This window comes from Ricinus communis, chromosome 4, assembly GCF_019578655.1.
Source record: "Ricinus communis isolate WT05 ecotype wild-type chromosome 4, ASM1957865v1, whole genome shotgun sequence".
In the NCBI taxonomy this organism is placed as follows: domain Eukaryota; kingdom Viridiplantae; phylum Streptophyta; class Magnoliopsida; order Malpighiales; family Euphorbiaceae; genus Ricinus; species Ricinus communis.
Window position 1 is genome coordinate 23,471,155 of NC_063259.1, and position 54,738 is coordinate 23,525,892.

At 29.8% G+C, this 54,738-nt stretch overlaps 3 protein-coding genes and 2 non-coding genes across 5 annotated transcripts; 3 read left to right on the plus strand and 2 right to left on the minus strand.

The window, feature by feature from the left end:
* Nucleotides 1-2,044: 2,044 nt before the first annotated feature.
* On the plus strand, nucleotides 2,045-2,118 carry TRNAI-AAU. The gene has a single exon. It is a non-coding gene; the product is annotated as a tRNA-Ile (tRNA).
* Nucleotides 2,119-7,324: 5,206 nt separating this feature from the next.
* On the minus strand, nucleotides 7,325-10,262 carry LOC8269511 (transcription factor bHLH30). The gene is made up of 2 exons (XM_002524356.4): nucleotides 8,983-10,262; nucleotides 7,325-8,077 (listed from the first exon to the last, which is right to left on the minus strand). The coding sequence occupies exons 1-2, from the start codon at nucleotides 9,586-9,588 to the stop codon at nucleotides 7,580-7,582; spliced, it is 1,104 nt and encodes a 367-aa protein (XP_002524402.2). The 5' UTR covers nucleotides 9,589-10,262; the 3' UTR covers nucleotides 7,325-7,579.
* A 20,858-nt stretch (nucleotides 10,263-31,120) lies between these two features.
* LOC8269510 (aspartyl protease family protein 2) lies at nucleotides 31,121-32,830 on the minus strand. The gene has a single exon (XM_002524355.4). It carries the CDS (start codon nucleotides 32,679-32,681, stop codon nucleotides 31,314-31,316), a length of 1,368 nt encoding a protein of 455 aa, XP_002524401.1. The 5' UTR covers nucleotides 32,682-32,830; the 3' UTR covers nucleotides 31,121-31,313.
* A 5,241-nt stretch (nucleotides 32,831-38,071) lies between these two features.
* LOC112535638 lies at nucleotides 38,072-38,179 on the plus strand. The gene has a single exon (XR_003079722.2). It is a non-coding gene; the product is annotated as a small nucleolar RNA R71 (small nucleolar RNA).
* Nucleotides 38,180-46,133: 7,954 nt separating this feature from the next.
* Nucleotides 46,134-48,117, plus strand: LOC8269509 (transcription factor TCP12). Its single transcript, XM_002524354.3, has one exon. It carries the CDS (start codon nucleotides 46,361-46,363, stop codon nucleotides 47,708-47,710), a length of 1,350 nt encoding a protein of 449 aa, XP_002524400.3. The 5' UTR covers nucleotides 46,134-46,360; the 3' UTR covers nucleotides 47,711-48,117.
* The last annotated feature ends 6,621 nt before the right edge of the window (nucleotides 48,118-54,738 follow it).

The following is a 54,738-nucleotide window of genomic DNA, read 5'->3' on the forward strand; positions in this document are numbered from 1 at the left end:
TTTTAATAGTATAATTTATATAGCTAGAGTTTGCTAGTTTTGTTGTTTAAGCATTACGCAAGTAGTTTATTATTACAAAATGTATAATATATAATATAATATTTATTGAATATATTTTTGGTATTTTATACATATTTTACCATGTAGTAGATTTTGAATAAATTTATAAAATATTATAATTAAACTTATAAATGTTTATTTTATTCAATTGTATTTTTATTTAAATTGTTACTTATAGAAAATACTTTATTTTAATTTAATAACTATTTTTATTTACTTCTTAGAATAATATAATTATATTTTTAATTATTATTTTATAAATATAATAAAATAAAATCTCCATATTATTAAAAAAGAAATTGAAATAAGTTAATATTCTAGTTCTAATATAATTTACATATAGGGTGTTTAATTTATCCCTAATGATATCGTTTACATATATTAAAAAATAGATTATTTATGTGTATGCTTCATACTTTTTAACTTAATTCATAACTTTATAATATTATGAGCTAATTAGATACATGTATCTAATTACGCGTGGCTATTTTTAAGTTTTAAATATTTTTTTTAATATTTAAACAATAAAAAATTCCTTTTGATAGTAATATATTATATATATATATAAATTCGAGATGTGAAAATTAACAGAATTTATCTATAAAAAAAAATATAGTACGGATGGTATTATCTATAAGGAAAAAAAAAAACTATTCTCAAAAGAATTAGAGAAAGTAGTAAGTAGATTGCATATAGTGCGCAGGTTAATCATTAGTTTGCGTATAATTTTTATTGTCACATTGCCATGATTTCAGATTTTATTGGTCCATCTTGTCTATGAATAATGAAGATGACCCAATAATAAAATTGTACAATCCCTTTCAATTAATTATTATTAGACTCTACTTGCTCTCATATACAAATTACACAAAAGATGCCAGTGCCAAAGTATAGCAAAATTTTAATCAAATTCACTCAGCGACCACTGCCTACTTTACTATAATAATCATTCATTTTACAACACTTATAAAAGGGATGAAATGTGTAAGGAATAATTCGAAAATGCATCATCAAGACCTCTGGAGAATATAAATTAAATATTTAACTTATATGTTGGTCCATTTGATAGATCAATTATTCAGTGTTAGAAGAAACATTTAATTAAAGTAAGATAATTCATTAAACAACTAACTACCGCAAAATAAGAATAACATAAACATTAAAATAAAACCCTTTTTAATTAAACATCGCATTAAAAATAGTTGCCTGCACGTAACTGTCAGAATAATAAGAATCATATATTTTAAGCTAAGTTGGTGGACTTAGGTCATATTGGATAAAAAAAAGAAAAAATAAATTAATAAAACCAAGCAAATAACCATTCCAGTTTCTCTTTCTCATCCACGGTGGTCGACTTTGCCATTTTTTGTTTCTGCAAATTAAACTTGTTAAAAAGTTTTGATAGTAATTAGATAACGTAATGAAAAACCCTAAACTTAGATATATATAATCTTTTTGGGGAGAGAAAATAGCAATATTATTAAAATAAGAAGGAAGCATCAAACAGCAATGGCTGTTCCAGAAAGCGAGTAACCTCAAAAGAAATAGAAGGGAAAGGGAAGCTCTGGCATATATGAAAACGTTAGTGTGATGTTTCCTGGTTTTTTGTAATATTTCGGCCATCACCCAAATACGTAGCCCATCAGGAACCTTCATAAACCGTATGCAAGAGTTTTTATGTTTGTGGAATCAACCAGCGCTAAAGACACCTAAGTACTAATCAAATGTCTTAGATCTGTTAATTAATTATACCCGTTGGATGAAATACTTAGTAATAGAATCTTTTACTGATTAAAAATAATATAATACTTATATTTTATTCTATTAATTATATAAGATTTTAAAAAAGTTACATCAAATTTACTTTTTATTAATAATTAAAAATTTACGATACCAGTGTCACATGTAACACCGAATACTATCATATATTGTGTTGTACGTTATAACATTTTTGCTAAAATCTTTTAAACGACAGATAACATCTGGCCTATTAGCTCAGTTGGTTAGAGCGTCGTGCTAATAACGCGAAGGTCGCAGGTTCGAGACCTGCATGGGCCAGCCCTTTTAGATTTTTACTAAACCTTTTTTCAATGGACTTGAGCTGCCATCGTAGAAAAGCCCTATGAGAGACCCAAAATAATATAAAATGTAAAAGTTGGGCCAAAATATCAATTCAGACCTAATAATATTAGAAGAATTAAATTAATATTTGGACTTCCATGTCAGTCCAAAATACATATCCATGTCTTCTTCCCACTTGTTTTCCTTTTTTCTTCTTTAAACATTTGGTGTTTTGTTTAGCTACTCCGATTTAGTGGCAGCCTATTATTAAAATAAGTAATGTGCATCAAATAATTATAAAATCAAGTTTACAAAATATATTAATATTTGGACTTCCACATCGTTTACACGCACGGACCGTTTTATTATTTTAATTATAAAATCAGTTTATAAATATAATTTAATAAATTATTTAATATTTAATATTATTTTATATGATTTTAGTAAACTAATTAGTTTTAAATGTATTTATTTTTTAATTTTTTATTAATGTAATAATATAAAAATTATTTTTAAGATATTTATTTATTAATACTAGTATTATATAAAATTTGATATTACTGTTTTTTAAAAATTAGATATTACTATATAATTAAAAATTAGTTTAATAGTGAATATAATATTAAAAATATTTTTTCTATAATTAGAAACATTATCTAATTAGAAAACTAATTTATTAGTTAATATAATATTAAAATATAATTAATATGTTATTTTTTTAGAATGATCATTATCTAATTAGAAAATTAATTATTATCTAATTATAAAACTAATTTATTATTACATATTATTTCTTAAGATTAGAATGAGTGTTTAATTAGAAATATAACTTATTAATCAATAAATTAATAAAAAAATCACAAAATTACACATAAGCTTAAATCATATATGTCAAAAATAAATACCCGTGTCAAAATAAAAAATTTATATATCGGAACTTAAATATACATATAAAAAAAATTAGATCTCAAAAATTAATATATATTTATAGATATATATATATATATATCATGTTTTTATTATTAAAAAAAATACTTAAAATATACATATTAATTACTCAATAATTTGGTGCAATATTACTAAGAGTAGCTAAGAATTTTCTATTTAATATAATTAGAAGAAAAAAATCAAGTTTGGGATTGAAAGAACTACACAAAATTAAAGAATTAAGATATTTTTAATGTAATCTTTTCCCATCCGTAAGAATCTTATTCAGTATGCTATATATTACTCTATATTATTAAATAAAGAGAATTAAAAAATTCCTTGAAGAAAAATAACTAGTAATAAAATTAAAGAAACAAACACAATTAATTAAAGATCAACAAGATGAAGCTATACCTAACTAAGGGCACTGAAAAAGGCCATCTTAGTGGTGTAATTTTCAAATTAAGTGCTATACAATTATTTAAATCTAAGGCCAATCAGCTTTAAAGAAGCTTGCACTTCATTAATGCAGTTGAAAACACAGTTAATCTAAAGATTTAGAAAAGAGTTTAATTTATGTGGGATAAAAGTAATCAGATATTTTGCGTTTTGCCAGGTAAATGAGCAAAAAAGAATCACACATAATTAAAGAAGAAGAAGAAGACATGATTAAAGATGAAAGAGCTCAATATTACATTACCTAACTAAGGGCACTGAAGAAATCCATTTTAGTGGTGCAATATTTCAGAGTTAAGTGGTAGACATTAATTGAAATCTAGGGCCAATCAGCTTAAAGAAGCTTGCACTTCACTAAGTTCTCCTTTTGATTTCTCTTCTTCTTAGTCACTTCCTCTTCCCCTTCTCTAACCCTTTTGCATGCCATTTCTAGCTTGATGTCTTAGAACAAGAAAAACAAATTCTTTAAATTAATGTTTGGAAATCTAAGAACTTATAAATGTAGGTCGAATTATGGTCAAGCACACCCAAGTTAATATCTCAATGTATTTGATGTCACAAACAATTGATAGTTCACCGCTATTATATTATTTTGGTTGAAATTTATAAAATTTATGACATTTATTTGCAGATCCAAAGTTTATACGCATTGAATGAAGTGGAAATTAATTTATAATTTTATATGATTAAATTTAAGTAGAATTGGTTATAGCTAAACTAAATTCTAACAAAATAGATAAAATTTCTAAATAAATTTTATATTAGGTTATAATATATTCTATAACATCAGAATATGTCTTTCAACTTTATCATATCTATTCTATTTTTCTCTTATATTTTTTTATTAAATAAAATGAATTTTTTAATAGATTTCAACTAAATATAACATTAATTTGAAGCTAAATAAGAAAAAAATTAAATTTTAACTTTTTTGAAACAATAAAATGGTTACAACTGTACCTAATATGAATAGTATCATATGGAATTAAAAGAATTTTTTTTCAGCTCGATACAAATCGATTTTTCATTATCGATTTAGTTCCAACATACTGTGCTTGTACATTTATAATTTATTATTACTATTTAAATATTTATCTGACAATTGTTTGCAACTTACAAATTAAAAATATAGTAACAAAATATAATCATTATACTTTATACATAGTTAATCATTCAATTAAGAAATTAAATATTCATAACTCTTTTAATATTTAATGCTAGTAAATCAAATATCTGAAATAAAATAATGATATTAAGTGTTTTAAACTAGTAAAAACATTAAATCATATTTGGTTTAATATTGGCTCGATTTTCCTTAAAAATATCTTAACATACTATAAGATTAAATTTAATTTTAATTTTTTAAATTAAAATCATCAAAATTTATGCTCAATTTTTATAATTATATACAAAATAAAACAAAAATTTTAAAGTTCACACAACCTGAATAGCGAGACTAGTTGCAATAATACTTCGTTATCCGTTCCAAATATATAACTTTCATCGTAAAGAAAATATATTTATTTTCTTAAAAGTAAATATGATATTTAATTGATTAGGAACTAATAAATATCAAACTTCAAAAGGTATTATATATAAAAAAAATATTTCTAATAATTATCAATTATATTGACGGAGCATTAAATTATAATTTTCAAAGAAAGAATATTTTACTCGATGGCACTAAGCTATTTATCGATTTTATAGTTGTCTTTTAACAAATCAGATTGTTTAGATGTCGGATTGAATTTTATTTTTTTCACCACTCCTATAGAGGGACAACTCAATAATGAAAAGTCAACACTGCCATAACAGAAGATCATAAAACCCTAAAAAATACATTAATAGTTATTGACTAAAACTAATTAATATAAAATAAAAAGAAAAAAAAACCATCATCGATCTAAAAGAAATCAACGGTTGATCAAAGAATAAATTTTTAATATAAAACAAAAAAAATAGAAATAAAGAAAAGAGACGCCTACATATTTACAAATTTGTAAGTTTAATAAATGCTTATAGTGGAACTTCATAAATATGTGATTTTTGTTAAAAATACTTTATACATATATATATATGATAAAGAAATAATTTAATTTTTCATCAATTTATTACTATATATAAATCATGCATGTTAAGGTTTGAGTGGATGAGATACTAATTAAAAAAAATAATTCAACTAAATTGTAAATTTGTTAAATCTCTATTCATAATATTTAGTCATACAAGTCACATAAAGACATGACATACGCATAAGATAATCACATTTACTGCACCTGTGCTTCAAGTGATACTGGGATCTGAAAAACAATAATCTTACAATGGAGTCCCCAACAATGTGATAAATAACCTGGCTACTTTTATGCTGGAAAAACAATAATGAATTTAACATAATCTTTGGAAAGCCACTCATCTTTATAATATAATTGATTCCAGATTGATGCACGTTATGAAATTGAGGAAAACATAATATAATAGATGTCCTGAAATTCCTCTATGCAAATGGAATTAAGGGTCTTTCTTTTTGTTTTTTTAAATGAGCAAGAAATAGATTATGTTATCAACATTTCTGTAATGTCTTTGGAATGTGAGATTTGGCATGCGTACATTATTCTTCTCTTTTCGACCATCATTATATGCAATTTATAATCATCTCAGTGATTTTTAATAAATTGTAAGCAATATTATAATCTATGTCCAGCACTTGTACAAATTACTTGGAATGACAACAGACATCATTGCCTGGTGTAATAATGTAAGATTCCTGTTGTGCAATTGGTGGTGAGATCATACACAAAACAAGTAAGCAGCTTAAATGTCAATTTGACTTTTAAATTAATTGAAATTTTTTATTAAAAATTTTAGTTCTAAATAATAGAATCGTTCAATACCAAAATGTATAACACTAATACATAAGGTTATTTTTCTATTAGTTATAATGTATGTACAAAGTCTAGATAAATAAATTTTAAATTTATTTAGATATACAATCAAATTTAATTTTCATCATTTTTAACAGGAGTATATTATTATTATAAAAATAATAGTAATATAATATTTAATATATTATTATATAATATAATATTTATTAAATATATTCAACCACTTTATGAGTATTTTTAGTTTCAGTATTTTGAAAAATTATAAAGAATAAAGAAAGAATTAATGGGCACATAAAAATTGTGAATTTATCAGGAAAATAAAAATTTAAAATTGGAATCTACAATTAAGAACTTGATTAATTTTTGTATTTTCAACAACTCATGCAATTAAATTTTGAAATTATTAAAATTTTCGCTTATATATATATATATATATATATATATATATATATATATATATATATATATATATATATATTTTTAAAAGAAAGAAAAGAGACTAGCCTAACTGATTGAAGAAAGTATTTAATAAGACCACATATAATAATAATAAGTAATAACACATAGACAAGGAAGCAAGAAGATTGGAACAACAACAACAACAACATTGTAGTGATGATGATACTAAGAAGGAGGAGGTGGTGGGGGTGGGGACGTAGCAGCACATGACGAGAACATGGTCGTCACCATTCTTATGATGATCCATGAATTCCACCAAAATTACTGACGCAGATACGATAGTGAGAGACAAAGAATTTGAGATTGTGTTTTTTCATGGGAAAAATCTTTTTCGTAGCCAGAGATACCTTATTTCCAAACCTAACTTAGCAAAATTATATACCCACTTTCTTGCTATACTCTCATCTCTTTCCTTTTCTTTCTCACACAACCAAACCTGAATAATGCAGAACAAAAATGGGTAGGAGCACCACACCAAGTAATACCAACCGCACAATCCATATATATGTTCTCTCACTCTCTCTACACTTCCTATATATATTTGTATATATTTTGGAGTGATATGCAAGTACACAAAACACACCATCATTACCTGACCAAGAAACAATTACACCAAAACACACGAAAAAGAAGACACCCCACAAGCAAAGTAAAAAGAAGAAGAAGAAGAAGAAGAAGAAGAATGCCAAGAAAAATAAAGAAAAGAAAACATAATAAGGAACTCTTTAGTAAAATTATAGAGACCTGTGCTGCTGCTGCTGCTGCTGTTGTTGATCAAGGACATTGATATTGGTTCTTTGTCTTTTAACACTCCCTGAGGAAGATTCATCACCGCCACTCTTCTCCATGACTGCTTTCAATGCTTCTTGAATTGAACTTATAGAATACTGTGGTTGCTGTTGTTGATCTTCTTCATTGCTATTACTTGAGGAGTCTTCTTCTCCAGTTATGAATAAAACATTCTTTACACGACCACCAAGTGTTGTTATCTCAGCTTTTAGTGTTCTTAACCTCAGTGCTTTCAAGGTTTTTATTAGGTCAGGCAAAAGATCAGACCTATCTTCACAGCAAAGTGAAGCTTTTATTATGAATTTACCATCTTCGTCTGATGCATCCACTGTTAGCTCATCGATTTCAGTCGGTACTGGACTTGTTTCGGCTATCAAAGAAGTTTGGCGTTTAAGTTCTTTAACATGTTGGATCACCTCCGCTAGTAAAGAAGCTTTGTCCGTCTACAATATATCACAAGCAGAAACACAAAAAGAAGAAGAAGACAATATTAATATGTCATGTTAAAGTTTGATGATTCTTGTCCATTAATCATCGAACCAAAAAGAAAGGAAGAAAGAATGAAACATATAGAGATCGATATTATGTTACAAGAAATGACCCAATAAAGGTGAACTTGTCACATTCTTTTAGTAGATTAAACTTGACATTAATCAAGACAGTATCATATTTATATATGTAAAAGCAATCTTTTCTCTTTTCTGGTTTTCTTTTCGGTGAGTGAAAATGGTGTGTGGTTATAATAAAAGAGGATTAGGGCATGGCTATATCACTGACAAGAATGCTAGTCTTGTCTGGCTTTAATCTTTTTATTTTAATTTTCTTTTTAACTCACTTCTCTACTTAGTTTGACTGATATATCCGGCAAGAAATTTCCATGGAAGCTTTTCAACTGCTCTTTGGTTCCTCTTTATCATATCAACAGAGCGACATTAACGCTTATTCCCTTTTAGTTTTTCTCTCCTCGGAACTACCACACAAGTCCCAGAAGGAAAGGAATAATAATAATTATAATAAATAAACCAAAAGAAAAAAAGAAGAAGGTTGTATTAGAAGAAGAAAAGGTAACAAAAGACAGAAAATGTGACAACCTTTCATATGTAAAGATTAGGTTTTCATGGATTGTTAACAGACCAGACATCTAACTAGAATCTTTAAGAAGAACGACAGAGATATCTTTGAAAGGGAAAAAGAGGGGGCTTATAGTTATAAGACCAAACAAAAAGTTTTATGACAATACATTGTTATATGCACATGCATGTTATTCTATACAACGAAACTTATTTTAGAGGGTGCCTTTATATTTGCCAAAGTTCTGAAAGATTATTATTATTATACGGACACTTACTTTGGTGGTGCTAGGTAGTAAGCTGCGTAGCTTCGCAAGATGGTTATTGATTCTCTCTCTTCTTCTCCTCTCAGCCTCACTGTGACTCTTTGAAGCAGCAAGCGCCTTAGCATCCATGATTTCTTGGGCGGTCATCTTCCCTAACTCAGCTTGCAAGCCAAAAGGAGCTGAACCGGGCTGAACAACCGGTCCAAGAGTGTCGGTTATGATTCTAAGATGATCATGACTTGATGAACCATCATATGCAAATTGCAGAGCAGGAGCTCTTCTGTTGAATAGATTACCATATGATGATGGCACTGGAGGAGGGATAAGAAATGGGTCGTGGTGATCACGATGATGATGGTGATGATGTACCGGGTTGGAAGGGAATTGGGTCATGGCCGGGTTGAAAGAGTGGACTGGAGGGAGAGGCCACGGTAGGATTGGTGAAACTTCAGGGAAAATCAACCCTGACGATCCTCCTCTAGCTCCACCATACATGTCACTAGTTTGCTGTTGGTGTTGGTGTTGCATTTGTTGAAGAAGTAGCTGTTCTTGGTAGCCTTGTAAGTTATGAATAGTCTGAGAACACTCGCCTTGATCTTCTTCTTTCAATCCACACATGTTCTTTCTGGACAAAATATTAGATTGAACTTCTATTTCTTTGAGGGAGTTTTCATGGTGATGATGTGACGACTTGCTTTCTTGATGTAAAGATAAAAAGAAAACGAGAATTGGAAGCAAAACAAAAAAAAAGGATACGGAAACTGGGTTTATACTTTTGTAAAGAGAGAAGAAGAGTGAAAAAAGGAATACGAACAAGGCCAAAAAAGAAGAATGTAAGAGACAGAGCTTGTTCTTGCTTTGATATGTTGTTAAATGGGAATTGAATGGATGGACTTTTCAGTGCTCTATACTCTATCTCTTGTGTTAGTGGAAGATGGTATAAAAACAGGAAAAAAAAAAAAAAGAAGAAAGAAAAAGAAGAAAAGAAAAGCCAAAGTAACAGAGAAAGAAAGAAGTTGGACTAGTTCTCTCTAGCTATCTCCAATCTAATACAGATATTAGAGTCTCTTTCAATTGGGAGGGTGGGTAGGTTTTCTGCCACAGGCTTTGAGGGAGAGAAGAACGGTGAAGAAGAACCCTTTTTATCCTAAACAAAAATTGATTCAACTAAAGCCTTTCCTTTTCCTTGGCACTTTATTGGGTATCTTTTGGGTTTCTTTGTTCTTTAGCTCTCTACTTTTGTGCTGATCTGCTGCACTTTCTCTCTCTCTCTCTCTCTCTCTCTCTCTCACCACTCTAACAATCTAAATATATATAGAGAGAGGGAGGGAGGGGTGTAAGTGTTAAGCAGTACTAGTGCCCTTTCCTTTCTTCTTACGGCATTCTCTATCCATCCCTGTAGCTATCAAGGGTGGGGAGGTGATATCTTTTTGTTTTTTCTTTTTCCTCCTAATCTACATATTACTACTATATCACATTAATGAAAAAGAAAAACATAATTTTGTTGTTTTGTGATTGGTTAAAACTGTATAATTACACTCTGTTAGTGCAGTTTTTGGAGAGAGAGAGAAGTGGGGATGGGAAACACAAAAACAAACACAGTGAACACACAACACACAGATTGTCGACCGACCAAAGACCGAAAAAGGCTGATAGTATCATCATGATAAAAGGCTTAGCTAAACTCTTTTGCTTTTATTTTCTTTTATACATATTAAAGTTATAAACACAAACATATAGTATATTTTATTTTTATATATACACAAACAAGACTTAAAATAAATTCTTCTTTTTTCTTTTTTTTTCATTAGCTCGATAGATAGATAGCCTTGGTCAATCCCCCCACGTTCTTCCATACTCTTGGCTATTTCCACGCCACCCTTTCTGCTTCCCCAAGACCATGTAATCATTGTGTCTTGGAACACACTCCACCTCTTTCTATATACTCTCTCTCTCTCTCTAGGTAACTGAATGAATTAGCTCTCTTGCTTCACTACATTTCTTGGGTTTCAGTTACATGTATGTATATTCATGCCCGATGGATCTTATCTTATACCAGTCCTTTGGGAATTTTGACACATTCCAGTGGGTAGGTGTATTGGAATATCTATTTGTATTCTGATAGCAAGCAAATGCCTCCCCCCCAGCCCTCTTCTTTTGGGGCTCCCGAAAGTTGGTATATGCTCCAATTTTCGCTTATATACAGTACATGTGTGGGCAAATTATATTTATAGTTTCTATATTATACATTCTAACATTGATAAATTTTTCCAGCAAGTGAGGAAAAATTACATGAATGGTTACTAAATTTTACACTTTATGAAAGGTATTAAAATTTTAATTTTAAAAAATAGATAAGTAGTACCTTTTTATAATAAATAAAAGATTTTAATATTTTTTTGTTATAAAATGTAAAGTTTGATGATTATATATATACTTTACTTTTTAAGTGTGCTAGAAAAATCTTCTTGTGTTATTAAAAATTAAAATTTAGCAATCATTTAATTGCAAATCAAAATTTAATATTTTTTTATTATAAAATATAAATTTTAGTGACCGTTAATATAATTTAACCGTATATATATATATATATATATATATATATATATATATATATATATTATAAAAGCCTTTTTTCAGCTCGTGCTAGCATTTCGATATATTTATATATTCGTTGCCTTTTCATCATTAATTATAATTAAGATATGGGTTCTTCATTTATAGATATACAAACAAAAAAAACATGTAGGTACTGCCCCCACAGTTCCAAATGGTGCTTGTTTGTTTATCACGTAATTTGAGCAGTAATAATGCGAAGCTTAGTTTAAGCCCATTGCGAAAAATCTTAATCTGTCTTAAGTTCTTTATACTTACATTTCTAGTATTCTCAGCAAAGAATATTTTAACAAAGGAAGGGTATTGTAGCTATATGAAAGAGAAGATTTGCATAGTGAAAAGCTTTCATGAAAAAAGAAGAAAAACATTATAAGAAGCCAACAATAGATTAATGAATGATTATGAGATGTGAGACATGTTGGCGCCTAAATAGAAATAACTCTATTTAGTAATTGTTATCATAAAATTAATTAACATTAAATAAGAGGACTCAAACTCTAAATGCTTTCTAGTTAAAGAATGTAAATAAATAAAGTCAATCTACCTTTCACTATTAGAAGCTTTAAATTGTTTATTATAGTGACCAGTGAGGATTCTAAATTAAGTTAATGAATTCTTTAGTAAGTGATCTCTTTCACCATCTAACAATCCCTATTTTTCTTTTCGCTTTCTTTTCTTCTTCTTCTTCTTCTCTTTTTTTTTTCTTTTGTTGGGGGGGACAATTAATCCCCATTTTTCTATCTTAATAGTTTGTTTAGCTATTATATAGACAAATAAATAGGAGTAAATTAAAATACCTTATCACATTGTCAGTTGGTAACATTTATTTACTACAATAGAATAAACAACTGGGCATGGCCAAAAAGCACAAAGGAACAATAAACATGTTTGTAATGACTTTTAACATGTGGCGCGGTAATCCATAGCTTCTAATCACTGTTTTCCTTATATCCACGAGCTCTAGCATTCGCAGCCACTGGCTTGTGCTATTTTGTTGGTCCTAAATAGGTTTGCATACTCCTTTTGAACCATGATGCGTTTATGGTAAAAAAAAAACTTACAAAAAAGAAGAACAGAAAGAAATACATAATAAATACCAAAAAATAAAAGGCTTAATTCACTTGACCAGCAATGCATGAGGGGTAATTGCACAGGTATATAAGTAGCTGGGCTAACAAAAAGTAAAACAAATATCATTCCGCCAAGCTTCCCCTTTTCAACATAATAATTGTGTAGATGAACACCTAGACCCATTAAAATAGTGTTGTCACCTTTTTTGTTACATAAATTAAATGAGCTTCTGCATATGATTTATTAATTTAGATTGACACGATGAGAAAACAAAAAAGAAGAAAAGAAAAGAGATTAGATTAAACCCACTAAAATCAAAGTATTAGTAAACTTATTCCCAATGCATACGTCTTTTGCTACATTTGTTGTGCTTGCATTTGCTAGCTAGCTAGGGCAAAAGGATTTTAATTTTGTATTTTATGTTGTATTTTCTTTTAAAGCCTAATGTGGTCACACGCATGGCTGCTTTGGTCCCCATTTCTTTTATATACTTTTCATCTTTTTGGAACCCTTTTTCTTTTTTCTTTTTTTTTTATTATTATATATATTGCCATGTTTTTATTTATTTATTTTAATTTAATTTACATAGTGTATTCAAACATTTGATGATAGCTGCACTACCACTAACATTACCCACAAACAAGAAAGCCTCTCTCTCTCTCTCTCTCTCTCTCTCTCGAAAAGGGAGGTTATGATGACATCAATCCCACTCTATCATGACGTTTCTGCTAATGCCTTATACGCATTTTGCCCTAGCGTAGAGATGCAAATAACTTGTTGGGATTTTTAAGCTTCGGATATGATGAGTGGTGCCTTTGAATTCCTTCACAATTTTAATACCAAAATTGTTCATTCTTTTCTCTTACCATTATCATATCTTTTATTACCAAGCAAGGCAGAGATGAAAAAGAATTGATGAAAACATTTTACCTCTTTCTTTCCTTTAATTATTTTCTTTACAAATGAAATAATACATGCATGTAGCTTAAGTATATTTGGTTAGTGGATATCTTAATTGCATGAGATGCATGAGCCACAATCTACCTAAATAAAATAATTAAAATGCCATCATACTTAATTATGTATGCCACTTGAGCTTGGTTAATTGCTATGGGAGGGAATGATAATGGCTGTAAGGCACGTCCTGATTAATTTATTCGTTTCCTTTTATTATCAACAGTCCCTTAATTACTTCCATTGAAAATCTTTCACATTCAACTTAAAAATAAAGTACTTCTCTCTTTCTGCACTTTAAAACGTGTATAAGGAGTGATAACATGTTGAATCTAAAAATCTTTAATTAGTTTTATTTAATCTAAATAATTACTGTAAAAGTGCTAAATCATATCTATTTGTATTTTTATTCGATTCATTCGTATATATAATATTTCATTTAAATTTAGTTTTATGATAAAAATTATCCTTTAAGTCAATCTTGTAGTTGTTTGGTTTTACAATGGAAGAAATATAATTGAAGTTCACAAGAAAGTGGTCGTAATTATTGGACTTTTTTTTTTTTTTTTGTATCATTAGTAGAGGAGGAGAGAATGACCAATTTGAATGTGAGCAAGCACATGAATGCTTGTACTCCATCCTGCAGCGAGCTTTATCATCCACTTCATCCCATATGCACTCACCCAAAGTATCAAAAGGATTAAAATGTAAACCGTGAGAAAACTAAAATTATTTTTGGGGTTTCATCTAATAATTTTAATATTTTGATAGAATAAGATATCAAGATTTCTATGATTCAAATGTCAAGAGTTTATTAATTTTTTCTTATGAGTAAAACAAGAGATTATGGACTATACGATATGAGAATAAATATTCTTTTATATTCGTTATAAAGACAAAAATTCACCTAGTGCAAAAGACTCGAACTTAAGACTTTTTATTCATAAAAACAAACACTAATATCACTTGAACTAAATCTCAAGTGTTCGGAATTCGCCCTTTAGTTACTCTCATAATACGCTTCAAGCTCGGTAGATATTTTCGTATAAAATTATTTTTAAATCTTCACACAACAGTTTAAACTTTTAGAGAGAATAGTTTTTTTAACACATGAACAAAACAACAAATGTATGCCCCACATCTAGGTAAAGGAAGTGATGGTGAAAAATATTTTGCATTGCATGCGCCTGATGAGCCAATGATCTAATTTTTTTTCTTTCTCACCATAGTCATAAAGAGAACTTGAGTTGTATTGTATGTCACATCTCTATATCTCACGCGAGTTGTCACAAAGCTAATAAAATGAAAGCTGGTTTTGTGTCTCTGCAATATCTTGCTCAAAGAATAGCTTTTGAGGACTGCATTTGTATTGACAGTGTTGCTATAGATCGGAGTGATTTCATATTCTACACATTATACATGATGAATCTTCCTTCCAAAGGGTACCGCATGTGCCTGAGATGAGATATTTAACAAAGGCAATGAGGATGTAAATTAGTGGTTTTCAAAGACCCAATTGTGCAAGTCATTTTAATTATTCAACTCAAATCCACGACTAGTTTAGTCCATTTGGTATTTAGAACTCAAAATTTGATCAAATTTAAGTTTGATCGACCAGATTAGCCGTTTAGACTAATTGGATTAATTGATTAGATTTTCTTATAGTCATGAATTTCTTAAAAATAATTTATAATTGAAAGACTTAATCAAAATGAGTGGACTATTAATCCATTGATACTGATTGAACGACAACGAAAACTTAAGCCAATTCAATCATCGTTTTAGTATATAACACTGCTGCAAGAGAAAGAAAATAAGAAATTTTAAAACCTTTATATATATAGTTTTAAGAAAAGAATTCTCATTTATCCGTGTATCAAATTCAAAATATGTATAAAGTTCTTTATTTTTCTTAATTCAGTATAAAAGTTTATGTACTAATACTTTCAAGATAAAATTTGTAAAGTGAATCCACACAATTCTTTGTTGTTGGATAGAATTGCATAGCTATTGCATTGTGTGAGGATCATAAATTCAAATTTAAAATCCAATAATATCCATTATGAATTATGAATTATGAATTTTAAGTTGATAATTTGTTTTTTTTTTTTTTTGAAATCCATCATTAATACTCCATAGATCTTAACATTTGAAATGAACGAATCAAAATACAGCATAGGCAATTTAAATCAAAATACAACATAGGCAACATAGTCCTTTAATTTAGCGGTAATATAAAGTATTTTTGGAGCGGTCCATTTAAACTTTGAAAGAAATTTAACGAATAAATTTCTAGCTCATCATCTTACCTGTTAGACAAATGAACATAGTCCTATATATATATATATATATATATATATATATATATATATTTGAATTTTTAATTATGTCCTCATTCCTTCATTTAATGAAACTATTTATAAGTGACTGAGTTACTGATTTATAAATGTCGGGACATAATTACATAGCTTTCTCTGTTCCAATGGCCAAATTTAAAAGGGAACTAAACTTTAGCCTCCAATGCTAATATTTAAATTACTCAGGATTTCCATATCTATAAATTTGAAATTAATGTATCAGAATCTGCTATAGGTCTAAGTACATATCCCCACACATTAAAATAGGACGAAAATCTAACTCTTCCATTGCTAGATTCTTCCTGCAGCCTATTTCATTAGGACAAGTTCAATGGGACAAATCATTTGCTGTGGACCATTTGCTTCTAATAAATTCAAATCTTAAGCATCATTTCATTAAGAAGTTGCGTAATTGGAATGTTATTTGTACCGTTAAAAAATTGTGGTCCATCGAATGGACAGCAATAACACATTTGCAATTTGCTTGGGATATCAAAATTAAAAGTTATCCTCCTAAAATTCAATTTTTTACATGAATTTGTTCTCATTATTAGGGCTTAATTATATATTCCAGGATTAGCATTTTCTAGTTGCATGTTTGTTCAAACTTTTGCCTTTGTGCTTTCCTGGAAAATTTAGCATGGAAACCATTGAAATTATTATTTGGACTCCGTTCATAACTACAACTTATTGAAATTATACTTCGACATAGTGTTACATTTATATTTTATGATTTTCAATTATAATTGATCGGTGATTTTATATATTGACAAATATTGTCATATTATTATTTAATAAATATTTTTAAATGGACTAATATGAGTTTCACATATGTCTAGTTTTTTTTTTTTTTTCAAATCGTTGCTTTTTCTTTAATTGAGTAAAATACAACTTGGTTGGCAAGAATTTTTACCATTAATAGCATTATTAATATACACTTTTACCGAAAATCATTTATGCATGTATTATGTATATTTGGTCTCTTTTCTTGTAAAAGAGAACTCTTTATTAAGAACAAAATTCTGATACGAAATCAATATGTTATCTAATTGTATTTGAGGTCTAACTCAAGTGGCAAAAGTATTTACTCTTAGGAGAGAGATTTGAATCCTATCCTCTGTACTAAAATGAATTTTCTTCTTTATAGCGAGCGAAAAGAGATGACTATCCCCTGTTGTGTAGTCCGTAATCTGTTAACCTTCTTATGTATCAAAAAAGATAAAAGTTTGTGTTTCAAAATCAAAAAAAAAAAAAAAAGCAACACGCTTCTCTTTCTTTTCTCTCAAACAGTATAAAACTAAGTTTCATGAAAATAAATATGGGATATGCGACACGATACAATACAATATAGGGATAATTTTTAAAAAAATTAAAAAAAAAAAACGATGGAAGACATTTATATATACACTGATATTTTTAAATAAAATTCAATAAGTGATAAATGTTTAAAAATTGAAAAATAAAAGTTAAATATCTTTTATAAATAAGAAAAAAATTAAAAATTCTTTCTAAAGCAGGAAATCTAATTAAATAGAAAAGTCTTATCACTAAATAGAAAAAGAATGAAAATTCTTCTCAAAATAGGAAATTCAATTAAATAATAAAAAAATTGATTTTCAAAGTTTCTAAAAATGAATAAGAAATATTAAGAAAATAATAGGTTATACTTTTTAAAATTTTCAAGAGGTGTCCAAACCTCTCCGAAGAGTTTTTATATTCAAAATGTATCCAACATAAAAACATGAAGCATTTTGAAGTTTTCGTAGAACCTAGCTATAAAAAGAAAGAACAAAAATATAAAATACCATTAGTCAAGAACCAATATTCTCACTCTATTTTTGTTGTTGTTTTTTTCAAAATGTTTTCGTTTTATCGTAATTATTTTGATGGGTGATGCATAATCGGCAGAATGAGTAGCTCCATGCGAGCCATAGCTCATCACATTTCAAGATTGATCTCTTGTGGTCTTGGAGCCCAGAGATCGAAATGGAAGCGCTAACATCTATTTTTAATAGTATAGGCATATTCACTCGCAACTTGTATCGCTTTCTAAAAGATAGGCAATTTTCAATTTTCAATTTTCATTTCACTATTTTATTTTTTATCATAAAAGTTATACTTTATGCCTCGTGCTATAAATAGGGAGAAGAGACACACAACTCTAATAATGTCATTTTTACTTGCTTGAGTGTTTATACCTTTTGTTTTTTTTTTTAATATTAATTTAAGCGTCAGAATAGTCTTCTAAACACAATGTCCGGACACCATAATCAGTATTTTTTTTGTAGGTTTCGTCAAAAATAGTTCTCCCTTCACTAGAGAACCGCAATATGAATTTTTAATTTATTTTAATTTTATTGTATAACCAATTTGAATGAGTTAATTTTATTTAATTTTTAATCGGTATGATTTTGGTCTTAAACATATTATCCATAACTTGATTAATAGATGATGAAAATTGAAAATTTGACATATTTAATAATAATTATTAAATTATTTGATTATAATATTATAATATATTTATTATTTGATTATTTAATTATAATATTATATATTTATTTATTTAGCCCTTGTAAAAAGAAAAATACAAAACAAGATCTAAAAAAGATTTCCAAAAGTGAAACACTATCAGGTTGGAGCCCCAAAAGTTGGAGCTAATCAAACTCTATACCAAACCTTGAAAGAATCTCTTTATGGGTAATCTGATTAAAGAGAAAAGAATTTACTTCCTGGGAATATATTTTCTGGAAAAAATGAAAAATAGCCTCCAACTTTATTTCTTTCTGAAAAAGAAAGCATACATATGTATCATCAGGTCATACATATACCTACCTATAAAAGGATAAACCCACAGGCTTTTTCCCATGAAGTAGATACATTACTGTGTAATAGTCCATAACTTTTTGGAGCAGAAAATGGAAAATCTAAAATAGATTTCTTCATAAATGAAATTATCATAACATCTTTGCTGTCTTCTACTGTTCTTTTTTCTTTTCAATTTTTCCCAATAAGAAAATTTAAAAGACAAAATAAAAAGTCAGTAAGACTTTGGTGGGCATCAGGCATGCCAATGGTACATCAAATCCTGAAACTGTATATAATCCACCAACTCTTTTGGTTACTCTCCTTGTTCTAGTTAACTTTCTCTATATACACTAACTGCTATGCCTTTCCAAATTTAGCTCTTTCTTTCTAAAACTTATTTTTCCATTCAACTTATAGGAACTAGACACACACACACACACATATATATATATAGGTACTCATTTCATCCACTAAAAATCTCACTTTCACACTTCAAAGGATAATGGACTCCTGTACTATCTTTGCTAATACTCATCAATATATCTACCAAGCATTATCCCCAATTTTGCACTATCTTGCAATTAATTAGTGAACAAGATTAATTGTGTGTTAACTTGCATAATGACTTATAATATAGAACCGGTTATAAATTTCTGCTTGGGATACTGAAGTTATGTCCAGAACTCCAAGAATACAAGTTGAAATATTTAATTATTAAAAAACAATCAAATATGGATCACTGGATTAAAAGAAAAGACAAACTAGAGAAAATCTGAAATTTCCCAGTTCAGATTTTTTTTCTTCTGCATGTAAAGCAGTAATAGAGCATTAGTGAGAAAAAAAGAAAGAGAGAAAAAAGAAAAGCAGATTAGGATAAAAAAAGCATAAACAAAAGCTATATATAGGCAGAGCTGCGAGTACAGATGCATGTAAGTATATGTTTGTACAATCGGTATATAACGTAGCTTAAAAAGCCAGTTGATGGTAACTGGAACAGGAAACACAAGGAAATGACTAAAAGCCTGGTTTGCTGCTTAATTTTCATCAGCTTTCAAGTTTATCAGTATATAACTTTTCATCAACAGCAGTCTACTAGTGTCTTGGAGAACCCATATGCTACTATACCTAGCTTGCTTTATGCATGGAAGCATGGATTACAAACTTAGATATTCAGAATTTTCAAAGATTCTATTTCTGTTTCTATCCTTCACCATTTGCTCTATTTCAAATGTAAAAGTATAAAAGAAAATAATTCAGACATTAAAGAGTGGACCAAGAATACTATATACATGAAGTTAACAACATAAGGTGCAAAAGTTGCTCAAAATATTTTTAGAGTACAATGGTAAGAATATTTTATGTCAATGAAGAAGTGGAACTAGATGAGAAATCATATGCAAACAGTGTTCATAGTCAACATGTTTGGACGGTCACAATAACCCAACAGTTTTGGCTTTTAACCAAGGGCAGCAAGAAGAAAGATATCTCCATGGGACCAGCAAGAATCTAATTAAGCTTGCTTTTGCTCAAAATCCCACAAGATTTGATTTTTTTTTTTTTTGTTTGTTTGTTTGAAGATGATAATATAGTTGCAGAGCTTAAGGTGTCCTAATCATGGATGAACATGTATTTTTCTGTGTCTGGTTGGAGATAGTTTCTTTTCTTTTTTGTAGAGTCAAAAATTACACCCACAATTCCAAAGAAATGTGTCCTCAAAGTGGGACACTGCACTTCTGCATCAAATTATACCCTCCACCCTCTTATCACGTCTTTTTCCATTTATAAGTACAAAGATTTTATAATATCCTTTTTTTTTTATAAATCTTTTTGCCTTTCTTTATCAGTTATTATAGTTTTCTCAAAGCCGAAAGTGAGTCCCACTACTAGTCCTGTTCTTCAACCAAACTCCCTACAAATGATAGAAGAAGCTTAAAGCAAGGTTAATATCAAATTTATATATATATATAATCTCTTTTGTCTGTAAAATCAAAATTAATTAAGTGAAACAACAGAAGCTTAAAGCAAGGTCAAAATGATCATGCTTTAAAGTGATGATGATTTGGGTATATATATATATTCTAGTACAATTAACGTGATGTTTATTTAGTGTAGAACCGACAAATCGCAGTCGAGACATAATCTTTGGATCATTATAATTAGAATGCCTGAAAGCATGATTCGAAAAGCTAACATATGCCATTAGCAATAATCATGGATTAACAGATTAAAGTAGTTTTTATATATATATATTAGATAACAATAAACTCACATTTATTGTGAAAGAAATATATTTATATATGTATATATTTATATTAAGCTTTCTTTAGATTGATAATTGAATGACTATTGGGTCATTAATTGAGAAATCATTTCATGATCATCATCATCATCATCATCATCATCAGTACTTAACTTGTAATTTAATTAAGCAACCAAGCAGATTATCTTTTGAAGATCAAGGGTTGGACCCATTTACCGCTTGTCTCAATTTATAGTCAATAATTTTCTGTTCAAAAGTGACACTTATATATGTTATGTTCTTTTACCTTTTGAAAATTCCACGCACTTGGTAGCCTAACGCACAGCTGATGATAGTTTCCAATAGAGATTTCGGACTCACTTTTGAAAAACATTGACTTTATTAACATAGGTTAAAACTCAACTAATCCAGACCAAAAAAAAAAAAAAGATATTGCAAATAAAACTAATTAATTAAAATCATATAGCTATTTGAATGAAATTGAGGTTATAATATGTGTGGTTACACAAGAAATGAAATTTCTATTTGAATTTTTTCTTTCAAAAATTGTCCAGTAAATTTGCTCTTTCTGTTTTAATTTTAAGTTTTCTCTTTTTAAGGTATAATAGAGGGAAAGGGTGAGTACTAGTAGTAACACTAGCCGGGTGTGGCTATAATTAACTTAGATAGGATTCAAGCCCGTCAATATAGCACATACATCGAGCCAGATAAAAAATCCAATCAAAATAAAGACTTGAGCATTTTTAAAAAAATATCCTCACAAAATTGTCGCTCAATTTAAATTCACATCCTTGAATTGCTCGGTAAAAGAAGTTTTTATCAAATTACTATCTTTAACAATAAATTTTAAAATATTACTTCATACAATCCAGAAATCTAATAAATTAATCTATAAGTTTAAAATGTATGGAGATTTTGAAATTAGCTATGTTCTACTTACTAATTAAACATTTTGATCAAATTATGTTTTTGAATTGAAAAAAAAAATTATCGAGCGCCTAACTTCAATAGCTAAAACCAACACCTCTTCCTTCTTACTCTACTATGATATGTGATGGGAAAAACAGCCACAAACGGTAAACAAATAAATGCGGAATTAATCTCTGTTTGTCTAAATTTTCCCAACTTGAATGAACCCCGATGATGCAAACAAATAGGATGTTCTTAATGCAATTAGAACACACACAATATCACTGCTATGCACCAAGATATTGAGCTAAAACAGTAAGCACACAACAACACAAACACACCGAAATTTTAGCGTGGAAAACCTATAAACTAGGGAAAAACCACGGGACCATTTTGGCCGCTTAAATCTACTATCATCATCAAAGGAGCAATACAAAGTCTTCTCTAGATAATACTAGAGGCATACAAAATCATCATATCCTTGGAAGTAAGCACATCAAGGTGTATGGAATCAAAATAGAGCCAAGATAAGAAATATATCACCAGAAAATTAGCTACTGTCCAGACCAACGAAACCCGACCTCCGGACCTCAAAAACCGATCTCCACCGTCCAAAATATTGGCCCAGATGCTGTGTAGCTGCTGTCCAAAAATCACGACGATCCAACGGTTCAATCTACGGGAAACGGAACTTTTCTGCTGCTGTGTATTCTCCTCTCTTCACCTCTCTCTTTTCTTTTAATATATGAAGTCTTGGTAAAAAAAAAAAAACCCTAGCCCTAGACGTTTTTATAATAATATGCTCCAAAAATAGAAAGTCTAAATAAAACTTTAATATGCTCAATGGTTGGGCTTTCCTCGTGGGTCAAAAAAAACAAAGAAAGAAAAAAAAAAGAAAAAAAAAAACCCAACAATATGATACTGTTCAAAATTAATCATTGTAATAATCTAATGCATTAACCTTGTCCTATAAAATCCATTCATCATTTGTCCAACAAAATAATTAAATGACTCACAACAACAGCAACAAGGCGCTCTACAAATATTTCTTCTTCTTCTCTCTTTTTTTTTTTTTCAACTCTTATGAAACACAAAAGAGAACAGAAAGATAATCATAAAAAAAAATGGTCAGACTGCAAGTGGATTTTCCTTCTCCCTCTATGAATTTGCTTGTGAAAGAAACCACAGTGCAACAATCCTTTAAATCACAGCATGTGGTCCCAAATTGCGCACAGGCATACAACATGAACATTCCACCTATTTTCTTCCATCAAATATGGAGAAACAAAATAATCCCTTTTCTCCTTGCAGCCTTATAATACACTTGAAAAGCTTCCTTCATTTTTTTTTTTTTTTTTTTTTCATTCAACACCCAGAAAGGAAATGCAATTATTATTGTTCTTAACTTCTGAACCTTGTAACTTAAGCAATTGAAAATGAAGATAGCCAAAGGATTGATCATTCTTTCTCTATTAAGCACTATAACAACAGTGATTAATAAGACTTTCTAAGCCTGCTGTTTGCGTATGATTGAGCAGTATAACTGCTGTTTCTCATGAAATTCTTCCTTTTAGTAGCACGTAAATAAAGAAATGAAAGAACTTATGGCGACTCAAGGGTTCCTAACTTTTTGCATCTGTTGGTTCAATAAGCACACTGACACTGCAATCCTCAGTTGAGACTGTAATGGAATTTAGCTGTGTTTTTATAATGAAAATTCCAATGATTCTGAGACCTAGTTTTAATCTTGAGATTACTATTTTTCTTTTTCTTCTTTTTTAGTATGAAGGATTTACTTTTAACCCAATCAGAGAAATGAATTTAATGAAATATTCAATAAGATCTCAAATATCATACTCCTAAGATGTGTTTTCCAGATCAGAGAGCTGCACTTGCACCTTGGGCTAGCTCCAAATCAATTCTCTGGATTCCAGAGGGTATTGGCATAGCTGTCTTTTTCTAAATGTATATTTAAACATCTTAACTTTGATTATTTAATTATTTTAGTTTTTAATTTAATATAATAAAATTAAAACTTTATCTTTACAATCTTTTTAATATTTATAATTTTAATTTTAATCTAATAGATATTTAATTTCTATTTAATAATAATATTAAAATATATAATATATATAAACATGTTAAATAAAGTCAGATATCACAGATTAAGATATCCATTAGACTAAATTAAAATTTAAAATACTAAAATGATAGATTGACTAAAATTAAAGTGTTTAAATATACATTTAGTCAAAAAATAAAAGATAAAAGAAAAACATATTAGAGTGAGCCCCATATTATAATTAAGGTTGGTTTCATTAAAATTAGATTTGGCTAACGGTTCAATCTAGTGCATAATATTCTGAAATTTCGGGTTCCAATCCTATCTAAGTACGAATCTTAACAATCTAGTCATATGATTTTCAATTCTAAACTTAGTTTAACTAAATTAAATTTTAAATAAGATTGAACTTTAAATGTACATTCATATAAAAATATCTATTGATATAAATAAATCATTATACACTTTTATAATTTAAATACAGACCGCTAATTTCAATTCAAGGCTTGCTTAAAATTAAAAAGGGATAGATCCTAAACTAACTCGCCTTTTCTTATGGTTTTAATTGAGTTCATAAACTAAAATTATTATTTAAACCAATTCTAATTTTGACCGGTTGAGTTTCAGTCAGATTCTAGTCAGAACCCAGCCATCTAAAGCCAATGATTCAACGGGTTTAAGTCAGTGTAACTCGCAAAAGGTTATCACCCGTCAAAGGGTAGCTCCTCTTCGCTGTGAAGTGCGAAGCCTCCTTGTTCAGAAAAGCAAAGAGGTGTGGAGCCTTGTTCGGCCTATTAGAGACTCAGTCCTGTCTGAAGCCTTGTTCGTTTAAAGTTAAGGACCTAAGTAAAACCTTTGGGCCTTGAATTGGGTACCAGATTTTTATTAAATGAAAGATCTATTTAGGCCTATGGTAAAAACCTTATTAAATTGGTCCACAAAATCTAAAAGGGGCTCTTCAAGTTGGGGGAACCCATTAACAAACTATTTGGGCAAAAATGAAACCATCTATGAGAGAATTCAAAGCGATAACTAGCTCGGACTGCTATTACTGTTACAAGAGTGAACTTTCAGCCGATTTCAAAATTAGAATGAATAAATCGAATTTTGTATAAAAATAAATCAAACTGAATCGAATAAAAAATTAAATTAGATAAATAGAGTTGTATAATTTATTATGAAAATGATATTTTATGAATATTAATCCATCTCTATTAATAAATAAATAAACTCAATTAGTTTAATTAGACCAAACTTTTTAAATTTAAAGTCATAAATCTTCATTTCTAAAGAATAATCGAAAACAGAATCAAATCTCAGAAATTTTGGTCACCTTAGCTTTTGGTTTTATAAAATTGATTTAGGACTGGCTCCGTCCTTTGTTGTTCTCTTCTTCTTCTCACAAAGACGAGTCAAATCACTGAATTCAGGAATTGGGATTGGAAAAATAGAAAAGATTGAATTTCTATCTCTATCAATAACTTTTGAGATTAAACAAACTTTTTCACTTGTTATAACAACTACTGCATGGACAGTATAATCCTTTTTGCATGTCTTCAACAAGTATAGTATCTATAATTCTTTAATAATCTTACTTTAATTAAAATTAAATTTTTTAATAGTATGCCTTATTAATAATATTGCAAAATGTCAAGTTATTAATATATATACTATTATTTTTTACTGATATATATCTAACTAAACATTAATTTTTTAAGCTAATTGTGACTAGCTCACTTATTACATCACAAGATCGCCTATATCGGTTAAAGAACGTGCATTCACGAGAATTGATAATATATAATATCGTGTTCTATAACCATTTACACACTTTATTAGATCCATTATTTATATACTGACTTAAAAATCAAAGTGATTTTCTATATACTGATCCATCTGAGATCTCTAACTTCGTTTCCTGAAGATCTCCAAATTAATAGTACAGTTAGGTGATGTATTCCTGACTGCCATACGCTATGTCCACTTTTGGGGGACTTTAGTCGCTTATATACCGGACCAGTCGTGAGTTGTGAAAACCACCCCACCATCCACATTGATATTGTCATCTTCTTCGCCTCTTTCCTTTTTCTCTTCCCCACAGATGTATGCAAAAATGCAATCACCCAAACATATAATGACAAGACATTTACACTGCACAACTTGACGTGTATTGTTTCTTCTTCCTTTTATTCTTATTTTTCTTTTCTTTCTTTTTATAGTCTTTGGAGTTTTCTTTACCAATTATGCGCTTTCAATATGGTAAATTCGTATACTAAAACAAATTTATCGATCACTAACAGGATAAAGAGTAAAAACTATTGTTGGTAAGAGCTACCGGCAGTGCCTGCTTATGTAAAAAACTAGAAGATGTGTTCTCAAAGGTTAGAGCCCAAAACAAAATTGTTTTTCAGAAAGGGAGCTGTTGATCTGAATAATTCAATAAATTGAAAGCACACAAAGATTCACTTAACAAGGGAATTAAGAAAGAAAAAAGAGCTTAATTGAATTTTACTGTTGCGTTGACTTTAATTTCAATTTAATTTTTTTTGAACTGTTTCTTTTTTGAAATATATATTCAAAATTAATTTAGAGTGTATTGGATAAATTTTTTATGGGTGGCAAAGTATTTCTCAAGAGTTCTAATACAACTATATATTTAATGTCCAAATTCGAGATATTAATTAAATTAGAAGAGAAAAGGTTCAAAGAATATATTTATTTATAAAAAATTATATATCACTTTTAAAAAAAATAGAAAATAAAATTTTATATTTACTTGTGCTATTTTTTTAAATGAAAATAGAAAATAATTTTTTATATTTTTAAAATTATTAGCTAAGCTTTAAAAAATATCTCAAAACAAATTTAACATGTTTTTTATATTCTTTTATATAAAAATCACTTATTTTTAAATAAAAATAATAAATTTTTATTTTATTTATTCTAAATCTATCATTTATACTTGAAATATTACCTAAAGAGAAAATAAAAAATTATATTTACAAATTTTATTAAAAAATTAAAATGAAAAGTAAAGATTCATTTACACGCTCTCTGGGTGAACTCTCTTTTTTCATGGCTTCCAAAGAGCTTCACTAAGGTAGTTTTCTTTTTTGTTTGCCAACACTGAGGTAGTTAAGACACCATAACTATCAGGGTTGCAACAATAACTCATCCAAATTGTTTGGTTGTGCTTCAAAATTAAACAATTTCATGTTAGTTCTTGCGTCAACCAACCAAATCCACTTCAGCAACCCAATCAACAATAATAAATGGAAAATTCGGAGTAACCCATGGTTAGATCTGGGACAATCAAGAATCAACTCCAAACCTACAGCACCGAAAAGAAAAATATTCACATTTTTCAGGACTAAAACAGGGCAAAAGAGATGACCAAAAAGAAATAAAGAACCATGTAAAGAAAGAAAGAATATAAGAGCTGAACTTTGGAATTTGCAGATGCTATGGTAGGAAAAGAAAAAAGAGGGGCTGCTGGCGGGCGTTATAATCGCCGGCGGTGGCAGCAAGATGAGCTCAAACATTGGGTGGCTAGGATTTGTAGCAGAGGGAAGGGAGATCCACTCTGTTAACTATTATTTATGATGAATTGTTGGCCATTCGGAAGATTTGCATGTTTATGTGTCTCTCGTCTAATTAAATTTGGTGGAGTGCTGGAGCTAAGCAGTCAATAATTGGAAACCTAAAAACTGCAAGTCATTAGGTGAAAACATTTAACTGATTCTAAAAGAAGAAAACTAGGGAGCCTGAAGAGATCAGGATCGAGGCCCCACGCACGAAGGATTAGACCCCATTGTTTTCTATTTTGCATAGATTGCTTAGCAGTAAACGGGAGAAAAACAATAATAAAAGAAAAAGTCACACTAGGCTCGAATCAAGTTGATGGCAAACACTTTGTTACACTAACTTATGTTCATCGTACGACAGATTAACAGACAGACATTGATAATAGGGAGGATTGTTAGTTAGCCATATAGAAAGAAAAAGACAAGGTACCCTCCCTCTCTCTCTCTCTCTGTGGGTGTTTGTCTGTCCTAACGATCCCTACATGTACAATGGTCCCATATCTTCCACCTTCCATTAAAATAGAAAAGAAGGGTTTTTATATAACAAGGAAAAATAGCAGTCATGGCAGCTAAAATGAGTCCAGAACCAGCTGTCAAGATTGGATCAAAACTATTTCCCTTCACTAATTCCTCTCACATGACCATTCCCCGAACCCCAAGGCTTCTTCTTCCCTTTACTATTTCTATTATTAATATTATTAGTTCCCCATCTCTCTTCATATGCAATAACTCTTTGTCATGCGTGTTAGGTTTTCTAACTTCTAACTTTCTAAGCCTCGCTGTCTCTCCATCAAGCCAATATGGCAGCCTTTTCACTTCTAACGAGTCAATGACTTTTCCAGGTCCCCTGTTGAAAACGTGCTTGGTTACGCTGAATCTGATCTAACCTGAGGTTGACCATTGCTTGAAATTTAGGGTCCATCAGGATTGCAATTGGAACTGGAATAGCAACTCCAGTTATAAGAGAATATAATTGCCTGATAACTTGATAAGATCCATTGGCTTTATGCCTCCTCCTGCAGCAGTTTGGAAAACGATAAAAGAAAAAAAGAAAGTTATATTTATAGTAATGCATCATTCCCGCTTTATTATTGGGTAAACTTCATTCTATATCACAAAGCTCTTTATATTCTAACTATAAATATAGTACAAGTCCTTTTTTCTTGATTCCCATAATTTCTACTGATTATGGGATCGATTCATATGAATTAATGTTAAATCTCATAAAAAAAATAAATTAAATTTATGTCGAGTTGTTATATCATATCATATTTTTAGTGAAACCCTTCCCAAATCATACAAAAAGACTAAATATTAATGAACTTAAAATACAAAGAGTCTTATGATGAAATTTACCTCAGGTTTGACCATAAGGGGGCTTTACTTTACTGTCTTGCCAGTCTAGAAGATTTTATAGATTAACGAAAAGAACATAATAGGGTTTTGGATGTAAGACAACGGTTGTTGTTTAAAGTTCTGTTTTTAATACGGCTTTCAGTGTATTATATCCATAATTGAATTTGTAACACTTAATATGAAAAAATGGTAGGAAACATAGAATGTGTGAATAAGAGTTGATTTTAGAGAAATTTTTAAAATGACAACACTCTAAAATATAAGAAGGTAAGGATAAATCCAGTTGCATATTTAGATAAGAAATGATTGATAGCAAGTGAGATAATTTTTTTTAATTGTTTGGCTATGTAGCTATAAAAAATTTTAAGACGAGTGATTTTATTGAGAAAATTTTAAATTTATCGGAAAAATAAAACTGTAAATTTTAAAATGAATAACTTTTCTGAAAGATTTTCAAAATTTACCAAAGAAATAAAACTATAAAGTCGGTGGAGTAATAGAATTTCTAAATCTTATAATAATTTTATATTAATTATTACTTATTAAGTTATAGAATATAATAAAGTGAGATTAGAAAAAGAAAATCCTTAAAAGCTGGTAGTCAAATTGAACAGGTATTTCCATGTATATGTATTCTTTTATCTTCCCTTGTATCTCCCACCAGTAGCCATTAATCTATAGTTAGAACTGCACCCCAATTTACAGGTCACTGTAAATCATGTGACCTAAATAATGAACTTTAGATGATAAGTTGTGTAGAGAGAAAGAAAGGAAGAGGGACATTTCCATTTTTTGAGATTTATAGTTGGGAGAATACGGGGAATAAAGGCTAATAAATATGGGAATGGGGGGGATGACGTATTTCCATTCAAGTTGTTGTGCAGTATATGCATATTCCGTGCAATCTTAGTCCTCTATTTAACTTCCACATTAATGATACAAATTTTATTCTATTATCAATTACTTAGACTATAAAACAAATCTTGTTTAAGGTTTTTTTTAAAAACCGTTGTCCAAACATAGTATCTGGCTAAGATGTTGATGCTCCTCAACTAGTGTTTTGGAGCTATTTTCTTAGGATTATAAACAAATTCTAAAGAAAAGAGAAATAGTATCAAAGAAAAAGAATTGATTTCTTTTTATTGAATGGGTATTTAAAGAAACCAAATTGTTGAATCAACAAACTTTAGTTTTTTGTTTTAATATTTATTAACTTTTTACTGCCAATTGAACATCTTAGTCGCGAAGCATTACTCGAGAGTGATTTTGTAAGAAATCTTAAGTTTGAATACAATTTTAAAAATTTCAAAGAATTTTAAATAAAATTGTTAAAAAAAATTTAAAACTTAGGATTTCCTTGGAGTTATTAGACCTAAAATAATGATGGTAAAACTGTATGTATGAAATGAATATTATATTTAAAATAAATCACAATAAAATTTGTTATATAAACAAAGAAGACATGAAAAAAAAAAAGTATTAATTTTTTTAAAAATAACTATTAAAAGTGAAAGAAATATTTTATTTTCTAAAATATGTTAACTTTAATAATAAAATTTCGAATTAGGCCTCAATGATAAAATGGATTAATATAAATTTTATTAATACATTATATCTATTTTATTAAAATTTAATATAGTTGTAACTAATTTTATAAATGTTATTATCTAGAGTTTTAGAAAAGATTTTATAAACGAATAAATAGGTTAATAAGTAGTGAGATGGAAAATTAATGAAGGCTTCAAGTACTCAATCTTTGGCTTATTATTAACTCATAACACTTTTAAGTAAGATGATTCATTAACTGTTAGCCCCATGAAAATATAGTTTCTATTACCATGAATTGATTTGTAATTCCATAATTCATTAGGAATGTAGCAAATGCATTTGCGACACTAGAGCCATCTTTGATTGGTTTGACGAAATTAAATAGTTGTTCGTCTTAGGTAATCTTGCTCTTGTTATTACAACATTTAAGAGTAAATCAAATATGTCATTATCCAATTTAAAATTCATGTGCACTTCTCTCCAATCATAACATTCATACTCATTCGTAGGTCCCCAACACCACCATTTTAAGATGGATCGTTCCCCATTGCCCCTACTCCCACAAACAAAGAAAGAAAGAAAGAAAAAAAGAAAAAAGCATAGCAATAATAATTTAAATGAAATAATGTTCCTCTCCCAATTTCTTTTTCTTTTTTCTTCCTCCATCATATATTAATAAAATAAGAAAGGCAAATAATTATCACAATGTCCAAAAATAATACAACTTTATATTTTCCCAACAATTCATCATTAAAAATCCGATTAAGGAAAAAAAAAAAAAAAAAGAAAGAAAGAAAAATAAACGGAGTCGTTTCGACCTATCACGGCAAAGCACACCCGCGACGTGTAAAACCGAGCCGCGATTTGTCCCTATCAAACTCCAACAAAAATCCTTGTTGCATCAGATTCCCTAAAACCGAGAACCCGCCATCCTGGCTAACGGGTTGAACCGCTAAACATTTAATTTGATCACCCGTTTCAATAAAATAATTCCTCGGAGGAGGCGAGAAAACCGAACCACCAGCAAGGTTAAAACTCATTCTGGGTAAAGCGGGCCTCGTCACACCCGATACGTTCATACAAAGATCAAAACCCGGCGTTGGCTCAGCCGGACTCGGTAGCTTAACCCGCTTTTTAAACGCTTTCAAAATCTCTGTGTAAGCCGGCTCCGTAATAAACGTTAACGTCGTACCTGAATCAATTATAGTGCCGCCGTTACCCAAATCATCAATCGACCAAACGGAAGGATTAATTGGTAACTTTACCCCATTTACGTAAACACCCTTGATAGCAATGTAGTAAAATGTAGGTGACAGGGGGTTAATTAATAACGGCGTGAAGCTCATTATTCCCTTCTTTGAAACGGCGACATTTTGGGCGCCGCCGATTGTTAAAAAACTAGTAGGAGGAGGAGAGAGAGTGTAGTCCATGAGACAATAGGAGAACTTGCTACCGAAACGACGACCTAATTGTGAAGAAAAAGAAATGGGAGCTCGACCCAAGCCCATTACACCCTGAGCACCTTCAAAACTCGCACCGGTTAGACTCGGACCCGAGATCCGGAACCCACATCCGAATGACAAACCATTAAGCTTTTTTACCTTTCCAGTACTGGTATTGAGCGTCAAGGCTTCTTTAGAGAAGAACCCAGTTGTTGTAGAAGAATCAGCATAGGTGTACTGATATCGACAAGGGCTGTGTAAGCGCGTGCGATTACAGGGATTAGGGTGGGGATGTGGAACCAGCTGGCATTGCGGGCTGTAACAATGAATTGCTGAATATGTGGTTGAGTGACGAGCGAAGAATGCGGATCCTGGAGAGCGGTGTGAGCAGTTTCTGCAAGGTGAGCATTTCACCCATATAAGATCGCTACCAGTGTCAGCTACTAAGAGGAGTGTTTGTGGTGGAGTACCGATGCGCAACGATACAAAATACTGTCCGGAGCCAGATGAAGCTCCGGAAATGACGGGGGACCTGAAGGAGTTCTGTTTGTGTTGTTGTTGGTGGCGGTGATGGTGGAGTAGAGAGAGGCGGCGGTTTATGTCGAAAGCTAGTGCTTCGGATGGAGATGTGAAAGGGGTTTTATGGAGTAATGGGAGTTTCAGATACTCTGTTGTTGTGTTGGCGGCGGCGGAAGAGGAGGGGCAGAGAGTTATCAATAAGAAGAAGAAGAAGAGGAGTGACACCATTGCTAGTGTGGAGTCTTGGAGAGAGAGAAAATGACGCGGTTTTGGACACTAAAAAGGCCGTACTCTATATACGTGGGTTATTGGTGTTTCGAGTTTCAACTTGGAATTAATTACTGTGTTTTTCATTTTGTTTTAAACTCCAAAATTATAAGTATTGTATTTAATTTAAGTCAGTAGCAAACTTAAAACTGGAAACAAATTCAAAGTTTAGATTACGGCATCCAATGAAGATGTCCCTAAGCCAATATTATCAGCCAATAACGACTTGTCACGTGGAATATCCAGCTGGTATTCAATTGTAGTAATGAGTGCAAATTTGTTGTTTGAGGAAGAGGAGAGGAGGATGATGGATGACGATCAAACTTTTTTATTTTTGTTGATAAAAATCATTTTATTTCTGCTTCTGCACACAGCAGAGACACACTGCTGATAAAAAGCTACACCTGCTCCAACGTTCTTTTCCTTTTCTTTTTTTGATTAGTTAAAGAAGCTTTTGCACAACTGTGAGACCCCCGTGGGGTTATTTTTATTATCATCCAGTCACTCTCAGTTTTTCATATCTAATTTAATACCACTTAATTCATACTGAAATCCTCTAAAAAAAAAAAAATTCTTAAAAGAAATGTGATGATTTTATTCTTGAAACAGAAGCAGTTTAAAATACAATTGAATATTTGTTTTAAAATAGCCGTAATAGTTGAATGTTTGTCTTAAAATGTATAAACAAGTTTTAATTACAGTAGTTATCGTGTGTTTTACAAAGAAAAGAAAAATTATCATGAGGAGGAAAGCATCTCCACCTGGGGATGAGGAATGCTCACATCATGATTGCGCTTGTTTGAGTAGTTTGTCTTATCAGATAGCAGAATCCAAAGAGAAAGCTGAACCCAACGTGTGTAATTCACATCAATATCTTGATGTGTTTAACAGACCAGCAAAAAAAAAATAAAAACAAGATTTACACTGTTAATTAAAGATGGTGAAAATTCAGACTGGTAATTAATTAGAGTAGGGAAGGAGGGGCCTGAAGATAAACGTAGGCCTGACAAGAAAAACTAGAGCAAACGGATCCATGGATGGTTCCAATTTCAAAGGGGTTTCAGACTGTCAGCAACACTGTAGAGTGTGGGGTTGTGTCATTAAAGAGATTTTATTTATTTTTAAAAGCCTAATCTTCAATGGTGCTCGCTTGTTTGTAGTTTTGTGCAACTGAAGCACCAGAGAAGAACATGCTTCCTCGCTTGCTTATTTAGTAGCAGAAAAACAATTACCTTAAAAAAGCAAAAATTAGAAAGGAAAGGACCAAGAAATCTTGGTGTGTAGGGCTTTACTCCAATACTCTGGCCCAATGCATGTCCTAATACAGGCCCTGTATCTTACAATCTCATTAGGTTGGATTCGCACTCGCAGGCCACATAACAAATTGATCCCTTATTTTTATTTATTACTTCATTGGAAAACCAACTTCAGGTCCCTCAACTTCTCATTTTCTGACATTGGCTCTTAGAATATATTTACATTTTATTTGGTTTGCGAACTACTTATTTTATTAATATTAAGGAAATTTTTTCTTAATCTAATTTAAAGCACAAAAATAGATAAAAATAAATCGATTTCATAATATGCATCAGATTAGACAAAAAAAGAATCTTTGATGCAAATACAAATAATGCTTTATGGACTAGATAAAATATAAACATAAACATACTTTAAGGATCTAATAAACCACTCCACTGTATTTCAAAAGGATTAGAATGAAGCAGCCTCCTCATGTGCCATTCAACTACAGCATTTTGTGCATTGAAGAAATAATAATTATATATATATTAATATAATGGGTAGCTAGAAAGCATGGAACATGCACGAGAGTAGCATGTGAGTGAAGGGACAAAGTCAAATGTAGATGTCTTCAAGAGCCGAACATTTTGAAGCAAAAGATTTAGTCAGGGGAATAAATTCTAAATCTAGATTAGGGAGATCCCACTATATACTAATATTAATTGACTTTGGTTTCTGTTGTATTTCACTAGATTGAAAAAGACGGTGCACATGTAATGATTTTTCTTATTGTATTTTCCGGGAAGCAAGATGGAGAGGGTTTTAGATTTATGTCTTTCTTGATCATTGCACATGTGACTTTGGTATTCAAATTAATTTGTTTACTATGTTAATCTCTTATTAGATTGGATTTGCTGAATCTTTTTCTTTTGTTAATTTATTGATTAATATTATAATTAGAGGTCACCTGATTATGTTTGTTGCTAAAAGCAAGAAAACAAAACCACAGCTGATCGTGGGATTGTTTAGCTCACGACATTACAATAATGACAAATTTTGCTGATGTGCCTAAGGGAAATTTTAGTGGGTACTGTCAGAAGAGCTCACACACACCAATGAGATGCGGCCATCCGATTTGACTTACACTTAGATGGAACTGTAACAATTAAGTTGACACATAAATAATTGTTAGTTATGTTAATCGAATAATATAATTTCAGCTATAATCATATATACGGACATATATATATATATGTCACCTTCTTTTTCATTGCAATATACTCACTTAAGAATTTTCTTAAATCCAACGGTAGAACTCGAATAATACAAATAATATCTACAGTTAAACCGGAGCCATTTTGAATGATGCAAGAACTGAAGTAGCGACCAACCAAGTTCAAAGTAATATTTCAGAACCCTAGCCACGTCTCATTTTAATGCAGGCATGACTAAACTCTAACTCTCTTTTGCCTCATAGAAACTCATCTCACATCCAAGCATCGTCATAGTAGAGTTTTAACGTAAAATAAAAATGTACAAGTGTGGGAAGATCCTGTTGAGGTCTTGAAGGTGCAAGGGAGGCTGATAAGATGGTGGTGTTGGCGGACTTTCCTGGAACTGCTTCTTGCTTGCGCTATGTATGAAATCAGCATCCTCTATGCATTTTCCTCATTGTATTTTCGAATGCGGTTGTCTTTGGTTAGTTAATGCTTTGAAATCTAGGAGATTGAAGCTATTGTGAACCATATTTTTCCCCTTTTGGACTCTTGTGTCGGTGGCTCTGTAGTCTTTGTTAACAGGAGATGTAATCAGATTGCAGACTGGATAGCTAAAGCAACTGGGTAGCTACATCTCCTCCCCATTTGTATTCTCTTGTTTGTCTGATTTCAATCGAAGCCAAGTTTAACTGATAATAAAAATAATAATAAAAACTAGTTGGTGCCACCTAGAGGCTTGGACCAATAAGAAAGCTAGTTAGTGCTGCCACCTAGAGGCTTCTGCATGTAGAATAAAGGATGTGCTGATTTGATATCCTGCAATGCAATGGAGGTTAAAGGTCGTCGTAATTATATAACACATAGTTTTACTCATAATCTGCTAATGTCAGCTGCAGTGTGTTTCTGGTCTTAGGACTGGTCTGGGCCCACTGATACGAACCGGAGACTAAAATCATATTCTTGTTTCATTATCTTTCTTGCTTAATTTCTCACTTGGGTCAGGGGAAATTTCGTATCACATACTACGACACAAATTAACTAACGTTATCATCTCAGTTTTTTTTTTTTTTTTTTTAAAGAAAAATTACTGATTAAGAATTAGCAGTCCCATTTCTGTTCTTCCTAACCTTGTAATAACATCCCATGTTTTATTTGCACGTTCAATTAACTATTCTGTCCAAGTGGCATGTGGTATGTGGCAGGTTTCTAAGCAGTATAATGAGGTGGCATATTTATTGAGAAATTCTTAAATATAGTCTATTTACCATGTTATTTTTAAATGTGCCCAATAAAAAATGAGCTATAAATATAAGCTCGTGACATAAAAACATATAATTATATTCATAACTCTTCTTTGAAATTTTAATGCAATTATGAGACTACAGCCATAAATCTATTGTATAAGTACTAATTCATTTTCCAGTTCGACAATTATAAAGTTATTACTTTCTTTATGTGAAAGAAAATAAAATAGAAGAGCTAAAGCAAGTAAAAAATATAAATACATATCAATCTCTTGTTTGTGAATGAATAGTTTATCTCTTGAATAAGATTATTATAATTTGAATTGTGCATATTGATAATGAGTTAGGCTATTTCTTGTAAAATATGTGTAAAGTATGAATGCTTAAATTATGATTGAGTTTATATCTCTTTAAGAATTTTTTATGATTCAAATTTTTTTGGATTTGTATAATTTCTGCATTAGTGATATTCTTTTGAATAATGCCTTAAAACTGAATATGAAATGCTTCATTATTTTTATAAAGATTAATTCTTAAGTTACTATTTACTTGAAGACAAATAAAAATTTAACTATGAGGGTATTTGATAGATTCATATTATGTATATATAATGAAAGCATTTTAGTAATTTATTAGTATGTTTTATATACACAATATGCAGATATATGTGCTTATGATCTCACTTTAGTCTTTTTGTCTTTCTTCTTTTATCCAAAATTAGGCTTCACTCTTTCTTCTTTTTATACACTATCTTTAGTTATTTCTACATCAACTAGTCCATCTTTTTTTGATGTACCTGCATAAGAAGAATCTTTTTCAATTAAATTTTTAACATTATTATCAAATAAATTACCATCCTTAAGAATAATGATTGCTTTAGCTTGCTGAGGTTGAGTTGGTAAATTTTCTTTCTTATTTTCTTGTATAGCTTCGACAAATTTGTCAAATTTGAGTCTCCAATCGCTTCATTGAAGCTTCTACGGAATTAATTTTCTTTTCATTCCTCTCCATTTTATCATGGGTAGCTGTCATAAAAGATTGAAGTGTTTCTTCCAAATTTGGTTTTCTTTGAAGAGCTTGTCTTTGATTTAGGAATGGAGGGTTTTAGTTTCTTGGGTATTGGGGCTCTTGGTTTGGATATTAGGGCTAATTTTGGTTCCTCAATATTTATGGTGGGTTGTAATAATTATTTCTTCAGAAAAATTTGGATGGTTCCTCCAACTTGGGTTGTAAGTGATGGAGTATGGATTATTCCTAGGTTGTCTAGGCTGATAAAATTTCATCAAATTTTTGTTTATATTTATTTCCTGCATAAGTCTCACAAAATGAGAAAACATTAGCACCATGACCATAAACACCACATATACCACATACCTCATTGCTTGATACATTCTTAGTTGAAGCAAGTATCTTAACTTGTTTAGTTAATTCAGCTACTTACATAGCCATCTCATTATTAGACATGACTTCATTCGCTGCTATATTTTTTGTTCTCACTCTTTTGTTATAATTGGCTCCTAACATTTTTGAAGATATCATAAACTTCGTCAGCAGTTTTTTCTAACATAGCATTTTCAGCTGCATTATCAACCATACATTGATATTATTGTGTTAAACCGTCATAGAATGATTGGTAGGTCACAAGATGTAGATATCAATGATGTGGGAATTGCAGCAAAAGTGATTTGAAGCAATCCCATACTTCATGAAAGGATTCAATATTCTTTTGATAAAAGTTAGAAATTTCAGCCCTTAATTTTTTGGTTTTTTGACGCGAGTAAAACTTACTAATAAATTTTTGGCATATTTCATCCTAAGTTCTCAAAGAATTAGGAGGCAAGGTCATTAACTAAGCATTTGCTTTCTTTTTTAATGAGTAAGAAAAATATCTTATCCTTAATTGGTTTTCATTTAGTCCAAATAATGGGAATGTATGAACTATAATATAAAATTTCCTAATAAATGCTAATGCATCTTCAGCAGGCATATCATAGAATGAATGAAGCATATTAAAGTGAATGTTCTTAAGTTCATAATTCCTATATGCATCATCACTTAGAACTATGCATGAAATAGTTTTATCAATTATGGGACAAGCATAATCCTTCATGACCATTAGCCTTTGAGCTGCAACTTCTTTTTGGTCATTAGCCATTATTTCAACCTCTTCTTCAAATCCTTGTTCTAGTTTTTCTTCAAATTCTTTTTCTCTTAGAGGTACAAACTCACTCTCTACTTTTTGCTCTCCTTTTGCCTTTTTAACAATTGATCTCAAGTTGTAGGATTTTGAGTTGATGAATCACCTAATCTTGTTGTTTTGCTAGGCATATAAAATCAAAGGAAAAATTTCAGATTTAAAAACTTAAAAATAAAATTTGAAGACAAAACAAAAATACATAAACATGCAACACACGAAATAATCTCTTTATTTTTCTTTAAGTCCAAATCTAATGAATGAGAAGGTGATGTGTCTTTTTCCTAAATTATTCAAGCTAATGATGCAACCAAGATTTCTTATACTCACATAGATTAAAGTAAAGATGATATTTCTAATATTTTCAACCTAAAGATTTTCATAACAAATATTACTATTAAATTGATATGATGGTCAATCAAGAATAATAAATGAAATTAATACATGTATGAAGGTAAAGAAATCATTCATTAAACTCATAATAAATAAGGTATATACATAAGTAAAAAGCTAAACTAAATACTTATGGAGTTTAGCCTGACATATTTAATACAACGGTCATTGTAATTAAGTAGAAAGATATAGGAAATATAAAACAGAAAATTAAAAAGCTCCCACAAAATTCAAAAATTCTTCAAGGGGTGAAGATAATTGGTCATCACTCTCCACGTCCTAAAAAGCTTCTTTGATCCTTGAAAGAATAATGCAAAACTAACTAAGTGTTTGTGAAAGATGAACTGTAGAGAATTCGCCGAGAGAAGAATGGTCGATCCTCCTGGTTTAATCGATCTCCACTACTTGTAGAGATTCCTTTTTTAGAATTCTTCTCTAAACACAACATATCTATAGTTATTCTCTTAACTATCCTAAATAAAATAAATAATCTAAAGATAGTTATTCTTAATTATATTATAACTAATTAATTTTTCTATTATGGGCCTCGATAAATTCGGTTAGGCCTGCAATTTTGGTAGTCCACGTGTCTTTATTCCAAGCCTTTTACAACCACCGTCCAATTAAAGTCCATTGACGTATTTTTGGCTCATATTCTCCCATTTTGGCTATTATTATTTGAAATTAGACAAGAATGCTAAAGTATAGTAATAAACACATATTTCTATATATTATATGAATAAAATATACCAATAAATCACTAAAATATCTTAATTATATATATATATATATATATATATATATATATATATATATATATATATATATATATATATATAATATGAATCTATCAATAACTATTCAAACTTAATTGGGTAATTTCAATTGAGTGTAACAGTATAGATGTGTATTACAACAGCTTTACTTTGACATAATTTTTTTCTGATTAAATTATAGATGTGTATTATTTTCTGTTTTGGAAAATTAAAAAGTTGATACATACTTCCCATAATAATTGTTTCCAACTTGTTCCGTAAACCTAAATTAATAGTACTCTCATGTTCAATTTAGAGATAGAGAGGGCAATATTTGTATATTTTTAATTATTAAATTTAAATTTAATAATTAACATTTATTATTAAATAGAATAACCATTCAAGTGTTTAAATTTTAAATTTTTTTAATAAAGTTTCAACCATGATAAGTCGCACTGCCTGTTAATCCAAATACAATATTTTCTCTTAACATTTCGAAAAAGGACTTTTGGTACACCAATAGACATTAGATGATAGTATATAATTTTTATTGTATAATTATAGTATTTGAATAAAAATGAAATACAATTTTTTTAGTAAATTATGTTTCACTCATATACCTTAATAAAATAAGTAATTCATAAAAAAATATGTTAATTATATCAAAATTAGAGACAAATAAAAATATAGTATATCATGTGCAAGGATTTTATTGCTGAGATAATAACCTCTATACGAAATGCTGATATGAATAAAAAATGAACCGTTTAAGTAGTATTCATTAATATTACCGAAAATATTATTAAAATAATTTTATGGAAAAATTCTATTGAAAATGTCAGGAAAGACCGGGACTTAAAATTAATAATTATGAAAATTATAGATATGACCTATCTTATACATGAAATAATCATATTTTATAGTAATATTAACATGTAGACAAGACTTTTTTAATATATACATCATAACAAATAAGTAAGTGATATGTATTATAAATATTTATATTTGAAACTGAATGATTAACGCACATTTCATTTAATATATATAATACGTGTCACTCATATCCATTAATTTAGCATATAAGTATGGGCATACACGAATATTCAACAAATATTTTGCTAAGAGTTTGTGTGAAGTTTGTTTGTAGAAATAGAATACCTAAACTGAGAACTGGAACCACAGAAGTGACAACAAGTGCTTTTCAACCCCGTTCGTCTCTATCTTTTATCGAGTCTTACTCGATAGCCATCAAGCTCTCTCTCTATATATAAATATATGTTGAACATTCACATTATGCCAGGGCCCCCACTGGAATGCAAACAGATCTTGGAAGAGTTGATCTGTCAGGTGGATGTATCACTGTTGGAAAAATGTTAGCTGGGAACAAATATCTTATTTTCTACCCTATAATCAGTTTTTTGTTTTCTCTTTTGTTCTAGTGTTTGCATAATGCCATGATACATGTATGTTTGGCTTTTGGGCAACAAATTTTAGTGAGAGCGCGCAATTACGACAACTATCTGACATTAAAAAGGTCAGCAATGGAGGTTCAGTGTAAGCAACTTGATCTTCATAATATGCCAATCAAAGATTCAAAACCATGCTAGTTGCAACATTGTTGGTACATGTTTCCTGTCATGAAATTAGGTTATTTTCCTTTTCGAATTTATTGTTTAAGAAAGTTAACGCCAATCTGGTACTGGCTATATGTTCTCGTTTAAAATGGGTTTGTTCATAAGATTTAATAGAATAAGATACGCAAATATCTTATAGCATAACTTACTTTCCTTCAATTCATTGGATCCACAAAGTTGCTATAGATACTGAGGATAATCTGTATACATATGTGCAAGAAGCTTCAGTTTTTGTGTGAAGGACTTGTTTTTTATTTTTAAATTACAATCAGGGAGGAGATTCAAATTAACTTGAGACATTTCGAAGATTGTAAATATGCATCCATCACTAAGTTTATAAAGTCCTTTCTTGTTTGAGAAATTCAATGGTTCCTAAATGTTATATAACTGAGCTGAACCGACTCACTAGTTGACTCAAATTAGGTCACCAATTAATTTTGAGTATTTTTCGAGTCTAACACATGCTCTATATTGACTCGAGTTAGTTTATCGGTCTAATCGAGTTTAAACTTAAAAAAAAATGTAAATATATAATTAATATATGTAAAGAATGTTTTAAATTTGCAACCTCACTAGAAGGTATATTAACCTTATCTATCTACTAGATTAATTTTATCCTGCTATAGTATATAAGGTATAATAAAACTTTTTAGTTTTAGTATAAATTTTGTAAATGTAAATAATTTAAATATTTATATTTATATTTTATAGTATAGGTATTTCTTATAAGATTTTTCTAGAGTACCGTTGCGGGATTATACTATTATACATCTAGTTTTTAATCCTAGACAATCAATCCGTACTATTTTAAATAATTTATTTATTTTATATGTCCTTTTATTAATATAAATTGTTAATAAATTCATATATAACTTTTAATTATATATACAAATGAAAAATATATAAATGAATCTATATGTATTCAAATACTGCTAATTAAATTGGAAAAATAGATAAAAAAAATTAATAAATAAAGTTAATGTATTTGATTGGTCAATAACTAAGCATTATATATAATTAACTAATCTAGTACTTAATTATATCAATAAATTATAAAATTAAAATAACAACAATTTTCATAAATGTATATGGTATGGTACACACATAGTACATTAGAATTACTTATTACTCATTTATAAATACGTAAAGTTTATATAATTTTATATGATATTGATAAAAGATTAAGTAATTGATATAAATTAAATGATTAAGTATTAAAAAATTAAGAAAAATGAATTTATTACTTTAGTGGAGAGCTCTATTCGAACGAGTTCAAATTCATTAGTTGTTCTTAAATTCAAACTAGGATTTAAACTGGAACTAATTTATTTAGGGTTGAACTTGAGTTGGACTTGTTCAAAATTGGACTCATTTACGTCTCTATCTGAGATGTGATATGCTTATGCACACTGAGTCTGAGAGGCCCATGTTTTATTATGCACACTTCCCCGTGTTTGATGCAGAGGGAACTGCCATCCACATACAAGTAGTGAAAGTGGTGGCTAGCTCATGTCGCTATTTGGTTCGTTTCAATTTTAGGAATTTTAAATAATTATGGTTTCAGTAATGCTATGTAGTCGATATTTTTTTTTTCTCATTTTTTTGCTACATTATTGTAGAATTTAATATTATTATAAAACTATTTTTTAATATTTCAAAATCAATGAATAATTTTATAAACTATTAAAGGCTATATTATGTGAAGAGTTGAAAGAAAGAAAATGTGAAATATTTAACGTATTTTTTTTATAATTTTATAAAATTTGATTCAAATAGAACTGAACGCACCAACTATTCAAAAATTTTATATTTTAAAATTTTGGTTCATAATTTAATACTCTATTATATAATCAATATTTATTGACAATAGCTTTTTTATTGATAAATTATTATTTAATTATTAATAAGATAATTTTAATATTTCTAAAATTAAGGCAATTTAACAACGGATTTTATTGTAAGTAATCCGTCATTAAGTTTTTTAATTCTGTAAAAAAAATTAGTAAGCTGTCGGTAATCTACTCCTTTAGTATTATGTAGCCATAATATAATTTATATGCAAATTCAATAAAAAAATATCGAGTATCATATTATATATGGACATAGTAACTAAAATTGACGAATGATTGAATGAATAAATACGGTGAAGAAGCGTTGACGAAATTTACTGATAGAGGAAGGAGACAAGCTTCTTGCAACTTAATTGGATGAGATGTTATTTAAACTGGAGGCCATTAAATGAATAATCTTTCATCTGAAGGAAAAAAGAATAAATCCAACTGTGCTTCTATTCTGCTGTGAGCAGTTTACGAAAAGTAGGAAACTAGGGATACTCAATAACTAAAAGTTTAGGTTAGATCATAGGAATAGGATTTCTTATGTTATTATTATGAGGAATCCGTAATGTACAAAACAAAGAAGCAATATACAAATAAAAGAAAAAGGGTTTCATGAGCAGGTGGGGAGAGTACAAAGGAAAGGACCAAGCTTGATAAACACTACTACTGTATATGTATATTATGAGTCAAATGACTTTGGGAGGAAAGAGAGGAAACTTTGAAGCTCTCTCTCTTTTGTTCATGGGAAGGAGAAACATGTGAAGGGAGACTGCACGGGGAGTGCCAAATAAAGGAAACATTTCCAGGGATCTATAAAAGGGGATTTTGCTATGCCATATCAATTCCATAGACTTAAGCTAGTGGAAGTATGCATGAGATGACTGTAGGTTAAAAGGAGAGTTAAAAAAAGCTTTGCTCTACACTGACCACATTATTAGTTTTCCTGTTTACATATATGAACTTACTTTGTTTGAACATAAAAAGGTGAGAAAGACGTTGGCTACCTGTATGTGTATATATATAGAAGAGAGAGAAGGAACGGAAAAAGTGTCAATTTTTAGCAATTTTACTTGTGTCCTGGGATTAATAAAAGTAAAAAATAAACCCTTTTTTCTCTTTCTATAAACAAACCAACAATTTGTCATTTTCAGCTCAATTAAATCTAATTCTTGACTATGCTGTCGGATTTGTATTACAACTCAGCTAGCTCTCCTGTGGTAATCATATACACACACAAAAAAAGAAGAGAGATAAACGAAGGCAGAGAAACATATGGAAGATTGAATACAAGAATCGATGATTGTGATAATGAATTTCTTCATTAAGTGTCAAAAAAATTCATATTTTCCCGATTTGGAAAAATGTAAAGAAAAAGAAAACATATATAGCTCTTTCTTTTCAGGATTTCAATATCCCAATTCATTGGAATAATTTAGTTTCACATGTAAGAGACAAGAAAGAAAACGAAAAGTGAAAAATAATCAGTGGGCTTTGGTACGATGATTCATCGATCATTGCCACCTTCCTCTTCATTTTCAGATTTCTCACTCTGTTCATCGCAAAAGAAGTATTAGTGATACTATCACTAAAAAAAAGAGAAAAATTCTAACCGAACAGTCAAACCATATCAACTGTCATTTTTCTTCTCAAACGTGTTGGGGTCTTTTTCACATGGAATTAAGAGACTTAAATACTATAGGTTCAGAGGTATAAGGGGTAGGCCCTTCGGCCTTGGATAGTTACTTCTTAATTTCATGTTTTTCTCCATTCATAATTAAAAAAAATAATTTCTATTATTAGAAAATATCATATGAAAACTGTCATGACCCAATTATAGATAGGCCATAAATAGTTTCTAGAAGGCAAAAAGGAATCTGAAAAGAAAAATGATAAATAACATGAGAAGAAAGAAATATTCCATATTGATTTCCAGTATGATTAAATGACTCCCTTTTTCTACTTTAATTGCTGTTACAACTACTGATAATCGACTAAGCTAACAATTTAATTAAACCACTTTTGGAACCTATTAATCCCATTTAATATTTGTTTTTTTGGGATCTTGACATCAACCCAGCAACAGTATAAATGAAGAATGAATTCAGAAAAGAAAAAAGATAACACTGTGAGTTCAAGAGAAACTTTAATTTCTAAAATAGAGGAGGTGATTCAATATGTTATGAAATAAAAATATTTGATGGGTTAGGATTTTGTTTTTTGGTAGTGGCGGATGATTTTCAGTCCTTAATGTTTTTAATTATTTTAAATATTAAAACTTTACTATTGATAAAATGAAAATATTAGAATTTTATTGTCAGCTTGCAAGAAAATTTCCAATAAAAGTTGTAGTTACTTAAGGAACTTGTATTGCTAATTTCTTGAGTTACATATTAAAAACTCTATCTGTAAATTGTTAATTTTCTTTTAAAGGGAAATGTATAAATGTAATTAATAAAGGAAGAGTCGAAAAATAAAAGTGACATTTTTGGTCTTCCAGTCAAAGAAACTCTGGCCTTCCATGGCGGTAAAAAGAAAGCAAGATTGGCTCAATTTTTACATGTCTCTATCTCTGCTGCTGCTGGTGTTAAACAGATATTATTTGTCCTTCCCTCTAACTAGGTTCCCTTTAGAGGTGGCCAATCTCTACGTCACTGCCCCTAGCAGCTACACACACAAACACAGATTACAAACTCTTCTCTCTCTTTCTCTCTAAAGAAAGAAAGAAAGAAAGAAAGAAACATTTAAACAAGTATGGTTGCTATCAAGCAACCACCTGTACCCACGTGAAGTGTCACCATTTGAGTAGGGATCTATAGAATTTGTCATTGAATAGGGGTTTGGGTTAGACAGTGCTGTGTTGGTGCTTCTTTTGTATCCCCTCACTTTCATAGCTCCTCCCTCCCCTCTGCTTTGAATCGCATTCCTATGCTACATGTTGTTTCTCTTTCCTTCAGTGTGACATTTTTACTTTATTCTAAATTAGGACGATTATGAAGATGAAAGGTTTCTTTGTCCTATAAATAGTAGCTTAATTTTCCTCTATTCTTCTACCTGCTTTCAGAAACACCTCCCTCCCTTGCCCAATAGCTCTAGCTCTTCAACTGTTTTTATTGAGCTAAGCTAACCATGTACTCCTCGAGCAATAGTTTTACTAATCCACTTCCTTACACCAACCAAACCACCGTCAGTACCTCCTTCTTTGACACTTATCAAAACCCTAGCTCAATACAAGACTACCCTTCTTCTTCTCCGCCATTCTTGAATTTCCCTGTTTCCACCTTTCTTGATGATGGTGATTTGCTTCTAAGTGACTTCGTAACACAGCAGCAGCAGCAGATTTTAGGGTTCAATGACATTAGTTTGGCAGCAGAGACTAATAGTCAGGAAAATCATATGAACCTTGCAGCTTCAAAGAAAGCAACAACAAGAACCAATAAAAAGATAAAGAGAAGTAGCAGTACTGCTTCTTCACAGCAGCCGATTTCTCGAAAGAGAAGTGGGAAAAAGGACAGGCACAGCAAGATCTATACAGCTCAAGGGCCAAGAGACAGGAGAATGAGGTTGTCTCTTCAAATTGCTAGGAAGTTCTTTGATCTACAAGACATGTTAGGCTTCGATAAAGCAAGCAAAACAATTGACTGGCTATTCACGAAATCAAAGGCAGCAATCAAGGAACTAACAGACAGTTACCCTAAAGTGAAGAGAAGTAGTGATAGTGATGGTAGCAGCAGAAGTGTTTCTTCTACTTCAGAGAGTGAAGTTATGTCGGGTACCAAACTGACAACAGAAGATAATGGAGACAAGAGAGGTATGGGAACGGAGGGTGACTCATTTGTAAGACAGCAAAGATGCAAAGAATCAAATAATAATAAGCCAAATAAGCCAGTCTTTAATCTTCTTGCTAGAGAGTCCAGAGACAAGGCAAGAGCAAGAGCAAGGGAAAGAACAAAAGAGAAACTCAAGCACAGATGCCTTGATAAATCAAAACATTGTTGTTCTCAATCAAACCCTGACATTTTGGAGCTGTTACTGCCCTCTGGCACTCTCGAAAATGGTGAAAAACAAGAAATGAAGTCTGCAGTGAAGACGGTTAGTGATCAAGAAGGAGAAAAAGAAAAGGCAGAAGATCAAGAACCTGGCACCATTTTGGGGCTTACAAATTCAACTGTATCATTTTCGTTTTTCGATATTTCCCAGGACGCTGTAATTCCAAGTGGGCCTGATTTCGAGGATCATGAATTTTCAGGGTTTCCTGGAAACTGGGACATTATTAGCAATGGAAGCAACAATAATAGATATTATTCAATGCCCAACATGAAGCTATCAGCAACAGGTAATGCCCATGTTCAAAACCCTAATGCAATTTTCATGGCAACCCCAAATTCCCAAGAACAAAATCTTACTTCAGTTTTCATGGCCACTTCAGATACACAAAACCCTAATTCTGGATTTCATGAACTTTTTAAATTCAAATGAGCAAAACCCTGGTCCAATTCCCATGACCACCATAGACACTGGTTTGCGTTCTCACTTCAGACAAAGATCGGCTCTCCTGCAATCCAACTAATGCCGCTAGTAAGTAAGGAAGCTTACTTCAAAGAGTCAAAATTCTTATGTATCTTATCAACCCAAAAAAGAAGTTTGGCTGTCTTCAACTACTGTGCCGTGAGTCCGTTGCAAAAATGTCGGATGAAAATTTAAGATTTCTCCATGTGTTTACTATCAAGCTATTGTGTTAGTTATTATTGAATTTGCTTTCTTATTATCATTATGAAACTTCTGTTCAGGAGACCAATTTAAATTCATATTTAGCTTCTTACAATCAAGCCACTAATTTTCTTTAAGTGACTTCATATTCATTTATTTTACTACTTCAGAAGTATCAGACACAACGTCTTTTTTCAAAAAAAGTAGATGCGAAATAAATAACTAACCGTGCAGAGCATGTTTCTTGTTATATAACTTTCATCTTGAGCAGGGGCTACTGCAAGGTGCAATGTTAAAATTCTTGGATTTTGCTCTGCAAGGGTATAATATATATGTTCAGATTCAAATCTTGAGAACGGCCACTTCATTCAAGAAATTGAAAGGTAGGACTGCTTCAATATCCTCCTCAATTATTAACTGAAAAGAGAGCAACTGCATTCCTAGAGTGAGGCTGGACTAATCCAAGCATGCACTATATATGTTGAAGCTCCATTATATTTCCAGGAAGTTGATTTCCAGAAGGAATTAAGTGATCCAGGTTAACGAAGCACAGTAAGAACCATAAATATCAAACTCCATTAGTGTATTTTATTGTATGATTTCGCTGCATCAATTTCTGCTGTTGATATAACATCTCTTTGATATCTTTCCATTTATTCACATGTAAAAAGGAGTTTCATTCAAAATTGCTAAACAACTATTTACATCCAAAAGTTTCTGATACTACATTAAAGAATCACTTCATCCAAAAATTAAAACTACTAGATGAGTATACAAGAATAGTTTTATATCTCCTGTATAGAAATGATTTTCGACTAGGCAATATGGGGCTGGCAGCCAATCATTCCAGGTAGAGATATATATATTTATAAGAATTTTTCTTTTTGATTTAAGATCTATAAGAATTTGTTTTTAAAAAGTGGTATATTCTAATCTTCTTCACAAAGCTGCCATTAGTTACAAACTTCTATGGTGAAGAAAGATAGGAAAGACTATGAAGTGACAGATTATCATATGACATGGATTTCAAGTCTCCAAAGCATATTTTCTAGCGTCCCTCTAAAAACAAGCATATTCTTGCATCTCAAAACAAATTGAAGTTTATAATGTGCCAAATATAGTCTATAATCCATTGATTGTAATTGTTTTCTATATTTATTGATGTTATGGAAATTTGAAAAATAGCATAGAGCAAGAAATTGTAACTGTACAAATGGAATATATCTGTGAAGTTTTGTATAGGGTTTGGTTGCATTTATGCAATTTTTATTTGCCAAAATCCATGCCATCAAGAGAACCCTATATGGATCAACGAAATTACTTCTTTAATCTCTATATATGACTTCTGGAAAATCCTATGGAAAGATGACAACTATATATCTAGTTGTCTTCAATCAAACGAGTTTAAGATTTTGGTAAATGGAAAATCAGCTATTCACATTTCGACATATTTTTGTTCAAATAGAAGATTTCAGAGGTATGACTTTAAGACATTGTAGCAACACTATCATGGCAAGCGTAAGATAGGGAACAATCTGAAATATGGATTACATATCATAAATCTTGTGTGAATTTCACCTCTCATTTTCTTTCGTTCTTTTATTTTTATTTTTTAGAGATCTGCCACAGGAAAGAGTTCAATGCTATGATGTCTGTCCAAAAAACATTCCAAAAGCTTGTTTAAAATAAATCAATTATAGAAATTAGATGAGAAATTGTCCAGCTTAGCCTTCTTGATGCATTAGAGAACTTTTGAGGTCAATTGTTTTGGAAATTTTTCATATTCCATTAGAATTCCAATTCACGGATCTTTTGAGTCAAGAAGGAAAAATAACAGGATCTAAGTTTCAAATTCTATAAATGTTGGTTGATCGTGTATTTCATTATTATTCTATGATTTATAATATCATTTTCTATTAGATTTTTTGAAATCTATATTTGAAATTGCAATTGAATGTATACACTTTTCTTAGTTTCAATATGAAATTCAATTCATTCCTCCCTCAGTGATTATTCTTCACCCTATTGAATCGTTTTTCTAAGCTTGATTTCTATATCCATCAGCTTCCATTTGGTTCACTCTCTAATCAGATATCTATTATAGAGGATCTTACTTTATGTAATAAAATCTTCTTGTATAAATGTGGCGAGGCCACCTTAAGAATAGAGAGCCAATTTATAATAACACTTATAATGTTACGAATATTTAATGAAAGAATTACAGATACCTCTAAAAATTTACATTGCAGCATCCTTACCATTTTACTTTCACTACCAATTACTAATGCAATTTTCACCAAAATTTTTGTTGAAAGTTCTATTTACCGACGACCGTGACTAATGGGTAATATGATTGTTGGTGAAATATTTACCTTTGGAAAGGTAAATTATCGGTAATTATAGAAGGACATTTCATCAGTAAATCGTTATTTAGTTTTCATTAAAATATTTCTAATTTTCATAAATTGTTAATATTTTAGCAACAAAATGATTGTTGATAATCCATTCATAAATTGCTAATATTTTTAAAAATATTTTGTAACACCCATTTTTCTTTCGTTGTTTATTATCATTTCATCTTAACTTTTAAATTTCTATGTTAATAATTTAGATTATTTATATGGTATGTCATATATATATATATATTTGTGCAAAAATAAAAAAGTGTGCTCATAAGTTATATTATTTTATTTTAATTACAATTCTGAACAAGTGTATAGCTATTAAAAATCTACACTTGTTCAGAATAGATTCCCTTTTGAGTGTTGTTCTTGTTTTCACTTCTTCAAAATTAAGCTTTAGTGGAGGTTGGGCTAGCAATCTTAGTTAATATCTTTTATTACTATTCTAGGACGGTGTAATATTTAATTATACATGCCGATGAGCCTTTCAAATCATTTTGTCACCTTTATTTTATAACTCCGGTTCACAAGTTCCTAAGGATTTTGAAGTGTTACCTAATGTGATAAATATTATAGAATTATGTTGGCTAGTTAATTATTGTGTGTAACTACGGTGTTAGTTCCCGTTGCTCCCACCTATCAGTGTAGGGTCGTGTATTACATGTTTATTGATAATTCATTGATAAATTCTTAATATTTTTAAAATTTTAAAAGATATAAGTAGGTAATGTATGAGCAATTTTCATTTTTTTCTAAAAGTAAAATACTAATCAGTAATTCGTTGGTAATTTTAAAAATAAAAAATATTAATCAATAATCTGCCAATAAGCCTTTAAATATTCTTTTGAAAATAAAAAATTAGTCGGTAATCCATTGATAATTCTTAATAGTTTTTAGAAAATATAAACTACTCATCAGTAAACCGGTGGTAAATTCTTTAATAATTTTAGAATTAAAAATGTTAGCGATAATTTATTAGTGAAGTTATGTTAAAGATGTTTGTATTTATAAAAAAAATTGAATTGAATATGAAAATTAAAAAAAATATGGAGAATATAAAACTAATTCAAAGTATTAAAAAAAATTCAAAATGACTAAAATGTAATATTATATTTTCAAACTAAAAGATAATAAAATGAACGTGAGAGAGAGAATGAAAGATAAACATTTAATAAGTACAATAAAGAAAAATATTCAAGAATAGATCAAGATAAATTAAATTCAAGATAAAAAAAATTAATATTTTTTTCTAATTCACGTACAATGCAATCTAAAGAAATTTAACTAGCGAAGCATAAAAATTTAAAAGATTATAAAAAATTAAATTTATGAAATCTTAAAAAAGTAATATTTTTGTTGTTGAAGGACTTGGAGAAATTTAAAAAGTAAAAAAGAAGAATAAAAAAAACAGTAAAGAGTATATGATTTTTAATAGTTGAAAATAAATTGAAGAAATAATTGAGTTTGGAAAAGATAAATATATAAATAAAATAAATAAGAGGATGAAGGAAAAAATGTGAGAAAAATATAGAATGAAAAAAACAGTCAGGAAGACTCCTTTTATGGTCTTTTATTTTTTATATAATATATTGATAGAATTATGGATTTTTTATTTTTTAAATAAAACTTTGAAAGGAATTTTTCTTCAAAATTCTCAAGAAATAATTGGGAAAAATTATGTGCAAAATTTAATTTCTTATAAAGCAAAATTTGACAACTGGCCCCATCATCTTTTCTTATTTCTAATAACGCTGTTAATTAATAAACTGAATTATCATAAAAGAAATTGTATTATAAACTTGTTATCAAATCTAACATATAATTTTTAAATTTTAAATTTTATCGTTAAATTTTAGTTTGAAGTTCGATTTTAGTTTTCGGTAAAATAATTAACCAAAATTATTAACGTTGCATTAACTATGATAATAAAGAAAAGGAGAAACCAATTTAGCACTCTCACTATTAATATATTATTATTTAAGCATGTAAAATTAATAAAATTTTAAAATTAAAAAATAAAAATATTAAATTAATATTTTGGTACTGAAATATGTCAATAACTCTAATATTACTTCAATCCCTTTTTATTGTCATTACAGTTCATGCCACATTAGCAAATTCGATAAATATTTACTAAAAATTAAAGTTAAAAATAATATTAAAATATAGTGCTGACATTTAAAAATTAGGTGCTAGATTTGATAATAAATATAGAGTTTAAAAGTTCTTTTGACAATTAAGTTCAATTAATTTGTACTAAGTGCTAACATATACTAACTATATGTCTAGTTAAAAAATTATTGAGTTTGATTAATTAAGAGAATTGATCAGCTTACTGTCTCCCATTATAAGTATCTTAACGCAGGAAATAAAACATTAAAAAATGACCTTACCCCAAGATATTAAAATTTTGCGAGTTTTAATAGGAAGATTCGGTGAAAAATTCAGTACTAATTACCGGCATCTATACCTTCTCGAGGTGATGAACTGCTGCTTGGAAAATGTTTGTTAATGCTCCAATTTCCAGCTTGTCTTCAGTTCCCTTCTATTATGTTTTCAGGCATCATCAGTTCATATTGGACCCTTGATCATGAACCTGCTACAAGACGTTCTTGCAAATACAACCATTTACTGCTCCTGAATCTGGAGTTTGGACAGCAGCTAGCAGCTATACTAGGTTCTCCTTCTTCTTCTTTGTCTTCTTCTTCTACTTCTTCTTCTTCTTCTTCTTTTTGTTTTTTGTTTTTTTTTTTTTTTCCCTTTTCTCGTGATAAAACCTATTGCCTCTGATCCCAGTCTTTTATTACAATTGTACCGCTACTTTCTTCTAGCACCTGCTTGTGTGGCCTATTTATTTTTCCTTTTTTTGTTTTTTTTTTTTTCAATCCCTTTCTACATGAATCAGTTAATACAACTCTGCTAGATTTATCGATAAAAACAAGAAATTGAACAACACCTAGCAGGGGTTCTCCTATAAATCTATGGAACTAGATCTAGGTAACCTATCATTATAAGAAATACAGGCTGATAATTGGTCATATAGCTTCATATCCTTCTAAAAAGAGTGAAAAGTTGGTCCAGAAGAATAGTCAAAAGAGTAACTATACATTACCTAACTCAGGTGACAAGAAAATTGGCTCCTAGAAAATTGATGGTTTGAGGAGATAATGATAGAAATAGTCCCTAATTTTACACTTACTTTCATTTATTTATAAAATTTTAATTTATTTTATTTAAATAATTAAATTTTAATTATATTCTAATTTAATCATTTCGTAAATAAAAAATTGACATGTGAAAATAATAACCAATGCGCAAAGAATTAATAAGAGAGAAGAACATGATATGTCAAATATTTATTACTAATGTGACTAAACTATAACCAAAATTGAAAAATGAAAAAAATTAAAATATTATGATCAAAACGAAACTAAGTTATCCCGGTTTTGAAATTACATTCTTATTTCTATACTGAGTCACTCTTAAGAGATTGAGGTTTTGAGTTTACATTCTCAATTGAGTATTAAATGAGTTATTAGGACAAATATAATGGAAGGGCTACGGCTCATTAGATCACATATAAATAAAATTCGTATGGAATCTACTCCACTTAACCAGCTAACTACATTATAACATATGGGAGGAAACTGCATTTCAACACTATTGCTTCTCCAGTTGTTTGAAACCTTTTGAGGTATATCTTTGATTTCCTGCCTTCTTTGACCTTTCTTTGGAGCTCTAAGAAATTCCAAGCTTCATAACTATATATTGTAACTAACTGAAATATGGAATTACTTGACTAACATCTATACTAAATATTCTCGTTACAGAATCTCCTTAAACCCAACCTAATATCTTTCTCTTCCTCCTTCAAACCAACAAAGATTTAACAGGACAGTTCCCTCTACGCATAAGTCTTGTTTGATCTACTTTCAGATTGTATAACAAATAGAGAAAGTAGAAGCAAATCATGGCAAAACATTTATTTACCAATTTGCAAAACCACATCTTAGGCATTAATTATAATTAAGAAATGATAATAAATCCATAAACATATATCTAAGTGATGCAATTTAATCTAGATGACTTAATTTTAAATACTAACTTGGTCGCGAGAAAAAAGAATTTCCACTCTGGCTTTCATCTCCGCAAGACTGAGTTGATTATAATTATGTCATAGTGCTTGACCCCCTGTAAGGGAATTTTAGAAAAATGTCAATAGGCACAGCAGTATGAAGAAGAGGAAGAACATACAGAAAGTTAAACAGAAGACATGAGAAAGGCACCAATCTCTGATGGCCTGTTTTCTTTCTTTCTTTTTTGTATAAAACAATTGAATTGTATAATTGGTGGCTTGAGTGGTATTATCACTTTTAAGATTAAAGAGCTTTTGTC

What these genes read in the sequence shown, in the direction of transcription:
- LOC8269511 (XM_002524356.4), bottom strand. Translation starts at nt 9,588, where the DNA reads ATGTGTGGATTGAAAGAAGAAGATCAAGGCGAGTGTTCTCAGACTATT. An exon ending in TACTACCTAGCACCACCAAA is followed by an intron (nt 8,078 to 8,982) that starts GTAAGTGTCCGT and finishes GATATATTGTAG; the next exon opens with ACGGACAAAGCTTCTTTACT.
- LOC8269510 (XM_002524355.4), bottom strand. Translation starts at nt 32,681, where the DNA reads ATGGTGTCACTCCTCTTCTTCTTCTTCTTATTGATAACTCTCTGCCCC.
- LOC8269509 (XM_002524354.3), top strand. Translation starts at nt 46,361, where the DNA reads ATGTACTCCTCGAGCAATAGTTTTACTAATCCACTTCCTTACACCAAC.